Here is a 51,376-nt window from a genome sequence, read left to right as displayed (position 1 = left end):
AGGATAAAGCTGCAGTGTGGCGAGAACAAGGGTTAACACGGCGCAGGAGCAAGCGCAGCAACATTCACAATGCATTGGAAATTATGATATAAATTATACAATGCACATTGCAACATTTAAAATGTGCGAGCACCGGCCGCCGGCTGGCCAGGACGAGAATCGAGCAGGACAATAGCGTGTCCAACACGACTACCTGCTGGCTGTCAGTTTGAACCTGCCGATGCTTATCGACGGTTTAAGCGTCTCAAATGAGTCTGGCCCCAGCGTTCCGGCAAGGTGAGGACTTTGTCTTGCCAGCGTGACGCGCGATTAGAGATTAGGGCAACGTTTGTATATCCAAGGACGAGGCCACAGCACAGACAGCCAGCTAGCCCGCCATAGGGCCCCTTCAATCCCTAAGAATTCCATTAAAAATGAGCATGTCTTGCTGTTATACAAATGCCTTCATAGAAAAATAATCTTACAATGGATTTCACTATAAAAAATTTGTATTTAAGCATTAAACTTAAATTAAGATCTATTTGTTGATCTTATCTAATTTTCAAATGATTCCAAATGTCTAGCAAGGGTGCTAAGTAGTATTCACTGTATTCATAAAGCATATAAAATGATAAATAAATATAGATCGATTTCTAGCGGTATACAATAGATAAATAAATTGAGGGATTTATGGAACATAGAGCTGAAGTTTAAGCTAAATTCCAATCTTGGTTTTTTATTCCTTAACTTTTGCACTTTTATTGGTCTAAACTTAACTCGAAGCTTCATTTATCTCTACATGTTGAATAATCTAACTCTATATATATTTAAACTCTATTTTAGATCCATAATATATTAGTCCCTCATTGCCTGCTAAAGTTCCTAAACAAATATGTCTCAGCTATACAAAAATGTCAGCTTGAGCTCAAAATCTGAACAGTAGCCAATTGTCAAAGGCTTAAGGAAACAGAGGTGCAAATTCGAGGCAACAATAAAAGGCTGAATGCGAAGGGTTGCACTCGAGGATAATCGCTATTGTGGAGCATGTTTACGTAAATTGTCAATTGTCACACAGGACAAAGCAAATATTGGGAGCTGAAAGGATTAGAGTGCGAGCTATATTATATAAGATATTGCAGGCTGGCAGCTGTCAGAGTGACATTATGTGGGCGCTATAGAGGACATTAGTTGGCGAGCATTTGACATTGAAAACTTTCAAGTCGCATATGTTGATGGGAGAGCAGCTGATGCGGCAGGAAATATGCCCAAAAAATTTCTATGAAAAAAATGAGAGAGAATAAGTCATAATTTTTTAGTCGTCTTTGGGTACGTAGAAAAAGTGGCATAATAAGGACACGCACGCTCCAAAGTGAAATGACAGGATCAGCGCCAGTGACAGCTGCTGGCGACAGCACATGCCTTTCAGCTAAAGCAGGATACGCATATCCTGCGTTTAAAATTCGAGATTTTTTCTATTAAAAAATCGTGCGCAGACGGCACGCGCTTGACCTTGACATTGTGCCTAGGACCGGGCTCTGGGCTGACTCGCACTAAGTACTTCGGGACTGTACATGTGCAGTCAGTCAGCGCAGCCGGCAGCTAGTGGAGGAGTCAAGCGTTAAGGACACGAACACATGTACGAAGAGCAAGGACTACCTAGCAGAGTCTTCGCATGCTGCTTACATTTTTTATGCTGCTCTTCGTTTTACTTGTTTTTTTTGTGTTTTTGTTCTGTGTAAGTATCCTGTTCCAAATGTCCTGCGTGTGCATGCGTACGACAACAACAATGCTAAGACAACAAAAAATTGAGCGGGGCAGATGTTTCCTTAGCAGGCTGCAAGCAAAAATAACACCACGCATGATCAGTTCCTCTCTTCTCTTTGTCTCTCTATCTACACACACTCACACTCTCCTGCTGCTTTTTATGCTTAGTTGTTTTTTAGTGCGTCTCATCGAAATTTTGGAGCATTGTCCTCCACAGCTACGGTAACTGAAGGTTCCAGTAACTGGCGCACAATGCTGTCAACTGTTTTCTAGTAAATCTGCTGACTATTGTTTCCGCCTCACTGAGAGCAAGGAAGAATCATCATGCTTGGGAGCATAGACAATGTGCGGGTGCCAGTTGCTTTTCAATCTGAAAGATATCTAGTCTTAGCTTGTCTGACTTCATTCCGATGACTCAATAGTTTTTTTTTTGTTATTTACGGCTCACTCAAGGTCTTCATTGGCTATGCAGCTCAGGGATCGCGGCACATGCTGGTCAATTTCATGTTCTTTTTTTATGGATAGACAAAAGAACTTTTAATGAAATATATTTCCCATCTGCAAAGTTAAATTATGGTTAATATTCAGGAATTTGATATACATATGTATCATCGCAAATGCTGATGAAGTAATGCATATAAAGTAAGCAAAAAGCCAAAAATAAACTGTATAAATTATATATAAAAAAATATTGCTGGTACTTTATATATGATAAATAGCTATAGACTGTTGCATGACACATATCCCACATCCTATATATTATATACAATATGTTTTTAATGTTATATACTAAATTTTATACGTTGTCTACCTTTCTATGTCTTCCATATGCTATATCCAATAAGCTAAATTTTGCTATATTGGAAATTCAATATCTTATCTTACATTTCTATCCTATTTGGCATATCCTATATCCTTTTTCTCATGTGCTGTGTCCTATATCTTATATCACAGCCTTGATCCTATATCCTGTTATATTTTAGATTTTTATCCCATGGCTATCCCATATCCATATCCCATATAAACTTCACCTATATACTATATCTCTACATCCTCTATTATATAGTCAATGTTCCATACTTGACTAAACCATAACAAATAAGTTTAGCATACGAGACAATCCTCAGTTTGAGCAGATGTTTCCTGCACTGTACAGCATTTACCTCTTTTATAATGAATGTCACACACAACGACATTTAATAGATGTGCCACTAATCCACAGGCAGCTGTAAGTTTTGCCTAGCCCCCAATGTTTGGCCAATATAAACGTTGATGCCCGATAACTCAATTGAGGCAAACAAACTCAAAATAGCCGTGAACATAGATGAATAAACCCTTTGCCAATTGTATGCAATACTCGACAGAATTTATACAATTTTGCCAACAATTTTGCAGCTTGCGTTCATTGCGTTGATGTCCTTTGGCCAATTGTGACAATTGAAGGATTGAGTTTTGCGCCTGCATTTGAGTATTTGCGTAAACATGACCCAGAAATGTCTGTCTGCGCCATTGTCAACTGGTTCCTTTTGTGTTTGAAATCCTTTTCATTTTGATTTTAGATCTGCCTTTTGATTAGCAGCGCCTGCTGATAGACTTTGGAAGTCATTGTTGAAATTGTCGATTTTAAGTCTTGTGTTAGTTTTCGATATGGATATGTCAATAGAGACTGTGATACGTTTGTTCAATCAAACTGTGAAATTCCAGTTGAATTTGATGTCAGTTCGGAGCATCTGCATAGCCAAGCATTGTTCTCCGTGTTTTCTTGAAATTAAAAGAGTTATACGTGCCTTAGGCGAGTCCTTTGGCCTTAGCATTCTTAGAAGCTGTAAAGATCTCTCTCTCTCTCTATTATATAGCCATTGGTGGTTATAAAGGGACCATAAATCAGTCAAGAGCAATTCACAGCCATGCGGTAGTTTCCACGATACTTTGACTGATTATTATGCAATGCTCCATGCTCTGGGCACTGTTCGGTGCTGAAACACATCTGTTCTGGCTACTTCAACCAAATACCTTAAGGCCGAGCAACTTAAGACAGAAAAGTGCAAGATATGCTATACTAGGGAAATGATCCTTGGCGAGCAGGTTGTGTGCGTTCAGCTAGGGCTTTGTTTATTTTTCTAGTTTGCACTGGCCTCGACTGACCCTATTTGATCCTGTGGCATGCAGCCTGCTGCCTGTTGCCTGTTGCTTGCTCTGCGGCCTTTGTTTCCGCATTTGCAGCTGCTACGCATTTGGAAATATTTGCATATGCGCACGCACTGTGGGTGTTGCTATCCCGGGGTCTGTTCCGCTGCTCTGGCCACACAATGCCATCTATTTTATTACTTTTTACGCATCACCTGTCCGGGCATCTGACCCTGGCCATGCCACGTGCTTTGTTAACCCAACTGACCTGTCTGCACTCGAGTTCGTTTGTACTGATATTTGAGCCAGCTTAGCAATATTTTTGTGCCTAAGTCAGCGCGCAACGTGGGTGTTTCGTTGTGGATTTGGCAGCATTTGCGTTGCTCGAAATTAGGATTTCAAGATGCTATCTAAAGAATGCGTAAGCTGCAGATTTTTACAAATTTGTATACGGGCAATCACCCCTATCTTAAGTAGTTCATCTCGAAACTAACAACTAAAGAGCTGCAGATGCAAAAAGATATCGAATTCTAAGAAATTGGCTAGTCATTAAAGAGATGTTAAGGGAATTTATTAAACAACATTGAAATGAAGAGAATATTTCAGATCATTTAGTGTATAACCAAGAAGTCCTTTTAATAAACATTCAATTTCAGTAGTTATAAAGAAACCTTTTCTTACACATTAAACTCCTTTTGCCCAAAAGATTCTTTGTCAGCAGCCACTGAAGCATGCTCTGGAATTTGATACATTTTATGCTATAAAGCGACTATCTTTCCCTGCCTGAGCGACACTCAATAAATTTCACAGTGGCTATGCAATATGAAAGCGAGTCTCTGTGTCTGCTTCAATTTCCACATTGGGTCCTGTTGTGACACTATTAAATACGCATTTATGGGATGCCATTGGTCGCCATTAGGAGTCTTGGGACTTGGATGCGTGCGCTGTAATAAATTTTATATAAATTTGACAAAATGAATCAAAACAATACGCGCAGCGAGCAGCGGCAGGACTAGCGGGCAAATGCAAGGACACGCACGAAATGCGAAACAATTGCAGCACGCGGCAGGACACAAAACCGACGACAGCAGAGACAATGGGCCAAGTACTCGAGTGGACAATGGACCTGGCCTGGCTTGATAAGAATAAGAAACGCCGACCAGGCGGCTGCAGGACGAACGCAGCGCCTGCTGCATGCAGCACCTGGTGTTTGTTGTTTACAAGCCGGTCAACAGCCAGCAGCCAGCAGCAGCCAGGACGTAGGCAAAGACGCTGACGCGGCTCAGGACGAACCGGTACAGTTTGGCAAAAACGCAGCAAGATGCAACTGCGCACGTGCTGTGCGTTTCGATGCTTGGGATTGGTATCTCTAGCTGTCTTAAGTGCGCTTTGTGACTGATTGCGATACTCGGCCACTTGAAGGACGTGCATGCATGCAATGACTGCTGGCAGCAGAGAGCTCTGTGGAACTGTAAACTGTAAACAAGCATCGGTTGCAGCCGCCACATCCCACATCAAAAATGGGAACGGCTCAATTATGAGCGTCAAATTAAATTTTGGTAACACATTGCCAGCAACCCTTTGGGCCAAGACGCGTACAAGCTGTGCGCGGCATCGTCTGCGGCTGCTGTCTCTAGCCGTCTGCTGTCTGTTGCTGCTGGTCAGTCCGCGGCCAGGTGGTAAATCCCTAACCCGCTTCGATAATTACGCCATGCGCTGCCGCCGTTTGACTGGCTTTGACTTGAACTGAAAACCCAAGCCCAAAACCCAAATATAAACTCGAAGCCGAACTCGAGCCCTCGAACCCCTCGGCAACTGTTTCAATTTCAACTCTTTGCTTGGCGTCTGCTGCTATAATTTGATGGCATCTGTAACCGAGGGTTTTTTTCGTGTTAACTCTTGTCTCTCTGCCTTTTTAGCCACGTAGATTTTCAACAACGTCGTTCATTAGTCTGTCCTTTTTTTCGGGCTCCTGGCCCTCACTATTTTTTGGCAGTTGGTCATTACGCATGCACTGGCAGATGCTCCTGGCTTGGTTCACTTCTCCATTTTTTTGTTTATCCATTCGTAGAAGGGTCAACTGTCCGATGGATGCCGCTGGCTGCCGCCTGTAAACAACACCTTTGATTTGAGCTGAGGCTGGCAGTCAAATTGAATTCCTTCTGCTGCGCCGTCTGCAGCAGTTAGAAGGGTTTGCATTTTGTCCTGCAGGTTGCTCTTGCTTCACGTTTGTGTAGATATGCATCGGGGTATTGGACATCTTGCAGGCCAAATTAAAAAAATACAGCTTGCAGCCGTTCGTTGGCTCGAACTTAATGTTGCTAACAAAGTATTAAATCCACGAAGCCTACCAAAAAAAACTTCAAGCTTAAGCAGCAGGCAATATAGCTGAATTCAGCTTGTTTTAGAAGACTCGAGCAAGTGACACAAAGGTCCTTCTGGAGTCCTCTTCCTAAACTAAAAACACTGACAGCACTGACAGATGGACTCAGATACGATCAAGCCACAGCGTTAGCTGTAAATGTTTGAAGCTAAATTAAGGAATGACGGAGCTTTAAAGGACGCCATTCTCATCCTCAAATGTGAGCGAGGGCTTTGAAGTGCAGAAAGTGCCGAGTGCATAAGAATATTTCAATCGTCAGTAAACTGTTATTTCCATATAAATATATATTCTTAAATAATATTTTCTATAAAAATAACTTTCGAAATCTCATAGTATATTTCCCTAAGCAACCATCAACAAATCACCGGCAACTGCGCAAATAGTAGAATTACGCACAAATCCTTTGTAAAAACAAAGAGCATATAAATCATTTGCGTAAGACGAGAACAATTTGCAAGAAGCTGTCACCAGGCGACAACAATACGAGACAATTTGCAGGAAAAAACTAACAATGATTAGGCAAGCGTAAGGAGTCAGTCGGTAGCAAGGATATCTGTTAGCAACAGCCAGACAAATCAAACAACTGTCCACTGGCATATGGCCGTCGAAGATTTTCCTTAGAACTAACTATGTGGAACTCAATCCCTGGCAGTCGTTGGTCAAGCATCACTGCCATTCGACGACGTCCAATGCAAGCGATGCGTTCTCGTTCTGCCCTTTAAGTGGTTGGGTCAACTTCCAGGACTCGTTGCCGTGTGCAACGCCGCATGGGTCGCCATTGCCGTATTTGTTATCCTTGTCCCGACAAAAAAGGGACAGCCAGACACTGAGCAAACGAATCACTGTATCTGCGTTGTAGGTGTTGCTCGGCGCAACCCACCCAAGCGACGGGTCTGGTGCGCTGCCCAAAGGAACCGTCTGCGGTGCCGTTTACATTTGTCATTCTTGTGGTTTTTGCTCGGCTGCCTTTTGTTCAGCTCATCGCATCTTTTGCACATCTTTTGCTACGGCAGCCGCATAAATTGTATTCGTATTACTTACAATCATTTCTAGCAATTGTTCATCAAGGCATTTTGGCTACCTCTGCCTGTAATTGAGTCCTATCTGCGAAAAATAGTATCAAATGTTACAGAAGCTGCTACTTGCGGGCAAAAGTTGAGAAACTTCTCGATTACTAAATTATAAAAGATTGATTATTATAGCAATGATCTGATAGCTTCATATGTGTACATGCGTTTGATGAATTTCTATTTGAATTGTTCATCTGCCAAAATCCATCATCAATATCTATATTTCAATATATAACCTTCATGTCATCACTATATAATAATACATAATAAAATATTATATATATATCTGTCTTACCTCAACTTTAAATGCTGATATATATACATCTCTATGTAATTCGCAATTTAGCAAACAGAGCCATTTAATAGATAGTTTATACACTTTGCTCCTCCCTCGGCATACCTTTCAAATTACTGGTGGTAATTGGCCAGAGCAAAGCGAAAAATAGAACATATTGCTGAAAAGCTTATAGCAGGCGCAAAATGTTGCTGGCCTGACCCCGACGCCAACCCCAGCGGTCAGAAGACTGGGACAGGCACTGGAACTGGCTGCAGAGACAACAGTTGGTGTCTGACAGCAACTTGACGATGAGTTGAAGTTGGAGTTGGAGTTGAAATTGTGTTTATAGTTGGAGCAACCTGCCAGTGTGTGTCGTTGTCTCGGTGTGTGTGTGTGTGCTGCTTTCAAATTGCCAATGCGCATGCGCACCGGGGCAACAATTTCACATTTAATGATAATAATGATGGCGATAATAGGCTAAAATTAGTTAAACACGAATTATAACAAAAAACGACAAGGCAACAGAAAGGGTTTATACATTGCGAGGGAGCGAGAGAAAGACAGAGAGAGAGAGATGGTGAGAGATAAAGAGAGAGTGAGATAAGCTCTCGACTATTTCCTCCAGCGACTTAAGTGCCGCCAGCTGTTGTTGTTTAGCTGCTGCTGCTGCTGGCGAGATTGGCTATGCCCGAGCGAAATTACTCGACACGGCCAAAGTAAAGTTGGCCAACTAATTTGGCTCAGGTGGCGCGCCAGCGAAAATGAAACAAATTTATAACAATTTTGTGATGGGCCGACCGAAATTGAGTTCCATGTGGCCATGTGATTGAAATGCTGTTAACCACAATATCATATGGAAATGTTCACTATGCCAAGGCATTCATCCAGAACCTGAGCATTAAGCACTTCCCTTCGTCTATCATAATGAGCTCGAGCTCAAGCATTTTTGTCACGTATATTTTGTACATAAATGAAAAAGGAATTCGGTAGAGTCTTTAGGCCAGTTTATAGCTACTTACTGCATTTACGATTTTGGGCTTGACTGCTACTGACCTGGACCTAGCTTCATTTTTATTTGTCACCCGAACTTTGAAGTCGCCGCCAGAGTCGAGCTATTAATGAAGGCCCAGTTTAACGAGTTAGACAGCCTCAACTCCACTGATGAGCTGCAAGCGACTGACCACACACACAATTGAACTTAAATCATTCTCGCTACTCAGCAGTGCCACTTCAATATCTCGACTAGCTGACACTAGAACATCATCTATAAATTGCACTCGTAGACCACCCAAGCTAAAATTAGATAAACGTGAAGCATGATAATAAATGTTTTATGTTTGATAACTGATTATATAATAGGTAGAATAACTTCGACATTTAAAAGCATAGTTACGATAGTTCTCTGACAGCAAACAGTATCATTTTACAATATGAAGGAATCCATTGTGTAAGCTGTACTTTACCCAAATACATGATATGAAAGATGTATTCAGCAGCGTTCGCATTTCATGCAGCTGATCGGTGATTATGCCTCGGGCAACTGTTTGGAGTATCTTGGCTAACGCAATTGCCCGCTGATATCTATTTACCGCAAGATGCAAACTAACAAAGCACTCAAGTAGCAGAAGAAAGCAGCTTGAATTGAAATATTACATGATGGATAACCAATCAAGCGATTATCCTTATAATTATGATGGACTGCTGCCAGCTACTGCCGCAGCTACCTCAGGGCATTCAGTGCGTGCTCCACTTTAAGCCTTATCGCCGATCGCTGATCGCTGAGCGACCACAAAATGCAATCAACAGAGGGCAACACGCAGTTCGGACATTTTTTGACAGACAGTTACAGCTTCATTGCAGCTCACAAAGGGCCAAATGTGAAATGTATAACGCGCTAGCTAGAGCGGAGAACAGAGGCAGGAGCAGGAACTGTGCAGCTATGCTATTCTTTTCATATTGACGACAGCATTATTGACGCATTCTGCCAAAGGACGGCAGAGTGGCACATGGAACTCATCTGCTGGATTCGCCACGCATAAGGGTGGATCAGGCCCAAACAATGGAGCAAATGGTATACGATCATCTTTTGTCTGTGACTTTGAGCCATTGTTGAGCTGCTGCTGACTTGACTAGAGTCGTAGATCTAATATGCTACTTGCGTGAGTACAGCTTGCCTCGGCAATCTTTGTGGTCTATTAAAGATAGATTTGTAGCCTGATATGTCTTGACTTTTTATAGCCGCCAGCAGGCGCGTTAGAGCAGTTTTCATTATGCAATATAAGTCATAAGTATATTTAGATTCAATTATCATATCAGGCAACTGCTCGCGCAACTAATAAAACTCGCAGCCCACTTAATGAGGCACAACAAAGTATTGAGAAGGATAATCGAAGTCATAAAAGCAGGGCCATAAAAACGCTGCTCTCTATGAGCGCTCCTTTCCGCCTGTACACGGACAGATGCAACAGCGGAAGGATACGCAACACTTTTATTGCACTTTCGAGCAAACAGTTTTCGTTTTTCAGAACGCCTCGATAAGCACGGCCTGCTACTACAGATGGAATAATAACATAAATGCTTATTACATGGAGCTCTGGCCGATGCAGGGAATCGCGCGTGCCGTGCTTGGCTTATCTTTGGAACAGCTGCCACAACGAATTGCGAGCGAGAGGCGATAAGACTCTGTTGTCGAGCTGTTGATTTTTACTTCTACCTTTCGACAATTCGATATCTTTGGCTTTGCATTTATTTGCTTAGATTTCGGCTCAGCCATTATCTTATCTGCCCCATTTGACCAGTTATCAGTTCATTCCATTCGAACCGAACTGTTCAATCCAAGCGTCGCTGTGCACTTCTTGGTACCTGACTGACTTCAAACTGAACTTAACCCCATTACTTCTTGGAAATATTATTTGTCTGGGCATTTGCAGAAAGCTTAGCACGCGCCAAATGAAAACGAAGAGGCTACAAAATTTACCCACAAAGTGAATTCTTCTCTTTGTTTATGCTTTGTCAATATTATTTGGAGCTCTGTCATTGGGGTAACATTTTATATAACGACATTTTTCTGTATGAATTCGAATATATTAATGAATTGAAAATCTCTTTTCAAAAGGGGGGAAACAAGCGCAAAAAACTGATATGGAAACAATTTGAATGCACATACATATATTTTTGTGTATAAAGAATTAGATTTGCTTTGGACACAAAATGTTTTGTACAGCTAAAAATACATATAACAATTTGAGTGCGGCTGGACTCGGGCAAAGAGTTTAATATTGTAGATTATGTAATAATAAATGACTTAAACACAGCAAGATTCTAGAGCAGATACAGCAACTGTTTCTAAATATGCTGCCAGACTTTCAACAATATATGATTCTTTATTAGTATGTACTATACGATATAAGTGCAAACAGAAGCTTCGACTAACAGAACTCAAGTTCCATGATGTGCATGTTGTCGAAACATTTGGCCATCATCACTGAGCCGACGCTGATATGATACTCTGTAGAACACGCGCTGGAGCAGCTAGAGGTGCAGGCAGAGGCGTTACAGGTACAGGTACAGTTCGGTTACGCGGGCAGTGTTGGGTACACTGATTATTAACGAGTAGAACGACGAATAACAACAAGAAATGTCAAAGCCAATAAAACTGAAGAAGTCAACAACATCATCGAGCTGAGCTGGAGCGTGGAGCAAGGGCGCAGAGCACGAAGCGTGCGTAATCAGCCCGCATAAATACAAATTAAAGTGCAGGCGACTTACGGTTAATATATGCAACCACAACAACAGCAGCAGCAGCAGCAGCAACAACAATGATGATAAATGAAATAAAAGAGAAAGAAATAGCATAAAAATTAAATTTGTCGCGTGTTTGCCGCCTGCTGCTGAAGAAGTAACCGAAAAAAGCAACTGATGAAGTTCCAGCCAAAGCTGGAGCTGGAGAGATCGCAAGCCAAGTTAAAGCCAAGCCAAAGTCGGAGTCGAAGTCGTAGTCGGAGTCGGGCTCAGCATTCATTGCTAATCATGGTAATTATGGCAATGAAAAAGTTGCCCAGGCAGCCAGCCAGTAAAAGAAGATCCGCAAAATTTAAACAAAAACAACATGACTATATAGACGAGCTAATACCCTGTGCCAAGTTCATAAATAGTAGCAAGCACAGTTAGTTGTATCAGTTCAGGGTGTTAATATTTCAATATATAAATATTAATAAGAATTATTAATAAAAATAGTATGAAATAGACTTCAGCTTTCAGACTTTGTTAATTCGAAGACCAGACCAACCAGACCAGAAAAACCATATCACATCCAATTTTAATATATATATTACAAGTTCTGTAACATATATAATTACCATATCTGACAGGACTTTTTATAGCTACTAAAACCGCTTTTAACATTATTAAAACATTATTAAAATTGCTATACACTGAATATACCTCGCTGTCCACAAGCTTCGTGACTACAGGGTATACACTGAAATGAAAACCCAACTGGGCAGCACTTTTTTTTGTTTTGTTTTTGTCGCTGATAAATAATAAAAGAAAAAACAGTAAATACACCTGTTGGCAGCAGTTGACGTGCACGCTGCTGCGCTTCTGCCTGTGGCTGAAGATGGAGCTGGAGCTGTAGCTGTAGCTGTAGCTGGGGCTGTGACTGTGACTGACTTGTGGCTGCGCATGCGCAAAAGCTGTTGTTGCTGCTGCTGTTGCTGCTACTTCCAGAAAAACGGAAGTTTGTTGGCATCAACACAAACACCGGATGCAGCTTGCCTGCTGCTGTCCACGTTTGCCAGGACAACACCAAAACAACAGCAACAAATTAATTTTGTTTTCAGTTTGTTTTTTTTTTTTTTTGGCACAACAGGTTGCTTTTGCCTGGCAGAGCGCAGAGTGGGAAAGCTTTGTTTAAAGTGTATTTTTGGCAACGTTTTTAAATGATTAGCTCTGGAAACCCGTTTGCTTATCTTCGTTTGCCAACCCCAAGAAAAAAGTTTTCATTACGCTTAATCTGCTCAGCTCGCAGCTGCCTCTGCGTTCTCATCAACATTGCACTGAACTTTCCATTAACTTGCCCGTAATCTGTTTGAAGCATACATATCATGTATATATACATACTTATATATATATCTGATTTTCCATTATCGCTTAAATATTCATTAAAAATGACAAAATGCACAGGAAGCTACTGTGAGCGTAACTTCTTAAATGGGGGAGCTACGCTGGTGAAGGGCCCTAAAAGGATTTTAATTAACAAATGAATATGGGTCACTGATTAAATTGTTGTGGCTGTAAGTAATGCGATTCGACAGCCAGATATAGCATAAATTCATACTTTATTCGAAATCCTTAAATTTGTTGAATGCTTTCAAAGATATCATTTCCATTTACTTGATTTGTGACCCTATACAGGGTATGGTTGTTATAAAGTGTGATAGGCTTAAAAGAGGACATTTCTAATATGATGATGATGATTCAGTTAAGCTCATCTTTTAACTAAAGAGATCAGGCTTAGTAACTATCCTAGTTTTAAATGGAGCTCAAAACTCAAATCTTTTGTGTCTCGTCCTCTGGGTCTCAGGTATTGTATCAATGTTTTCTATGTTTCATACTTCATACGATTAAAACCCAGGCAAAATACAATTCTCAAAAGTATTTAGTCTCCGTCACTGCACGAGTTTTTCGTCTCTTTGTCAACTGCAATCGAGCGATCATTACGTAAACAACTCAATTAAGTGTGCACAACTTTTTGGCACATTCAAATATATATTATCTTAGATCATTTTGTAAGCGATTGCAATGGATTTCCCCTAAGGGCGAACTTTAGTTGCGAAGCAATTTAAAATGTGAAATTTTCCTTCTTTGTTATTTCTGCTAATTGCCAAAAAAATGAACTTAAGTAAACAACATTAGCAGCGGGCAATTTGCTGATATGACGACGCTGTCTAGACAGGACGATGGCAGCTCAGAGTCAGGGTCACAGTCAGAAGGTAAACACAATGAAATTTGTTTTTTAGTCGTCTGCACCTGCAGCTATTTAAAAATTAATCATTTTAGTAGTTGCTTGGCCAGGGGAGTGCGCCTTAAACGCCCACAAACGATGCGAGACGTTTAGGAACGTGGCCCAAATGAGTGGGCAGAATGGTTTCAGACTAACAAATCTGCCGGTCGGCATTTGCTTTGTCGGCAGGGAAATTGAATGCCTGAAACTCAGCAGGACTAACTGATCCCGTTGCCTGATCCTTAGACAGCATTTCTAATACGTGCAGCTATTTTTTGTCTGAGCCCTGCCAGGCGTATGCGACTACGTGTCCTTTTTGAGCTGCCTGCGCCTGTAGCAGTGGGAGTATTGTACTTTTCGTGTTTTTCCGACATTTCTTTGGGTAATGCCCGAAATGTGTTGGGAAAATTCATTAGGCACCAGAGTACAGTACTCCAAGTGCGCTATATACGACGTGACATGTGTTGTACGTAGGAAGAACATGGCATGGGACTATCCAAGACGCGATAAGATATATGCACTTGAATAAGCAGGCCATATGCTGCAGCCCAACACTTGTGATTCAAGAGCGATCCTTGCCAGCAATTGACGTTTCGCATTTCAAGCGAAAATATGCTGTGAAATCCATTAGCCATAGATAGGGCAAAGTGTAGAATAAGTTCTTAAGAGAAAGTGAGTGAAGAAACACAAATTTTAAATTACCAGATCAAGAGTTATATTAAGTAAATCTAGTCATCATTTCAATAGTAATCCAAAGAGATACAGGAGAACAGGAATTGATTAGCTGATCAAATAAATCAAATTTTTAATTAAACTCTTCCAAGGTGCCTTCACTTCCCACGCCGCATCAACTTCCGTTTGCATAGCGAACACATCCTTAATCATCGAAAAGATTCCCACAGCAGCGGGGCAAACCAGAATTATGCAATACACCTGATAGACACCCTCGCCTTTGGTTTTTGGCAATGCCAGAGCCAGACGAGGGTGCTGTCGGATCCCTCGCTTCCGTTCTCAGGCCGCAGACAGATCTCAGATACAATTCGTATCAGCGCTTGCCAATTATGAAGCCCAAAATGATTCAGTGCAGTTTCTAACGAACTCATGGAAAGGATTAAGGAGTAGAAATTGGCACTTGGCCAGCTGTTGCCTGTTGACTCCAATGGGAAGAACATGAAAATTCACACGGAAGTAAATGTCGAAGACAAATCTCAAATGCCTGAGACAGCAGCTGCTGGAGCCTTCGCTTCGAGTTGAGCCGCCTGGGAAGTGTTGCTCTATCTACGCTATAGATACGCATATCCTAGCCAAAGTACCTGCTGCATTCAACATGTGTGCGTGCATCTGTGCGTGTGTGTGTGTGTGGGAAGCACACATGTCTGCAGCGCTGCTGTTCTCAGATTCTTCTCTCCACCGATTTCGATTTCGATTTCGTTTGTGTTTTTGCTTTGCATGAAATCAAACATAAAATTTTTATTTCGGTTCAAGAGTTTTTTTGTTACATTTGCATCCTGTGGGAAACGTTTCCAGTTGCACCGATTACAGTTATCGAACAGCCATGGGAAAATCCTGAGTGCGTCACCTGCTAACGTAGATTGTTCTAGCATTGGGTTAGGCTATTGTTTAGGAATATGTTAAGGTTGCTTATCTTGATAGCTTTAAAGTATTCAGCATATTATACAGGTATTTACTACCCACTAAGAAATGCAAAGGTATAATATAGTCCACCATAACTATATCACACCTTTGCTTGCATAAGCATTGATCATTTTCAAGATATTTTTTATTATTATTATTATTATTTTAGTTAAAAATAAGTTTCGTATATTTTTAGAGATCTGTGTGGCCACAATATGAGTTCAAGTCAGAACTATAATCTAGAGAAAAATGTTGTATAATAAAGGTACATATATATTCAATATTTTATAATAATTAGATAACATGTTTTTAAAGCTTTTTATGTTTTTATAATAAATAAATTAAACCAATTTCTAAAATTATATTTTTTATTTAATTTTTTTTAATTTCTGATTTGTTTGTTGACTAAAATCTCATTTTAATTTGTAAATTGAATGAAGTTCTATTGTAAAGGTGCTTCCAGACTTATTATACAGCACGATTTGATATATATTCAAGTAATATAAACTGTGCGTCTCGCTTTTAAGAAGCTACTCCTAATTTTAGGCAGTTGAAGCACTTGACTACAATGGCGAATGGCATTTTCAATCGATTTAAGAAAAACATCCGGCAAAGGACTCTGGAGTGTTGGGCACTTGTTGTCCTTGTTTGGTTTGGCTGCTGCAAACGCATGTCCTGCTGGCGACATCCGACATCCTTATTTGCATGGCGTGGGCAATGCGCAGGAAATGTCCGTAGGCAACTGCAAAAACAGGCCATAACAACAACACCAACTACCTGCTGCTACGGTCGCGTCGCTGTGGCGCTGCGTTGTCGCTGATGTCCTTCGCGCAAAACCGGAAGTAGTCAAGGCTCAAGGTGCAAAACAAGCAGCAGCAGCATGTGGATGGTGCATGCACAGAAAGACTGTGCCAGGGACTTAAAAACTGAGACACTCTGAGGCTGTGGATGGGACACGCGTAACTTGATTCGCGCTCTAATAGATATATCCCAAAAAAGAAGAAGAGATAAAAAGGATCTGTTGATTCCTTGCTGTTCCACCCGCGCTTTTGTTTTGTGTGACCAGAGCTCAACAGGCGGAAGGAAGGAAGTGGCTCACAAAATTCCCACGAACTGGAACTTTAGCCAGGCTCTATAGATCGCTTCCGGTTTCTCCATTTGTTTACGCGAAGTTTTACGCATTCGCCTCGCCAAGTATTCATTCAGAATGAATGAATGAAACGCCAAACGAGTTATGCAGTTTCATAACAGGATGTTTACTGGTATCCCCAACAGACATCAGCTCTACCCAACTCTCATCTGCAATAGGCAAGGACATAACCAGCTCAGCTCAGCTCAGCTTGGCTCAGCTCAGCTCGGCTTGGCTCAGCAACATGTGCCAGAATTCTTGGAATCATTTGAATGGCGTGCAGATATTTCGAGCAAATTCCTGGAACCAAAGCTGCAAAGCTTTCAACGTTAGCATCTTAAAGTATTTTTTATACTGAAGGACTTGCTGCATTCGTATCTTAAGCAAAATACAATTTAACTACTTCTACTATTTACTACTACTATTTGTACTATGTACTATGTACTATATACTGCAACTTACATCTAGCTACTACTTTCTCCTGCTATTTACTTTATTTATGGCTATTTACATAAGTTAAGTGCAGTTGAAAAAAGCTTGATATAAGCTGAACTTTTGCAAGTATTCAATGTTTAAGCGTCAACAGGTGGCATTAAAGTCAGTTGCATCTCTTCGACTACTTGAGCTTTATACGTATCAGGCGACACAACTTCGCCACGCCCAAGCATTGCCACGCCCCCTTTATGCTAAATGTCACAGCCACGCGCCTAATTTTCCAGTTTCTTGTGGCAGGCAACGGAGCGAAACTGATAAAAAATAAATAAAAAAAATTCGTTAAAGCCAAGTACAAAATAAAACGAAAACAAAAAATTGAAGTACACTTGCAAAGTGAAAGATGTTGACCGCAGCGTGTATAAGGGGCAGGGGCACAATCGAAGGAGGTGAGGGAAGAGTGGAGAGAGAGGGAGGCGGGGAGGAGTAGAGGAGATGCTGCATGCGCCGCATGCGTGCGGAGTGCATGACCCCAATTTCTTTTGGCTGTGTGTTTTGGGTATTGCTGCTGCTGTTGTTGTTGTTGTTGTTGTTGCTTATTATTCAAAACGGCAAAAGGCGCCCTGCAGCAATACAGTTGGCAAGAAGCTGAGGGGAGCTGACGGTGAGGCGACGGCAGACAAGCGGGGGACAGCCTTTGTGGAAGGATGATGTATGTTGCGCTTTCAATTTGGAGCAGCAGGACATCTGTTTGACCAGCGGCTGGGCTACCTGCGCAGCAGCAGCAGCCCCAACAACCGGTTTACAGGTGCTAACTGGGCATCGACTGGGTCTCTGGACTCGACCAACTGATGCTGGGCCCAGCAACAGTTGCCCCACAGCCCGCAGCTTTTGGCGGCCATAAATTTGTGTTTAATTTAAAAACTTTTCACTCTTCGCTCACATTTTACTGCCTAATTTATGGCGCGAAAAGATTTTTGTTTAAATATTGAAACTTCCCAGGAGCTGCACTCGGACCACATCCACAGTCTCATCCACTGCCGACCCAGGTCCATCCCGGCCACTTGAAAGTAAGGTGAAATTTTTTTCAGTTGCCTCTTGTAAAATTGGGTGTTGACTTGATGGGTTTTTTCCTGATTTTTGTTTTTTACCTTGCTTCGATTTTTTTTTCATGTTCTGTTGTTATTCTCGTTCTCATTCATATGCAAATGTTTTCTTGCAAATTAATGAAGAGCGATTTTTATGTACAAATTTCAACAACTTTATTGAGCCTCCAGCTGGATGAGCCCTGCACACAGCTTTGACCATTTATCAAACGGCTCCCATATGATTTACAATGTTTGCCAACTTAAATTGAGAGACATTCATCTCGACGCACTCGATAGGATGTTTTAAAAGCTTGATCTAGTCCTTAATATAGTATTTAGCAATTTTTTTTTAATTGTATAGTTTATTTATAACTTATAAGTCTTATTTAACTTCTTAATGTGCTTTTGAAATACCAATTTTAGTATTTACGTTTTTATATTTATTTTTATATATATATATATTATATTTATTATTTATTTTTTTATGCAGTCATTGATTTCTTAAATTTATATTTATTTTTAAGTTATGATTTTTCTGAATATTTACAAAACAATCAAATAATTTCAAAGCTTTTGCCAATTTTTAGCGTCACTAAAATATGTTTTTTATACTTTTTTCCCCTTTTTTCATAGCTTCCCTCGCTTTCGGCACATTTATTTGAGCGCCAAAAACTGCCCAAAATCTTTTCACATGCAAATCGTTTGCCATAACGGACCAAACTAAAATCCTTTATGTGAAGTTCCTGCAGCTTATCTGTGGTACTTTTGCTGCTATTGAAAAAAAAAAACAACCCTTTAATAGACAATGGATTAAAAAACTCGTACATTGACTTATTCAAGCCGATTTGCGCGGGCAACACTTTTAGTTCAGGTCACATATACATATGTAAATATTAAACATGGATATTTTACTGTTGTTTTTAATTTATATATATATATATATATTAATTTATATATATATATATATATATATATATATATATATATATATATATATATATATATATATATATATATATATATATATATATATATATATATATATATATATATATTTATTGAAGTTATTTTAATTTTAGAAGTGATAACTCAATGCCTTGTGCAAGCAACTTTTTTGGGCACGCAACAATGTTGCTTCAACATTTCGCTCACCTTGCAACATTTGTGAGAAACACACTAAATATGCACAGAAAACGCGTTTCGCTCTGCAGCTGACACACAGTAGTTGTCCCGTTCTAACACGCAGGCGCACCCAGCTTACCGCTCACGTACAACAGAAGCAAACAGGGATGACCACGAAAAATATGTTTGTTTGTGCTAGCAGCATTTTTGTTGCTGCTTGTACTGCAACTGTGCTCTCCCGCGCTCGCTCTCTTTCTCTGTCTCTCACTTTTACACTCGCCTCAACTCTCTCGGCGTGGTTGCTGAAAAACAAATTTAAAAAATAAAACATTTTCTGCTTTCATTCTGTTTTGGATTCTTGCGCTGTGCGGTTCGTTGCGGCTGCTTCGTTGTTTTGTCGCCAATTCGCTTTGTGGCTCTTACGTCGTGCACATCGTTCGGTCGTGTCGCGCGTCGCTTTGAAATTTTTGTAGCCCACAACATAAGCAGCAAATGCAAAACGCACCAAATTCAAATTTCAAGTGTGCAACAAATAAATTTGAATACGAATTAAAAAGCATGTTCAGTGTGTAAGAAGAAGTTAAGCTGCCAATACTAAAATTTTCAAATCTAAATTTTTGGTAGCCAAAAATTACAAAAAGTGCATGAACAAAAAAAAATAATTAGTTTTCCAAATAGTTTTTTAAAAAAGCATCAACCTAAGGCAAATACAATTTTTGCTTGTGTACGCGTGTGTCTCTATGGCCCGGCTGAGTGCGATTTTTATATAGCAATTTTCTAGCGGCACTTTTGCCCCTATCTCTCGCCCCCGCTGTGCGTGAGAAGGAGACAGCCGAAAATTCGCCAAAAAAGCAAAATCCGCCGAATTCTTGTCTCACAACAGAGAAGCTAACGCAAAGCAAAAGAAAATGTGGCGCGTGCACGTGTAACACAAAATAATAATAATATAAAACACACACACACTAAAGCAACAACAAAATGCACATAACAGCAACAGCGAATTGCCAAAGCATGTGCCGCAGTTAGCTGCAAAAGAGAATTGCCAAAAATACAATAAACTACTATTTTTTATGTTGTAATTGAGTGTGTGCGTGTGAGTGAAGCAGCAACAACAACAAGGCCGCCCCACTAAGGATTATTACACTAATAATAACACACACCCAACACAGCACAGCACAACACAACAGAACAGCATTTTGTTTATTACAACAAGAGAAGCAACAATAACAGCAATAAACATGCAGTGGATTAAATGTTTATTAACCGCATTTATTTGCTTCACAGTCATTGTGCAGGTAAGTTCTATACTCTCCCTTGCTTTACATTTTTGTTTCGTAGTTTAGTAGGTTCAGCAACTTGTTGTTGGTTTTTCTTTGGTTCTTCCTTTTTTTCGGCGATTCTCGCTATACACATGCGCGCCTGTATTTTGCAGCTGCCGTTTTGCATGTGTGCGTGAAGGAGAGAGCTTTCGGCGTTGCCAGCCTGGTAACAATTCAGGAGACGAACAAAACAGCTCTTTTTCTAGCTGGAAATTTTAGCTAATTTAATATTGAGAATTGAAATACACTGAGTAGAAGTCGAAATCTAACTTATAGATTACAGTTTTCAATTAATATTTTGATAGCATTTCTTTTTAAAATCAGCTTGCTTATAACCATTTATATAACGAAAAATTGTAATATGAGAAGTTCAGTTTAGTTCAGAAAACAGCTGAGTACACAGGGGTTGGTTTTTTGTTTTTGAAAGGACACCCTTCGCACTCGTGTAGATGAAAACTAGTTTTCAGCTTTTCAATGGGCAAACAGGTCCATGTCGAAAATTTATCAGCCTTTACGCAGCTTCAACAAAATTACCACCAACGGCGCATGCCTCGAAAACGCAAAAATAATAATAAAAATAAAATGAAACAGAAAACAGAAAATCGAGAAGCTGCTCGATTTCAATATGAAACTTGAATGCACATATACAAGTGATATGTATTTGTCTGTGTGTGTAAAAATGGGTAACATCTGCCGATGTCGATGTTTTTGCATGCGTTTCTTACTTGGGCGTTTTTGGCTACACTTTGCGTAGGTCAACGTCAACATCAACGTCAATGTCAGCTTCTGCTTCAGCTTCGGCGTCAGCGTCGTCGACACATGCGCAGCGGCACTTGCTGTTTTTTTTTTTGCTTTGCCTGTGCTTCCTTCATTGATCTTTAACGCCAGCATCCCCTGAGCATTGCATGTGGCTTTGCTCCACTTCTTCTGTGCGTCTTCTTACCGCAGTTGCCGTTTATTTTTCCCCCATTTAGTTGCTAATTTTAACAGCACTCGAAAAAATGTCTTGAAACCTCCTGCGGTCTTGAGTTTCGTCCAGCTGAAATGTAGCAAGGAGCTGAGCTTGGGATACATCAGAAAATGCAGCTGTTATTGTTCAGCTTTAACCATCTGATATATGCTAACTTGAACAATCTGGCAGCACTAAAATAATAATAGCTTTTTGTTCTCATATTAGAATCATGCATTTAAAGCTCCCTCATCACCTCTCTCTCTCTCCTTCTCTCTGATTCTCTGCTTCGATTTCTATCGCTTTGCTTCTTATTACACAAAGTATATTCTCACATGCTGCGTTTAAAATATCACTTAACTATCAAATAACCGTACTTGGTGTCTATCTGCTTATCATACAAATACTACACACATATACATATATCTACATACTCGACATGCTGTAATTGTTGTTGCGACTGCGCTTGTTCTTTCTTCTGTTTTGCATTTCGTGCAATTTTCATATTAACATTGAGACAGCGACGTCCAATGAATGAGCGAATGGATGAATGAATGAATAACTCTGAACTTAGCTGCGCCGCTTGATCATCATCGTTGTCTTTGTCTTGCGCGCTTTATAAAAGATAATTAATTGCAATTTAGAAATAAGAGTGCGACAGAGAGGTGGGAGCAGCAACTCCCACACACGCACAGAAGCTGTTTCACTTGCGCTTATAACTGTTTCCCAAGCCCGTTGTTAACGGTTGATTATAATGATGAGTTTAAATGATTAATAAACAACGTAGCGAAGCCAAAGGGCACGTCAGCTCTATCCGCTCCGTCTCTCTCCATCTCTCTCTCTGTTTCTTTGTCTTACTCTTGCAAGTAGCAAATGCTAAACAAACACCTGTTAGAAAATTATATTAAAATGTAAGTAAAATGCGTGCGTTCATACATTTTATTGTCTATTCTGTGTGCATGTGTGTGTGTATGTTTGTGTGTTGTAACCCACAACATTCAAACTGTCAGTCAGTCAGGCAGTCAACGTAAGTTGACGTGGAAGACACTGAGCAGAAATGGCAAAAAGTGCTGAGGGTTGCGGGTAGCGGGTCACGGGTTGGTTGTCTCGTCAAGCCTGAGTGATCATAGCAAAGGAAAAACAGAAACAGAAGAAGAAGAAAAAAGTACCACGTTCATATAGAGTATAAATTTACCATGGCTCGTAAAAACCAACAGCTAACTGAGCAGACGGAGTCAAGCAAAAGGTAAACAATGCAACGCACTATTTTCTAACACTTTTAACAAGTGTCTGTCCCGTTCCGGCTCCATCTCCGTGCCAACACCAGCCCTGGGATAACTTGGCATAGCTTGGCATTTCAGCTTTCAAGTTCTCTGCACTAGCTCATTTTTCCCCTCTTTATTTATGTGTGCCCAAAAGGTCTTCAAGCGTAATAAAGTTCATAGTTGAAGGCAAAACAAGTCAAAAAAAAAATAAAACAAAAAAAATAACAAAAGAACTATAACAAGTGTATAAAATTATGAAATTTTCCATTTATGGAAATACATATACAAACTTTCAAAGAAAGAAATTTTATTTTTTTGCCATAAATTCACTGCTGCATTATGTGGGTGGTGGTGGGTAGCAGAATTTCCCTGCTTGGGAAATTGTTGTTCAACTGTCAAAAAGTGTGGGAATATTGTATGCACCGCATTTGAGCATTCAAACGGTGTCAAATTGTTGGACAAAACTATTTTGGTTTTGTGTCATAGCACATCAGTTAAAAACTCTGCACCGCTTTGTTTCTTTTCCCACCAACCACGTGTCTGTGTATATGAAAGTGTGTGTGTTTGTGTGTGTGTGTAAATGTTTCGCTGTTATGCAAATTGATTTGCTTTGTACATATTTTGACAATCGCCTGCGCCTTTGTTTGAGTGCGCTTTGGCGCTTTTTGTTTGCTTCTTCATCTTTGCTGTGCATGTGTGTGTGTGTTGCATATCAAATAGTTGGACAGCCATAGCTGTATCTTTTCATGCCCTGCCCTTGCCTCTTAACCTTCCTTCCGCTTATTGCTTTTTCTAACATTTCTTTTGCGAGAGCTTTTTCATAAGAAAGAAAGAAGTGCGCAGTCTCTGTCTCGCATCAGCAACGCATCATTGCTGATCGTCTATTAATTCTTATTCGTACACTACTATTTTTTTCGCACTACTCTTCTTCAAAGCGCCGTTCAAAAAACGGGTTTTTGCTCGCTCTTAGCATCAGCGCTCTCGCAGCTTGCGGAGGCTGTTGGCAGCAGCTGCCAGCTGCACTTTATGAAGCCAACAAAAAAAAAAAAAAAGAAAAAATCATAAAAAAACCACAACACTCCAATTCACTTTTAAGTCACGTTTTGCTCTTTTTGCGCTTTGGCGCTGCTCTTTCGGCTGCAGGCTGCACCAGCTGACAACAACAACGAGAACAGCAACAACACACGCTAAACTGTTATAGCCATGGGGCTTTTGCGCTCTCTCAGAGAGAGGCTCTCTCTGTAGTGCACGCTCTTGCTCTCCCACTCTCTCTCCCTCTCTCGCTCTCGCTCGGTCTTTCAACATGGCTGGCTGACTGGCTGTGCATAGATGCACTGCCGTCTGCTGGCCGCTTCTTCACCTGGCGTTCGCTCGTTTCTTGCTTACACCTTTTGCTGCGCCTCCGACTGAACTCACCGACGCGAAGTCGGGCCGTCGCTTCGTCGTTCGATCGTTCGTTCCTTTGCTCGGTCGTTCGTTTGTTCGTTCGCTGGTTCGTTTGTTCGTTTTAACCATCAATGTTGACCGGCAAAATCGTATGCCGTGGGAAACAATTCGGTTTTACTTGTACATTTTTTCCAACGTTTTTCTTCTTCTTCGCTGCCTGTTGCCGTCGTCGTCGCTGTCGCTGTCGCTGCCGTTGCTGCTGCTGCTGTTGCTGTTGCTGCTGCTTCTTTTTGTGCTGCTCTTTTGCGTCCGTTTTGCCGTGTGTTGTTTTGTTTTTATTATTTCTTTTTTGTGTGTGTTGGCCCGCTGCTTATTAATACACGTTTTGTTGTACGCTGCGCAGCAGCGACGTCGTCGACGTCTCAGTCTGCGTCCGCGCCCGCTGCCTGCATTTGTCTGCGCGTTCGTTGCTTAAGTCTTTCGTTTTGCGTGTATCTTGGGCGTTTTTTCCTGCTCGTTTGATTTGTACGAGTCTTATGCGCTATTACGAACTGCATTCACAATTGCTAGAGCATCAATAATTTATTTATCTTATCAACTGAATGTCCTCTCTCTCTATTCCAATCTGTATCCCTGACTGACTTCAAGTGAGCGCTCACAGCACTTACAATTACAAAGGCGTGCGGCAAATGTTAGCGCCAGAGCTCAATTGCCAAGCCCATTAAATGTTAGTTAAGCAGCTTTGCTACAGTTTTTCATCGTCGCCCTTTTTATATGATCGCATTGTGCGTGGTCTGCGAGCCACGCTTTATATTTCTTTTTCTCTTTCGGGGCACCCAACGGATTACACCTGTGCTTTGAAGGGGGCATTACTTACACAGCATCTGAAAGAAGACATGAAAAGGGGCAACAGCAGACGCACTTCTGCTTAATTGAGCAATTAAACACCCATGTTCATACAAAGAGATGAAGTAAGCCAGCAACAACAATGACAACAACAACAACAATAACAAGAGTAACCACAACAGCATAAACAATAAAAGCTTCCCAAGCCAACGCTTGTGGAGCAACTAGAGAACTAGCTGCGTCTCTCCCTCCCTCTCTCTCTCTCTCTCTCTTTCTCTTCAGTCAGCGCTCATGTCTTGTTAACAATTAAATTGTCATTTTAACAAGCTTCACTTGTTGTTGTTAAAATGTTAATTGCCGAACAGTTATAGAAAACGGGCAGCAATCAGAGCAATAACTCTAGATCGCCTATTTTTGGGCATTGCCTTGTCGTAGTATTGAGAGTTGAGAGTTTCGAGCCCATTTATGGATGCCATCGAAGTCATAATTATATATCCTAAGTGCAACCAGCAACCGCTGCCATATATGTGATCAAGAATTTCCCTAAAAACATTTCCCAATTAGAAAAATGTTCCCATCAAAGCTTTTGCTAATCTTCAAACAATACGTATCTATATCTGTGGAAAAGAATACAAATTAATTAAGTTGTTAACACGCGCTGACCTATTTTACAAATTGGATCTCACACCCAGCATCGTAATATGCAAAAGCGAATTAATTGAGAAATTTATGACAGACGCAACGATCAAATCAAACAAATTTGCAAATCCAAATATGCAAATGTGTTCGACGTCGAGTCGCCGCGGCGGCGCTTCAAAAACGAAACGAAGTCCGATTCAACTTGAAGCTAAGCCCCGGCACACAGCACAGAGGAGCCAAAGAGGCGACCGCTCGCTGTGCATTTGTTGCCTGGTTCTTGACTCTTAATATTTCATAAGCCCGCTTTGTCCTTTGCATGGGTCTCTTTTGCGCGATCTGCAGCCAATTGCTACTCGATTTGGTATTTGGTTTGGGTTTGGGCTTTGCTGATCGCCTCGCAAAATTCCGCAGCGTGTTTCATTTATTTTTTGTGCAGCTTTTTTTCGTTGCATTTTTGTTTGGCTTGGAATACCATGTTGAAAGATTTATTATCGTGTTGCTGGGGATGCTGCATTCTTTTTGATTTTTTTTTTTAAGCCTGCTGCAGCGATCGAGCGATCGCAACGTCAACTTAAATAAATTGCTTTTTAATTTGATTATACTAACGCAATATCCTCTCTCCCTTTCTGTTTGTCTCTCGCAGGTTCACAGTTCCGGCAATTTTGAATTGCGGTTGAAATACTTCAGCAATGAGCATGGAAGGGACAACGAGGGCCATTGCTGCACTGGTGAAAAGGATGCGACGACGGGCAAGTGCATTGGCACCTGCAAGACGAGGTTTCGGGTCTGCCTGAAGCACTACCAGGCGACCATAGACACCACATCGCAGTGCACGTACGGTGATGTGGTCACGCCTATTCTGGGCGAGAACTCCTTCAATCTGACGGATGCGCAAAGCTTGCAGAGCAGAGGCTTCACGAATCCCATACAGTTCGCCTTCAACTTTGCCTGGCCGGTAAGTGCACAGATATGTATAGATATATTTATATATATATATATATATGTAGATACGATCCCTCGATATGTATATGCCGTCTATATATAGATCAGCACACATATTTCCCCACAGCATGAGTCAGTTTCCTCCTGCTCAGTCAGTCAGTCAATAAAATTTTCATTGCTGTCTCTTTAGCTCGGTGTAATTTCTTTTTCTTCTCTTCTTCATTTTATTTCATTTTGTTTTTGTTTTTGTGTTTTTATATTTTACTTTGCGGCATCTTTTGCTAATTTGTTTGGGGGCTTTTTATAGCACAGCGACTGTGCGTCGCACTTATTTCCGCCCGTAGCCTGTGTCCTTGTCAAGGGTTGTTGCCGCAAACATCTGTCGGCTATTAAAAAAAGTGCGCCGCAAAACGCGTGCGCTGCCGCGCACCACCAGCGACAATTTCCAGCTCGCTGACTACGGCCGGGCTGGAATGGAGGAGGGGACTACGGGCTGTCGCTATACGAGCAACCCTAAGCAAAAACGAACGTTACTTTTTCTAGACAGATAGCCAGAGAGACGGAGACGAAGAGCGAGATAGAGAAAGAGAGAGAGGGGAGAGAATGACTTTTGATCACCTTTGCAGATTTATGCACCACCGCCGCCTCCCTTTCTGCATTTGCCGTGCGCACGTGTTTGCCTAATAAATTACTTAAAATTTGAAATACTTGCACTCTAAAGCTGAATTCCACTTTTGTTTGTGCTTCTTCTTCTTCTTTTCTGCTCCAGTGGCCAAGAAATACGCGCATATATTTCAGTGGCGGTAGCATGCGATGCATTTCTTAATTATAACGAGTATTACAGCCATAGCTGCTGCCCTAGCCCCTACTTCTACTACTGCTGCTGCTGCCTCTACCTCTGCCTCTGCTAGCATTTTGTAACGTATTTTTCAAGCGACTTTTCGCTTGTCAGCGCGCCCGCAGCGTGTGCGGCGGTTGAACTAAGGGGTGGATTTCCTGCACCACTCCCTACCAGACCTCTCTCACTCTCTCTCCCCATAAATATCTCTACCTTTTTCTCTCTCCCTGTTCCTCGCTCTAATCGCTAGCGCGCATGTGCAGCGTCACTATTATTATCATTACACACATGCGTGGACTAAAGTGGCAAAGTCATGGGTTGGGATACAACAGACACACATACTAATGAATATCTAGCTGGACTTATCGGCACGTGAATTGTGCTGTTGCAAGTTGCATAAATTTCGAGCAGCTGCTGCGGGCTAAGTGAAAATTATGCATAAATATGCTAAAATGCATTAGCCAAAGGCAATTAGCGCACAATTTCCCAATGTAAAGTATTTTTTGCCACGTGCCAAAAGGGTAATTTTCTTAAAATGTACTTAATAAATAGGGAAATTTCAAATAAATGATGTAGGAAATGTTCGCAAAATGTAGGAAATATAAGATGTATACTTAAAGTAGGGACATTTTTAATCCCAAGTCGTCGAAAATTTTTGTCAAATGTCAAATAGTAGGAATTCGCATATATTTCGGTCAGGCAATGCTCTATTTTTGTGCTAACTTCAAATATTTCTAGGTCAAGCTATAAAACGTAATTATAGTCAACGACTAGACGTGCCACAGTTGCAGCAGCAACTAATTTAATGTTGCACTTAATTAAAAAAGAGGCACGGGCTGGGCGCGGGGCACGCATGCCACAGCGAGTCAGGGAAAGAGAGATAGATAGATGTTCCTCTTGCATTGGGGGTTGCCGGAGACCCTCCTCTTCAGCTGCTGCCAATCGTTGACTATTTTTAGCAGACGTTGTCTGTGGCTGTGCCTGTAGATGTAGCGCTTGCAGTTGATGTTGCTTGTGTATTGAACTTTGTTACTTTTGTCTGTCTGTCTGTCGGCGGGTGTCTTGTCTTGTCTTGTCTGTTGCCTCTGTTGCTACGTGGCTGCCACTCCTACTCTACACATGCGCCCTATGCATTTAGCATGCACTTCACCCTATGCTGCAGATATTGACGTTGATATACAGCGTCGTCGCACGCGATATACGTTCGCCTCTGTGTGTGTCGCTCATTTATTTTTGGAGCTCATATACTTTATATATATATACTTATAAGCATATAAATATATATTTTATGTGTGTCTTTCCTTTATAATAACTCACAAACTAGTCGTCAGAGTTTACTAGAATATAAGATGCTTTTCCGCATTTGAAAAATATATTCATATAATAAAATGTGTCCAGAGACTTTTATGCACTGCAAATTTCCCAATAAATGTGTGTGCTGTATTCGATGAATTCCCATTGTTAACAGTCGATGATCTATGTGTATACGTGTGACTGCGTATGTGTGTTTGAGTCTTTCTGTTTGTCTGATTTGTTTCCTGTCGAGCCCATCAGCTTTATGTTTATGTGCGAATGCAGTTTTCAATGTCTGGCAAGCGCTTTAGCTGCTTATGCAATCAAACGGCACTGCGCTTATCAACTAAATTAATTCTACATCTGCCGCCCACGCAACAGCACCAGCAGCAATAGCAGCAACAACAGCGATGCAGCAATCGAAAGTTAGTCGAAAATTAGTCATTTACATGCAATGCATAGTCGCACTCAAATGCAAACGCAAAACTCGAACTCGAACTCGAATTCGAAGTGCTGCCAAGCCAGACGCAATCACACGCCCAACAACCAGTGCTGCCAGTATTATTTAATTTTGTTTTTTTGGCCACCTCTGCAAACTGCAGCTCAGCTCTGTTAGATGTTGCCAATACGCATATATACATATGCATAGGAACATATGTATATATATACTTATGCATAGCAACATATGTATATATACATCTGTATGTGTATATGCATTTCGGCTATTCGATTTTGTGTCATCTCTGCCGGTTTTTGCCACGCCTCCTCGCCTTGCCCCCCTCCTCCAGTATGCTGCATTTGTAATCAAGTGTGAATTGAGGGCGCTGCCAGTTGCCAACTGCTGTGCATTTGCATTTGCATTTGAAATGTGAGTGCGTGTGTGTGTGTGTGTTGCTGGCTAGCTTGTGGCTTGTGGGCGTCTTTGGAGCATGCTTGGGCTCTGTCATAATCTGTTTATAATGAGCTCTGTGGGCTGTGGGATTTAGGCAAGAGAGCTTTCGAGCCATTAGCTCTTGAAGTTGGTTATGGGCCAGATGATATCTGCGTTAAATGCGCGTAAGTGCAACATTTCGTTTAGCCGCAACAAATGGATTACGTTTTCCGTTTTGATAAGCCCAGCTCTTCTTCTTTCTAATATCGAAATACTTAAATCTTTCCGTATCTCTAACAGTTGACTAACTTTCTTTTTACCTTCTTGTATTGTATTCCAGGGCACCTTCACGCTGATCGTCGAGGCTTGGCACGATACGAACAACAGCGCCAATGCGCGCACCAACAGTAAGTACCGAAAGTTTGGCAACGCATATCCTGTTTTTAATCATAATTTGCATCCTGCTTCCTGTCGCACAATTTATGCATATATCGTTTTGGCGCTGACGAGGATCGATGATCCTGCAAGGGTCACCTGATACACTGATATACTCAAATTTCTAGCTTCGCTAACTGCGCAACTAACTAAGTGTGTGTGTGCGTGTGTGTAAGATTTCCGGCACATTGAATGGTTTTAAATAACAGCCAGGCTGAGGCATTGAGCCAGCGTCAGGTTTAGCACCGTTTGCTTGCCCTTCCACTCCCTTCTCTGTTCCTTAGTCAGGGATAAACCAAGCGAGCTACGAAGCGAGCACCGCAAAGTTGTCGCCTTTGTTGTCTGCTCACTCCCTTTTGAACGGAAGTGTGTGCAGAGGTCGGGTTGTTCGTCGCCGTCGTCTCATTTAGTTGGCTGTGCAATGCAGTTTTTAGCTTGGCTTGTGTCTGGCTTTTGGTCTTTTGCTTAATCACGAACTCTCAGTGTCTACGAGGCGCAGGACTTTGATTATTTTTTGCTGTGGAATTTAGTGATCGTGTAATTCATCTTCGAACAATGCGACATGCATTGAGATGAGAGCCTGATTTAGCAGCGCGATAAGGACCACACACACACACACAAATACACACATACATACAGATGCTGGGGATTGTTTAGTGTAATCTGTGTGGTCTCCATCCAAGGACATCGCATCGCATCATTTTCTCTGCGCTATCAACTGTTTTTCTCTTTCACATTTTGATCAAAGCAGGTTTTTCTTTTAGTTTTTCCCACACAATGCTTTCGCTACCTGCCTTTGTTACCTGCATGTTCTCTCGACATTTCTCTAGCCCCAGATTTACGTAGGTTTCCAATGAATTTCTATTACCATCGGGCATAAGATCATCGTCAGTTCCTTTAGGAATTTTAATTGTTTTTTTGCCCGTAGTTTTCTTTGCCTTCCCTAAACCTAAAATATCCTGCTGAGATCTTTCAGGGCAATAGATCTTCATCGGCTAGTCGAAGCGGACTCTATGCAATTTCGATTTGGCGCAGTTTTCTAGTCGCTTGTCAAGGATTAATTTCATTATTTCAAAGTCTGCAACTCCTTTAGAGGCTCTCCCGCATAGTCGAGCCTTGGTTTGCGCCTGTCTCTCGAATGCGTTGCATGGCCGGCAACAAGTTTAGCAGCTCTTTTTTCTTTTTGTTATATTCGTTTAACATAAATTACATACAAAAAAGGAGAAAAAGACAGCCGCAGCCGCAGCCGCTGAAAAAACCTGCAGCAGAGAGTGGAGCGGGCCGAGAAGGGAAGGAGAAGCTTCGACTGCTGCGACCTTTTCGCCAGTTAGCCTGCAGGCAGGAGGCCAGCAGTTGTTTGCCTGCCAGCCGACAGTCCGACGGTCTGTCCGACTGTCTGGCTGGCCGACTGGGAGGAGGAGGAGGAGACACACACAGCTTGAGCGTCGTGCAAGGTGATTCTTGGCTTGATGCGTCGAAATCTTTCAACTCATGCTCTTGAGATATTCGCTAGCGTTCCTCTTCTGCTTATAATGTTTCTCTCTCTCTCTCTGTTTCGTTCTCTCTTGTTTGGTGTTTTTTCACCTATCCCTACCTACCAATTAATCTCTGCCAATGCCAAAGTTGTTAGTTGCACGTTGTTGTTGTTGCTGTTGCTGGCGATGTTGTTAAAATGCTTATCTTTTAATTTTAACTCATTGGATCAAGCAGCAGCAGCAGCCCAGCAACAGTCGCAGCCGAGAGTCGAGAGTCCCGGGGTCTCTTTGCCACAGAAACACAAAAGTTGATCCCTCTCCCTCCCTTTGCCAATGTACGTTTCGTCGTGTGTCTTGATAAAATGGTATTTTATAAATTCCTTTAGCAGAAGTCAGCGCGATGCGATGGCAACGGCAACAGCAACAGCAACTGCGACTGCGACTAAATATTTGCAGTTGCTGAGGCCTCACACTTAAGCCTTGCCCCTTGTCAGAGTCAAGTTTAAGATGCTGCCTCTTGTAAATTTTTTGCACACAAATTTCGCTCACTTTGCCGAAAGACAAAACGAAGAACAAGACTCATGTGTTGAAATATTGTATTTAGAACAAATTGTATACAAATTGTCTATTTGTTCAAGCGCTCATTAGCTGGGAAATTTGGGAAATTATTTGTCAAAGATGTTCAACAATGTGTCCACACAAGCGAAATGATATGGCAACGCTGCTTCATATAATAATATAAATACCCCCAGCAGGGAAATTTGTGAGAGCAGCATTTGGGCAATATTGCTGCCACAGAGAAAACCAAATAATTGCACTAAGGAAATTTAGGTTATTTTTTTTGTGTGGACAATATCCGCACACAAAGTTCCCATTATTCATGTCATTAAAATCAACTTTTCGTTTACTGCGAAAGTTGTCGCACGCAACTTTTCACTTTGAGTGTGCGAAATGTCTTCTCTTCATATCCTTTTTGTAGATAAATAATTAGCAAACAAAAAATACCGTTTTGCGTAAATATTTGCAGAAATTGTTGTGCATGATTTTCCACATTTATTTCTATTTGTTTGCGCACAACTCGCCAAACTGGACACAGGCAAAAAAAATTAGAAAAAAACCTGCAGTCAAATTGTGCGTTGCGCTTGAAGCGTTGCCGGTACGTCGCCTAATAACCTGTCACGCCACAAATCTGTTGTTGCACACATGCGTGCATGTGTGTGTCTGATGCAAATGTAAATAAAAACCACAAGACACGAAATATTCAATTCTTTTTCGCTTATTTGCGAATTAAATTTTTTTTGGGGGAATGTTGTTGGCGCAAGTTGAGCGTTTTTCCATGTTGGCACGTCAGGTGAAGCCAACTTGCAACTGGCTTAGAATTTTGTTTATGCAACACACACAAACACACACATTTACTGAGAAATATTTTTGGCTGCTTTTGGTAATTAATTAGTTGATATTTTTGAATATGGTTATAGTTTAGTCAAAACGTTTGGCAACCAGTTGGGGCGCTTGTCAATGCCAGCTTTCAATTTATGGGGCCAACAGCATTTCTGGCCATATTTGTATTTGCCACTCGAACAGAATCTTAGCCAACTCTAGCTGCCCCCCATTCCCTTCGGCCACAACTTCTACTTTCACTAACTACTTTTGCTTTTGCCAGAGTGTTTCAAAAAAGATTTTCACTTAATTCTTGGCTAAGCTCGAAGAGATTTACTGCCATTTACATATACACAGATACGAATGGGTTCTACATTTGTATTTGTATTGGTGTCTGTTTCTTTTTCAGCTTAACAAAAGTCTTGGCCCGCTTCAGCCACGGCTTGAGGTTCGACTTGGCTGCATGCAATTCGAATAGTCATGCACCTGCAATTTACTTTATAGACCATGGCATAATGTGGCTATATAAAACAGCTATGTATACACACACACAAACACCCTAGCACAAACAAGTTGCCATCCAATAGTTTCTCAAAAAAAAAAAAAAAGACCGGTCCGCTTGGCTCAGCGAACAGCTGAAAATGCAACTGATGTCCGTCTGCGACGCTCAGTTGGTCGTGTGTTGCATGGCTGGCTGACTGGCTGGCTGGCTGGCTGGTTGCCTGTTGCCGCCCGCTCTGCATGCTGCCTGCTGCCTGCAGCTTGCTGCTCGCTGCAAATACCAAGTACTTACCCCTGGCTGGTCGCATACCTTGGCATGGCACTTGACTTGTGCGCCTGCGCAACGAGTGTGACAAGCGCAATTGCTTCGCAGTTGAAGTTTTTGGTGTATTTACTTTTCGAATTTCTAATCTAACAAAATTCCAAGCGTCTGTTAATGCCGCCAGCGCCTAGGCTCAGTCCCAGCAAGTTCACTCGATACCCTTAAAAACTGTAAACTGAATTCAATTAATCTTCATTAGGGCTATCTCCACTCGTATTTTCTCAGACTTAACTTATCTTTCTAACCGTTCTCCCTCTCTCTCTCTCTCTGTGTTATTTCAGATCTGCTCATACAACGTCTATCCGTGCAGCAAGTGCTGGACGTCTCATCCGAATGGAAGACGAACAAATCCGAATCACAATACACATCGCTCGAATACGATTTTCGCGTCACCTGCGATCCGCACTATTACGGCTCTGGCTGTGCGAATCTGTGCCGACCTCGGGACGATCAATTCGGTCACTACACATGCTCCGAGACTGGCGAAATTATCTGCCTGACCGGCTGGCAGGGCACGTACTGCGAGAAACGTAAGTATCTAACAAACATATGAGTAAGCTAGCCTTAAGATACAGATACAGATACATATATATGTGTATGTGTGTATATATATATCATCGAAAACCAAAGGGGGCAACTACTTCAGTTCCATTCGCTACAAAAAACGATTTTTACATTCTTTTCGCTGAAGCTCTTGGATCTTGTTTGTTGCTGTTGCTGTTGCTGCTGCTTTATCAAGTGGACACAACGTGCCGCGTTTCTTGTGCCGCACTTGACGGGCAGCTCTCATTATTATTGAAAATCACTTGCTTGTCAAATCAAATGAGATGATTGTACACAATATGTGAGAGGAGACATGGAAAGAGGAGCATAGGGGCGGCTGGGAGGGGGACACAAGGAGCTGCTAACGAATTAAAAGTGTAATTATTTTGAATGCGTAGCAGAGACGCAATGATTTGACAAAAATGCCAAAAGCACATTTGAATATCGATGAAATACCATAAAGTGGAAATAATCAAATAGTCAAACAAATACATTAAAAATCAATGAATTTTTGTTGAGATCTCTCGCTCTCCCTTTCTCTGCCCGTCTCTCTGTGTGTATCTCTCTCGAATTGAGGAAAAATCATTTGTCATTTGGCGTGGGGCAGAACAAAACGTCTAACGAACTGAAAACTGAAAACCAAAAGAAATCACTGAGGCAGCCGAAGCAAAGCAAAACAAAGCAAAACAAAAGCAAAAGCAGAAACAACAAAATTTGAACTCGAACTCGGCCCTTTGTAGTAGCCCACAAGCTACCTATGCAGCATTTTCGGGGGCACACACACAACACACATACACACACACACATAAACGCACGCATAGGGACCGTGAATCAGAGCACACAAAACTGACGAAGAGCACAAAAATCTTCCCACGCCAAGTGCAAGTGGCCCCAGGTTCCATATTCAAGGTGTGGTGTGGACACACACACACACACACACACACAGTCAGCTACAACAAATACAGGCTACAGCTACAGGCAATCGCAGCAGCTTCTTGATCATCATGACGTACCGTCGTGGTTGATGTCGTTTTTGAGTATCTTCGTCGTCTGCATGCCGCGCATTGCTGAGGACGAGACCAGAACTTCCTTTAGGGCTGGCTACGGCTGATTACACCATAAATGTGGTCCGAGCTTCCAAACCGGGTCTGCCAAACTGCTGGCCTGCCAGTCAGGCTGCTTCTTTTTTTCGGACACATAATTTTGTGTCCTTCTGCTGCCGGTTGAGCAGCAGCAGCAGCAGCAGCTGCCTCTTCCGCTCTTTCGGCTGTTGCTATACTTTATTTTCAAGTTAAATGCGCAAAAATGAGCTTAAATTAAGGCAAACACACACACACACACACACACACACACACATACGCACACACACACTTGTGCGAAAATTATTTTCCAGCAGCAGCAAATAAAAAGGCAAAACGTGCGGCTGCAAAAACACAAGAGCAACAACTACACGAATGGAGTTGATCATGTGGAAATGCCTTAGCCTTTATTAAATTGGCCCAAAAGGTCTGCAACTTGTTTTTTTTCGCCTTTATTTTTTTTTTTTGAATGAAACTTCGATTGCTCTGAATCGGCAGCGTGTGTGTGTGTGTGTATGCGTGTGTATTTTAATTTCAAGGAAATGAGCTATTTAACTTGAAGCTGTTTGCTTTTCTCTTTTCTGAATGAGCTGCCAGCTGTGGGTGCAGTTTGTATTTCGCAGATACAATTGTATCTTTTAAATAATGGCTATCTAAAGTCATTGAATAAAATGTTGTGCTTACACACATGTATCTATGAGATACATAGCACACAACTCGAACTAAGTTCGTCAGCTGCTCAAATGCATGTATCTGGAAGATACAAATGTATCTCAATGTTACTTTGCATTTAAATCATGCCCACAAACAGCCTAAAACCTTTTGCCTCCACTAAGTGAAGTGAAGTGAAAGTAAATAGTGCAGCCTAATCATTAGCTCTGCGCTTCTAATCCATAAGATACATTTGCGTTGGGCCATTGCGGGCGTGTGAACACACATAACACAGGCCAAGAACATAACGAAGCCGAAGCCGTGGCCGAAGCACGTTTCAAATAGACACGAAACGATCCTCAGACTGGGCTACTGCTAGCTAACAACCAGCAGCAAATCAGCAACAACAACAACAACAACAACAAACTCACTTTCAGTCGCTGTGGAAAAACAATTTCAAGTGTTTCAAGCTGGCCTCTTCTGGTCTGGACGACTGTGATCTGGTCTGGTTGGCTCCTCCGCTTGTGGCCATGTAATAAAAATCATTGCCAATTGCCAATATTACGGCTTATATATATTAACTGCGTGCGGGGGAATTAAAAGCGCATAGCAGCAGCCGCTGCAGCAGGAGCTGGGAGAGAGAACACGTTTTAGTGATTTTCTAGCAATTTTCCTGCTGAATGAAAGAATATCGGAGTGTCTGCGCTGGCTGACTGGGCAGTTTAAAGAGGAGCTCATTGCCTTATTCGCAGTGTTCACGATTTTCTGCTAGACCCTTGCAACGTGGCGGGCGTCAGCGACTCCCCTACTTCCTGCCAGAGCCCAGCCCCAGTGCCGACCGAAAGAAACATGTTTGCCGCATTCTTGGCCCAGCTTCAGCTACAGCTACAGCTCTTCTTCGCCCTCTCTCTTTCGCTCGCTCACTACCTGTCTCTGTCACACTCACTTGAATTCACAATCGAAGTTTTCGTCGAACCTTTTGGAGCTTGGGAATCGGTTTTCGGGCTGCTGCAGCGCAGCTCTTTGCGACCATGGGATTATTTCATTTTGTGGTGTTTCCTTTTGGGTCTGGCCGGGCGCATATTAGAAACAAGTTATTCCTGCTGCCGCACAGTTTAAGAGTCACTGGCGTTTTTTTTTCTTTTGGTTTTTGGGCCATGATTCATGATGATGATTTTGGCCAAAAAGTTGTTGTCTATCTAGTGTCGAATTGTTTCGAAGATGTTTCATTTTGGCCCGTTTAGTGGTTTTTCATTGGCCAAACGCGTGAAAAAGAAAGTTTGTTTTCCTCTTTTAAACTGCCTCGAATGCTGTTCGCTTTGTCTGATTGTTTCTTTGTTTCTCGGCCTCGAATCAATGTGGGCCGTGGCGTCTCTGGCGTGTGGGTGTAACTACGCATTGTCAGTCTGGCAGGTGGCAGGTGGCAGCTAGCCACTTAAAACCCAAATGTGTTTGGGAAAGTGTCGCTGCTCGTGGCTATTTATTTTTAAGTATTTCTCTTTTTTTTATAATCTCATCAACATATCAATTAATTTGCTGCCTTCTTTTATCTACTTACAGCCAAATGTGCCAAAGGCTGTGTCCATGGCCAGTGCGATAAGCCAAATCAATGCATGTAAGTATTTTCCTTTAAATCGAATAGCTTAAGTCAAACAAATTGTTAATATAAACTAAATCAGTGCGAACCTTGATGCTAGGGACCACCTGCAACATTTGGCTGCGTATTGCGCGCAACATGTTGCTAATTAGGCAAAGCTTTGGCTTAGTTTTTGCTAAGATGAGCTTTTGATATTTTTTATGGCTGTTTGTTTTTGGATTGTTTGCTGCACGTTTAGAGCTTGAAACAACGACAACAAAAACAACAACAGCAACAATTGTCATTGGACACACCTTTTACAGTGTTTTATTTGCTGTTATTTTGTTGTGTATGTTGAGTGCTGCCAAGTTTGGTAAAGGGCAAAAGCATAAGCAAAAAGACAACAAAATAAGTGGCAACAGCAACAAAGTCATTTTGCTTAGCCCGTTTAGTGCACGTTTTGTGCGACCACAAGAAATTCTTTTGGCTGTCTGACTGTCTGGTCGGGAGTGCATTGGCTGTCATTTGATTGTCGAGGTTTTGCATTACAATTATTTGAGTGCCTGCTGAAATAATCAAGTAAAAGCAATACACACACACATACACACCCATACTCATGCACACACACAGTCAGATAGAGGCGAACGAAATTGAATTACAAAGTTTTCCCACATTTTTCATAGGGCAAATGCAACAACAATGACAAAGCAAGGTGTAAGCGAACACTTTTGACGACGCTGGCAAATATTTTATGCATGAAATTTCAAGCTCAAATCTCATAGGAGAGTTGCCAGCTGGCTGAGCCATGGCGTTGCCAGCCCTCGTGCAGAAAGCTAATTGCGCCGTTTGCTTAGATTTCTTCTCGCCGATAGGCGAAAGAGCAGGATGTTGCTCATTATTTATGCATTGCTGGCCAATAAAGTGAGTGCCAGTTCCCACTCGGCCGAAAACGGAAATCAAACATTTTGTGGTTCAATCAATAATTGTGCCAAAAACCAAAAATTTCAAATACAAAAATCATTGTCGCGCCGCGCCTGCCCGCTCCGGACCGCCCCTTCGAATGTTATTGATGTGATTTGGGATAAAATGTTTGTTTTATAAATAGGCCCCGACGTGTTGATTGTTCGTAGAAAAAACCGCAAGCAGTTACGCTCAAGTATGCGTGTGCCACTCAGCCAAATCCCAACACCAAACAGCAACAACACCAACAGCAGGCAGAGCCAAAGGCAAAGGCAAAGCCATTGAAAATTAAAGTGCTTTTTGTGCTGCGCTGCCTCGTAATGGTGGGAATATTTTAATAATTCTAAGCGCGCGCGCTATATGACCAAACACAAATACAAATAAACACGCAAACACACACACACACACACACACACCCGCAGCTGGTAGTTGGCAGCGTTGTTGACCGTCGCGTCGCCAACGCTTTTGACATTTCTGCTTGTGTACACACTGACGCATATCAATTACCACTTGTCTCTCTCTCTCTCTCTTACGCGCCCACCCTCCCTCTCTCTATCACTCTCTGACAATCTGCCTCTGCTTTGAATTATTGCCAATTGAGAGTTTGTGGGTGAAGGATTTTTTGTTTTGTTTGCATATTAATCGAAATTGCATTTGTGAGCGCAGCGCACAATGAGTGCGCGTGCATGCGTGCGTTCCGTGCGTGTATGTGGCAACGCAAAGTGGAGCGCGCTGCAAATGAAATAAATTAATTTAGTGTTTGCGCATCGTGAGAAATGCCAAATTGTCTGCCCCGCTCTATTGCTCAGTCTTCTGCTGTGCGGATATGTGCACTTGAACAAATGCACAAAGAAGAGCATCGCATCATTTTATTGTTTTGTTGTAGCGCTCTTTGACTTTCAAGTTGACATGCCTTTTCCTTTAACTCTTCTCCTTGGGCACGGCTGTCAAGCATATGTCCCGCTCGAGGGCACCCAGTGCACTACAAATCGTTCGGGCAGGAGTCAGCAAAAGCGCAGATCTCAAGCAAAAGTTGTCGCTGCCCTTTCCGTTCGAGTTTTTTCTTAGCTGCACCAAAAAGCAGCCAAGCGTTGCTGCGCCCACTCGGGCAATTACAAACACATACATGCATGGCTATGTATTGATTTATGTGCATGTGTGCGAGTGATTTGCTAAGCAGGTGATGCGCCTTCTTTCTTTAATGCTTTCGCATTGGCTCAAACTTCAAAAGTAAACCAGCGCCTCGAGCGCAATAACCGTGTCCGTCATGTCCAGCAATCGTCGTTCGCTCTGGCTCCGCCTTCGCCTCCATCTCCATCCCATCTCCGCATTTGCCTTTGCATATTTCATTGATGAGCAATGAACGTGCTGTTGCGTCTTTCTCATTTTCCATTGTTGTCTCTGCTTTATGCTCCGCATTCGTACTGATTTCTGCAATGAACAGGAAATAAATTCAGCTGTTATCGATAAGCGATAATTCGTTAAGAACTGGTTCACTGCTGGAAGCACAATTTGTAGTCGCTCTTTTGAGTATCGTTTTCGTTGCTTTCATTCAAAACTAATTAAGTTTTATTTACTCTATTTTGCAGCTGTCAGAAGGGCTGGCGAGGATCGCTGTGCGATGAGTGCGCTCCTTATCCGAGCTGCGTGCATGGCACATGCAACAAGCCCTGGGACTGCATATGCAACGAGGGCTGGGGCGGTTTGTTCTGCAATCAGGATCTGAACTACTGCACGAACCATCGTCCCTGCATGAATGGCGGCACCTGCTTCAACACCGGCCAGGGCTTGTATACCTGCAAGTGTGCACCTGGATACAGCGGCAACGATTGCCAAACGGAAATTAACTCGTGCGACGGTGTTGTGAATCCCTGCCAGAACGGCGGCACCTGCGTGGACGAGGCAACGCAGCGCGGCTACAAGTGCGTCTGCCCCAAGGGCTGGAATGGTCGCATGTGCGAGGAGAAGCTGCTCACCTGCGCCGACAAGCCGTGCCACCAGGGCAGATGCCGCAACACGAGCAGCAACAGCAAGCAGGGGTTTCAGTGCGACTGCCCCAGCGGCTACAGCGGACCCACCTGCGAGCTCCATTTAGACAACTGCAATCCGAATCCCTGCCAGAACGGCGGCAGCTGCCAGCCAAACGGTAAATGCATCTGCCCCGACGGCTACACGGGCGCCAAGTGCGAGCAGAACATTGACGACTGTGTAGGCCACAAGTGTCAGAATGGAGGCACCTGCATCGACATGCTCAACCAGTATCGCTGCCAGTGTGTGCCCGGCTTCCATGGGCCGCGCTGCAGCAGTCGAGTGGATCTCTGTTTGACCAAGCCGTGCGCTAACGGCGGCAGCTGCACCAATCTAAACAACGACTACCAGTGCGCGTGTCGTGCGGGCTTCACCGGCAAGGACTGCTCCATCGACATTGACGAGTGCGGCAGCATGCCTTGCCACAACGGCGGCACCTGCATGAATCGCGTCAACAGCTTCGAGTGCGTCTGCGCCAACGGCTATCGCGGCCGGCAATGCGACGAGGAGTCGTACGAATCGGTCTCCTTCGGCGCACATCAATATGGCGCCACGACGCAAGCGCGCGCCGATGGCCTCACCAATGCCCAGGTCGTGCTCATCGCCATCTTCTCCGTGGCCATGCCATTGGTCGCTGTGATTGCCGCCTGCGTGGTCTTCTGCATGAAGCGTAAGCGCAAGCGCGCTCAGGAAAAGGACGACGCCGAGGCACGCAAACAGAACGAACAGAATGCGGTTGCCACGCTCCATCACAATGGCAGTGGCGTCGGCGTTGGTGTGGGCGTTGGTCTGCCCGCCGGCACGCTGGGCGTAAAGCGCGGCAGCAGCGGTGGCCTGACCTTCGACAACAGCAATCCCAACATCATCAAAAACACGTGGGATAAGTCGGTGAATAACATTTGCGCTTCGGCCGCCGCTGCAGCAGCAGCCGCAGCTGCCGCCGACGAGTGCCGCATGTATTCCGGTGCGCTGGCCAACTATGCCGCCGCAGCGGACAACAATGCCAACTCAGAGTTTTGCGGCGTGGGCCAGCTAGCGCCGCTGCAGCGCGCCAAGTCGCAGAAGCAACTGAACACGGATCCCACGCTCATGCATCGCGCCTCGCAGCTGCTGTCCGCGGGCGCTGGAGCTGCCGGTGCGGCAGCGGCGGCGGCAGCAGCAGCAGCGGCAGCATCTGCCGGCTCAACCAAAGACTACAGCGCGTCAGGCGCTGGAACGGGCGCCAGCGAGGCCAAGGGCAAGCGCATCTCGGTGCTGGGCGAGGGTTCCTACTGCAGCCAGCGTTGGCCCTCGCTGGCCGCGGCGGGCGTGGCTGGCGCCTGCTCCTCGCAGCTGATGGCCGCCGCCTCAGCGACGGGCAGCGGAGCGGCGACGACGCAGCGCACAGTGGTCTGCGGTACGCCGCACATGTAAGCAAAGACTGGCGGGACAGGGACAGAGGAAACGCGCGCGAGAGAGAGAGAGACGCCAAATGAGCCGCAAATGGCTTTGTTGTTTATTGAAGCAGTGCAGTCGTCAAAATTGTAACAGGCTAAACTCTACACCCACACACACACGCACAGGCACACACATGCACAAACATCTATCCATCAATTTTAAAACTTTAAATTGTAATTATTAATTTAACATTTTAGTTTCGTATGGACTGACGTAAGCATAAAGTTCTCAATGGATATATGTTTTGCATATATACCTACTCTATATAAAGCTATTCTCAAGAAATTCAATTGTTTTTTTTCCAAAACCTAATGTTAACTTGACCCTGGCTAAGGCGCCGCGCTGCGGCAGCCACAAGAAACTCTACACTGGACGAAAAACTACATACATATACTGACGTTTTGCATGTTACTGAAAAATCTGCTTCAACTATTATTATTATTATTAGTTTCACTTAGTTGCGATAAATTGTAAATACTACTTAACGCAAAGAACTCTAGCACATAATTAGAAACTAATTTAGAAGCTAAGAAAATACAAAAAATTCCTCATTGACGCTGCTTGGTCGGTCGCTCGACTCTACTTGTCTATGCAAAGTAGTGCGCAAGCATTTTGTATATAGTATTTTATAGGCAAACTCTGATATACGAAAGAAAAACAAAAAAAAAACTTAAAAGCAAAAAAAAATAATTATTGACTATCTCGCGCCCTACTTTTAGTGTCTAAAAAATATACATATGCATAAAGTATAAAATAAATTTAACTCTAGCTTAATTATATATTATATATAATATTATCTAAAGGCCCCATACAGACAAACGACAAGCGAAGACAAACAAAACATTTAGTGATTCTATAATAAGTGCTTATTTTTTACACTATTTACAACTTTTATTTCATATTCTAAAATATTTTTTAATTTTTTGTACAATTTTTGGCATTTTTTTTAATTTGGAGCAATTATAGCAAAGAAGTCAACAATATATATAGTTAATAACGAAATGTATTGAATTTATAAGTCTTAAGCGTAAATTTATTTGATACTAAATGGAAACTTCAGAAAAAAAAAAACAAAAACGAACAAAATTGAATGAAATATACAAATTACAAAAAAAATAAAAAAAAAAACAAACAATATTATATACGTGCGTATGTTTGAAAGTCTTCAGAACAGTTTATAGTCTTAATATTATAAAGGAAAAATAAAAAAAAAAAACAAATTATTTACATTTAATTTTGATCTCAAAACCATTTAACAAAACAACAAACAATGTATGACGCAACAGCTGCTTGCGAAATTCCAAAATATCAAAATTAAATCTTCACAAAACGAACTCATAAAACTTACAGTTAAATTGCAAATGGTTCCTCGTTAGTGTAAAAAGAAAACCTAGTTATAAAAGTGCTAAGTGCTAAAGCGAAAGCGAAAACGAATACGAAAATGAAAAATCATTAAACTGTGCGGCAAATCAATGTTGGCGATAACCTTAGACACTCATATATATTTTTTATAAATCAGCGCTCATCCACACGTTTATCTCAACTAATTTTTGTAAATATTAACTTAAAGCTCTCTACAATACATTTTGTTATCTACGCTCATACGATATATTATATATGCTTGAATCGCCTATATACATATATGGTATATATATTTTTTATAAATATTTAATTTTTTAAATAGTCGTTTTTAGTAATTTATATTTTTATTGCAAAAAAAGAAAGCCTAAAAAAAACACAAACCAACACACACACAGACAAACACGCGTCAGATTGTATAAAATTGATAAGATCTTAAATACATATATTTATACAACATGAAAAGAAATATAAAAATAGTAGTTACATACATACAATTGTAATTTAGTGTTGTACTTACAATTTAGTCTAAACAATTTTATGAAATTTTAGTAATTAAAAAAATGAATTGAAAAACTGCAAGAAAAAAAACCAAGCTACAAAAAACGAACAAACAAAATGCAAAAAGAAAAAAATATGAAAAAAAAAACAATAAAAATTTGTATGAATGAATTCTAAAAACAATGTTTTATTATTATTATCATTAGATAATTTCAGCGACCAGGTGGCAACGCTGCTCAAGGAAGATGGCGTTCCAAAAGATAGTTAAACGAATTTTAAGTGTTGAACAACGACAGCCAGCAGCAATAAGGAAATGTTTGCCATTTCACAGCCAAACATTAACTAATAAACGGCCAGAAAATGGGAAAAATTCGTTAGCCGCAATGCGATAAATGGCTCATTCGAGCTACACACAAGTGCCAGACGCCTGTCTCAGCAGCGACATCAAAATTTAACTTTAATTGCGATTCCATGCCGCAAAAATGCATCAAAAAGTCGACAGGAAAATCGCAACAAGAAAAGACAGCGTGAAAAATAAGCGAAATATGTAAATATATATGTATGTATGTATGTATGTATGTATGTATGTGTGTGTTTGTACAAAACCAGAAATTATCAAAATTTGTTGTTGACGGCATTTGTTCTGTCTTCTTGCAATGTAAATTGTTTGTTTGAGGAGAAGCTGAGTGAGCTGCACAGTGGAGCAAAGTGTAAACTTTGCTCAGAAAATTTTGACGAAACTGAAGACTGAATGTTGTATGTTACAAGTCAACGATCTTACAATTTGAAATCATATTAAAATACATATAAATATATCTACATAACAAACATCTTAATGCCAGTCACAATTTACTAACTCAGGCATAGAATATGTCCCACAGTGCCCATCGTACAGAGGCTTGTGTCTCAGCCTGCACAGCGGCAGCCTCTGGTGGCTGCAACAAAGCATTAACAATAAATTCTCGCATGCCATTGTGAAATTCTCACAATAATCATAAATAATACTTTATTTTTACATCTTAAACGGCGTTGCGGCTGTTAATGAAGTTGCTGAGGAGTGCGTATACGTGTGCGTATGGATGGCGGGCACTAGCTTTATATATCTTTTGTTGCCTGTCAACATGGGCTGCAAATATCATAGATATGACTCCGACTGCAGTCGCAGCGATCCGATGCGATGCGATGCGATGCGACTCGAGACTCGGATCCAGACGCCTAATTAAGCAACTTTTAACTTGGCAACACAAAGTGGCAAGTCATTTGGACAGTGGGCAGTACAACTTAATGTCTGCGCATGTGTGTGCTTTGTGTGTGTCTAGCCGCTAACGTATCATTTACAAAACAATTACGCATACGCCATGGCGGCGAGATGCATCAGCGAGTGAGCAAGCTTCTCTTGAATGTTAAACCATCAAAATGACCTATGAAAATATTGTGTTAGGCTGTGGACCGAAGCCCGTGACATTGCTCATTCAAAGATTTCACGGGCTTCGCGCTCTTGATTTGTTTACGCTGTGGGTTTACTCCACATTTTGTCATTTCATGGCCCGTGTGGTCCGAGTGCGACGCCTCCGTCACTTGGCACCTAATTGTGTTTACGTAGGCGTCCATCGCAACCGCTCGGTCCTTCCTGAAGTGCCATAGCCAACTCCAAATTAACTCATTGAAAGCGCGTTTCAATTATGTTTAGACAAACAACAGCAACGGGTCCAGGGTTGACACTAATAATGCACGCTCTGTCAACGGTTCAAAAGAAGAAAAAATAAGAAGAAGAAAAATAAAATAAAAAGATCCCAGACTTATTTTGTATTTTATGCCTTTGTCTGCGCCTCAAACCAGTTGAAAAATGTTTGGCTCAATTCTCATAATACTAAACTAAAGAACAACAACAACAACAATAGCAACACCAACAAGAGCATTGCAGCATTAACAAAAAGATCAACAAAAACTCTGTTCTTGTTCTTGTTCTCATTCTTGTCTCTTTTGAGCTTGTCTCGTATATAAAGTTCTGTACTCGCGTTTTTCGGCTTGGATTTTGTTTTCTGAATCCATCGTGCATTCATTGTCCGCGCCTAATCGCTATAAAAGATCTCGCTTTTCATCTTCGTGACGCTCAACTGCGTTGTTGATCTTGAAAACGAGCAGCGGCAGCGGCAGCAGCAACAACAACAGCTGCTGGCAGATACAAAATCAAAATAGTAAACTGAGCAATCAGATTTGTTGGATTTAAATGTGATCGGAAATTGTTGCTGCCGTCAAATGCTGAAACTATGAACACTGAGCGAAAATTGGTGGCTAATATAATAATTGTAATAAAAGCTGAACAGTCGAATAGGCAGCGAGGGCTCACTTCCTTTCCTTCACAGAAATCTTTTAAGACAACTCTAAGTAATATATTCTTTTGAGAAAGACAATTTTAGCTTCAATATAGTTGTGCTTCTTGGGAGCTAATCAACTCATAAAGGGAGCACTTAAAATCATACGACGCTGCCCCATCTGTGAGGCAGCCCCCTAAAGGTATTTGAAGGCAGCCCTTATTACGCTCAGTGTACGCTACTCATATTTCAAAAAGTGCCCTAAAACACACACCGCTAACCCATAAGTGCCCCATAATTTAATGAGCTTCATTCATTCACAACTAAGTTGTGCATCCCGAGCCAGCTCCAATTCTATTAAAGAGCAGCCGAACGAAGACGACGACAGGCCGAAAATGAGATGGCGAGGAAAAGAAGAAAAAAGGTCATCTTATCATAAATAAACTGACATAAAATCAAGAATCAAATTCGAAAGCGAAGACAACCGAAAACAAGGCAGTCAGCAAACGGGGCAGCGGACAAGACAGCAAATCCGTGGCCAAGAGTACATTGTGGGGAATTACACAATAAATGAAATGCAGACCAATGGAGCGCACTGGACGGGCTGGCAGATCGACAGTCAGACAAACAGACGGCTGGACAGACGAGCACGGAAAGACGCCAGACAAAAAGCGCAGAGCCAAATGATTCACTATGGAATTTTATGAGCTGAGAACATTTTCAAACTGCCTTTCAATGCCATGGGATACAAATGCGAGTGCTAGCATCTAAACAGCTGGAAGCTGCAGGCTGGAGACTGGAGGCTGGCAACTGTAGTAGCCAGCTTGAGGGAATATAACAACAATACGTGTATATTATTATCTCTAGTCGCATGCAAATGAAATCGATAAAATATTATGGTGAATGCCAACAGATGCAGAGCGATGCAGTTCCCCTCAGCTAATTGAGTGTGAAAAGGTTGAGAGAGAGAGACTGAGCTCCAGAGATTATCAGATTATCATACAAGCTGTGCTGATACGCTGTGGAAATGGGGTAGGGGGAACTGAGCTTCAGGTAGCGCCGCAACCATTTGAGGCCAATAAATTTCATTCAAACGGACAGCAGACAAAACGTTCAACTTTATTTCGACTGTTATAATTTATTTCAGTTAGCTAGCTAGCTAGTGAACGAAAGAGCCAAATTTAAATCTAAATACATGTCCATGCGCGAGATAAGCCTGCAGCTTCCTTCCAATTCCAAATCTAAATGCTGCTTCTGCTGCTGCGCTTTGAGTTAGTCTTCGTTGTCGCTGCATAATTTGTCGTCGTTTGTGTTTTTCTTTTTTTTGGTTTTGTTTTTGTTCTTGTATCTTGTAGATACATTTGTAAGTTGAAGTCGCTTTAATTCGTTTGAATTTTGTTGGCCAGCGCCAGCACGGGATCATCGTGTGTGTCTCTCGAACGATGCTGCTTCTGATCTCTAGTTGGGCTTCTTTTATTTTTTTTTTTTGGTTTTCTTTTATTAATGATGTGGGAACTTCTGTTCGCTAAGCTGCTTTGGCCCGGCGCTGATTTGTGTTTGTGCGCTGTCTGCGTTGCCTTGTAAGGCGCCCATTAAGATTTCATTAATTATGAAGAATACTTTCATTAATATTGTATATACAAGCATATGGAAACTTATCTTCTTTAAGCTGCCTGTGGGGTGTAGGCTTCATTTTCGCATTGTGACCTGATTTCGTGAACTTTAAGTCTTGAGGGGGTCTCAGAGTCGAAGAATCAATTAGGAAATGAGGGATTTTTTCAACATTTTCAGAATAATATAATTAGCCTCATAAAATGTTAAATACAGAGCAGTAGAGCTGGATGGAGGCTAAGAGAACTACAATTTCTATTTCTGTATTGATTTATATTTTTATATGCAGAATCCAATTGGAAACTTTAGCCAAACAGTTAGCTAAATTCTTTCTCAATTCCAAGGCCAAGTAATAAATCTACCAAAGATGGCAAATGGCAACAGCAATATATACTAAGTGTACATAATGAGCAAAGTAAGAAAGGTGCCAATGCAGTACAAACAGAAGACAAACCATTTTCAATTTGGCTTATTTGCCTTTGACAAACAGAGAAAAGAAAAGGCAACCAAAGGCAACATATTTTGAAAAACTTTAAATAAATCAAGCACATGCCACATGAGGCAAACAGAGAGCAGAAAGAGGAAGAGCAAGAGGTAGAGAGAGGCAGACTGGCAACCTGCCTCGAAGCGCTAGTGCTCATAATCATATTGATGTATTACAATAGTTTGTGGAAGTACACGGATCGTCTCGGGCCTGTAAAAAGCAGCTATAAAAACTACAAAACATTGCTCAGAACATCAGCCCAAAGAAGAGGAATCCAAAAAAAGTTACATGCCAAATGAGCTAATGTCTGTGTGTGTGTGTTCGGGCTGTTGTTTGGGTTGTTACCTGCAACTACAGAGCATCCGAGAAGATTGACATGCGTACGAGCTGAAGTTGCTGCCTCCCTGTGCCCCTTGCCCCCAGCCTGATGCTGATGCACGAAAAAACAATGGCCAAGCCGTGTGGAACTGCGGACTGCTAACGATGTGGCCATTGAGGCCATACTATATAAATAATGGAAATGCATACTAATTAAATTGTGAGAACTTTACCTCTGAAGATCTTTGCCTAATGCCAGTTCACTGATTTGCATCCAGCTTCCAACTGATTGCCGGCGTTGATGCTTCGTGGATGCCACACCAAGACGCCAATTATCACCAAATGGCCAGAAGAGTGTGAGCGTGTTTAGCATTCTAACTGGAAATGTCAATATGGTTTATTATCGACTAACTGTCAAACTTGTAGCTTGATTATCAATTGATAGTGTTTCAATAGACATCATGAGATTTTTAATAAGCTGTTCTGTTCGCATCTGGAATATCGCAGACTGTCCTTAGATATCTGCTGAGGGAAAGCAAATAAGAGAGACAGTGGACTAAGTGCCACCAAAATCTGCAGCTCAATGGGACATCACGACTTGCTGAATGACAACAACTTAACTTTACACACATTGAGTCGCAAAACTGTAAAGGCGTGGAAGAGCGCAAGTTGCTCCCGCTCGCCGCTCTCCCACTCTCTAGTTCTCTAATTGCCAAAGCCTTCTAAAAAAAGGAACACAGAAAATGTGAACAATTGAACAAGTTGCGAGCCTTTGGGCGTCTGCTAATGGAAGGAAGCTGTTGCTGCATTGTCAGCGATCCACAATAGATCGTACCTATCTACCTACCTACCCAGCAACCAACTGGGAGCTACTCCCGAACGGTTCTCTGACAGCTTTGAATGTGCGCGCACAATAGAAGCGAAAACACATCGAACAATTACGGTACCCGTACTCCCATGCGATCATAGCCGGGCGATGGGACCGCTAGACGCCGCTTGTTGTGCTCCGGCTTGGAAAATGTCCAAACATTGTCGGAAATTTGTTAACTTTAATTTCTGTTGCATTTCGACAGGCCTGGCCGAACTGTCGGCAAAGGCTTGCGGATGATTTCTCTCAAAGAACCGAACTTAAGTCGCGGGCGTTGTGCCATTTCCATTCAATGTTCAGCTGTTCAGCCTGTTCCTCTTGTTGTTGCCATTGCCGTTGCCATTGCCGTTGCCGTTGTTGTTGTCTTTTATTGGTAAGCTAATCGAAATTATGACAATTCTGGCAATAGCTTTAACGGTTCTCTCTGGCCATTTCGAGTTGCCGTAAATTTGTTTGTCAACTTGTTCGACAGCTTCAACCGCAGTAGATGTGCGGTCCATTTGTTGGTCTTTTAGGCTTATATTTGAGTCCATAGCTCATTGTTGAACAATTAATACTTTATATTTGATAATAACTTAAGAAATTTTGAGGCTATATAGACAATGTGTGGAGTTAAGAAATCAAGATTAAAGTTGAAGTCGAAATTGATTTCATGAAAGCCATCTCTAGATCTTAGTGTAAAGTTAAGTTTAGTTTTATCAAATCATAAGTCAAGATTTTATTTCTTTATACAAACTATCAGCTAGTCTAATGTGGTGTTCTATGAACGCAGTTAATTAATTAATCATATTTATTAATGTAATTTGTGCTAAGTTCCATACAGCTAACATTCTCATGCCAAATATGTTAGTCACGAAAAAAGAACACAAGCAAGACGTAATGGAATACTTACAACTCTCTTATGACAGCGATGATGCCAAAATCGAGAGCTGGAAGCCTTAAACGGAAGCCAGAGCTCATCAAAGGCGAGCCAAACAAAGTGGCTTTCGGCATAGGTGACATTTCTAGCATATCCAAAGAGATGCATTTAGCTATAACTGAAATATTTTGTTGCTCACGGAGGGACGACAGCAGAGCTTTCTCAGCCATTGGAAACTAGTTATCGGCAGGCACACAAATCAATTTAACGATGCACTAGCCCAGTTCGAATCGCCGATCTCTGGGCTATGATCAGGTCCGCTTGCTAGGCAACATCAGCATCAATTGCAATCTGGCAGTTCATTCACTATCACTGGGAAAGACTGGCCTCGACTTGCATCGACTCGACTGAAACTGGATGGGCTGAAGACAGTAAGAAGATGTCGACGGCGGCAGAGGCAGCCGCTTGGACTTCCTGTTGTCGCGTCATTATTGTCCATCATCATTTACATTCGTAATGAGGCGCTGGCTACTAAAATGAAGTCGATCTGCAGTTCATTTAGATGCCGCCACAAAGCTTACATAGCGGGGGCTGTTTTGGCCCTGCACGATTCTGGCCGCCGATCAGCTGTGCCTCACTTACAAGCCAATGTGACAATTTCTTGTATCAGCACAGCCACAGCCAGTGCACCACTGCACCACCGCTACCATCACGGCACAAAAACTGGCATAATACATGGCTCGAAGAGCCAGTCTTATGTACAACATTTACTATGTTCGCTGACATTCTTCGCGTAATTCTTCAATTTCAATTGCATACTACGATAGACTAGCTCCAGCATCAGCTTTGTCTCTGAACTGTTCTCGGTCTTCTTGGCTGTGGCTACCAGTTCTTTAGTACGTTTTGTTCCTTTTCGTTTCGTTTTTTATGCCATTGCTAACAATTGTCGCGACATTTTTCTAGGTAAAACTCACGATCAATTGGCGACACGCTTCTTCTTGGCAGCCAAACCTGTCGGCGGCTGCGTGAGTTGTAGCCCCAAAGCTCCAGTCTCTATCGCCATCAGAAGCTCTGTCTCAGTCGCAGTTGCTGTTTCTGTTTCTGTCTCAGTGGCAGCAGCAGCAGCGATTCCATCCTTAGCCCGTCCTGGCCAACTCAAGCATCGGCGCATCTGTTGTCGCATTGTTCTGGCCAGCTTCGTAGCACAACGAGCGGCGATAAAAGTGTTTATCATGTTTGCAATTATATGCTAAAATTGTAATTGCAAATGTTTGCCTAAGCTGCAAAGGGCTTTGCTTGCAGATAGACCTGCAGTC

At 42.0% G+C, this 51,376-nt stretch overlaps 2 protein-coding genes across 6 annotated transcripts; one reads left to right on the top strand and one right to left on the bottom strand.

Annotated features, from left to right (window-relative positions):
- The first annotated feature begins 19,664 nt into the window (after positions 1–19,664).
- On the top strand, positions 19,665–42,749 carry LOC111596203 (neurogenic locus protein delta). The gene is made up of 6 exons (XM_030224942.1): positions 19,665–20,305; positions 26,058–26,369; positions 29,699–29,765; positions 33,753–34,001; positions 37,305–37,359; positions 39,870–42,749. Exons 1-6 carry the CDS (start codon positions 20,249–20,251, stop codon positions 41,719–41,721), a joined length of 2,592 nt encoding a protein of 863 aa, XP_030080802.1. The 5' UTR covers positions 19,665–20,248; the 3' UTR covers positions 41,722–42,749.
- A 4,315-nt stretch (positions 42,750–47,064) lies between these two features.
- On the bottom strand, positions 47,065–48,757 carry LOC111603605. Of its 5 annotated transcripts, none has more exons than XM_023321267.2 (3): positions 48,567–48,757; positions 48,361–48,492; positions 47,065–47,659 (listed from the first exon to the last, which is right to left on the bottom strand). In XM_023321267.2, exons 1-3 carry the CDS (start codon positions 48,704–48,706, stop codon positions 47,524–47,526), a joined length of 408 nt encoding a protein of 135 aa, XP_023177035.2. In that variant the 5' UTR covers positions 48,707–48,757; the 3' UTR covers positions 47,065–47,523. The 5 variants fall into 5 exon arrangements, with proteins under 5 accessions (XP_023177035.2, XP_023177037.2, XP_030080804.1 ...); XM_023321269.2 differs by having other exon boundaries at positions 47,065–47,648; XM_023321270.2 differs by having other exon boundaries at positions 47,069–47,497.
- Positions 48,758–51,376: the final 2,619 nt, after the last annotated feature.

The sequence above is a fragment of the Drosophila hydei genome, unplaced genomic scaffold (assembly GCF_003285905.1).
Source record: "Drosophila hydei strain 15085-1641.00,03,60 unplaced genomic scaffold, DhydRS2 tig00008121-arrow-pilon, whole genome shotgun sequence".
In the NCBI taxonomy this organism is placed as follows: domain Eukaryota; kingdom Metazoa; phylum Arthropoda; class Insecta; order Diptera; family Drosophilidae; genus Drosophila; species Drosophila hydei.
Note: the sequence above shows the minus strand (reverse complement) of the source record. Positions and strands in the feature narration are given on the sequence as shown.

Excerpts from the sequence above, each read along its gene's own strand:
- LOC111603605 (XM_023321267.2), bottom strand. The coding sequence starts at position 48,706 with ATGCTAAACACGCTCACACTCTTCTGGCCATTTGGTGATAATTGGCGT. Across the intron at positions 48,493-48,566 it reads TTAGGCAAAGATCTTCAGAG|CAGTCCGCAGTTCCACACGG; the intron begins GTAAAGTTCTCA and ends CCACATCGTTAG. Across the intron at positions 47,660-48,360 it reads CGGATGCTCTGTAGTTGCAG|ACCCCCTCAAGACTTAAAGT; the intron begins GTAACAACCCAA and ends TTCGACTCTGAG.
- LOC111596203 (XM_030224942.1), top strand. The coding sequence starts at position 20,249 with ATGCAGTGGATTAAATGTTTATTAACCGCATTTATTTGCTTCACAGTC. Across the intron at positions 29,766-33,752 it reads CGCCAATGCGCGCACCAACA|ATCTGCTCATACAACGTCTA; the intron begins GTAAGTACCGAA and ends GTGTTATTTCAG. Across the intron at positions 34,002-37,304 it reads GGGCACGTACTGCGAGAAAC|CCAAATGTGCCAAAGGCTGT; the intron begins GTAAGTATCTAA and ends ATCTACTTACAG.